The 67894-nt window shown below is 39.5% G+C and overlaps 3 protein-coding genes across 3 annotated transcripts; 1 reads left to right on the top strand and 2 right to left on the bottom strand.

Annotated features, from left to right (window-relative positions):
- Positions 1–11168: 11168 nt before the first annotated feature.
- LOC125095533 (protein phosphatase 1 regulatory subunit 1A-like) lies at positions 11169–15315 on the bottom strand. The gene is given in 4 exon segments (XM_047722017.1): positions 11169–11363; positions 11581–11710; positions 11712–11747; positions 15278–15315. Coding segments are annotated over 4 exon segments (399 nt in total).
- A 9077-nt stretch (positions 15316–24392) lies between these two features.
- LOC125095532 (protein CEBPZOS-like) lies at positions 24393–25624 on the top strand. The gene is made up of 2 exons (XM_047722016.1): positions 24393–24493; positions 25146–25624. The coding sequence occupies exons 1-2, from the start codon at positions 24393–24395 to the stop codon at positions 25369–25371; spliced, it is 327 nt and encodes a 108-aa protein (XP_047577972.1). The 3' UTR covers positions 25372–25624.
- A 9391-nt stretch (positions 25625–35015) lies between these two features.
- Positions 35016–51392, bottom strand: TNFAIP6 (TNF alpha induced protein 6). The gene is made up of 6 exons (XM_047723169.1): positions 51227–51392; positions 47111–47248; positions 45005–45166; positions 40514–40742; positions 38023–38063; positions 35016–35318 (listed from the first exon to the last, which is right to left on the bottom strand). Exons 1-6 carry the CDS (start codon positions 51318–51320, stop codon positions 35149–35151), a joined length of 834 nt encoding a protein of 277 aa, XP_047579125.1. The 5' UTR covers positions 51321–51392; the 3' UTR covers positions 35016–35148.
- Between the last annotated feature and the right edge of the window lie 16502 nt (positions 51393–67894).

Below are 67894 nucleotides of genomic sequence, written 5' to 3'. Positions count from 1 at the left end.
ACATAACAATGGCCTGGGGGTATTCATGATTAAACTATAGATTTCTGGGCCCTGCCCTTAGACATTGTGATTCAGTAGATTTAAGTAGCTCCCAGAGATCTGCATTCTTTTATTTAGGCCCCGGGTATTGAAGGGTGGGACTTGGCCAGGACTTCAGTCAGTGGAGAAAGAACTGTAAGCTCTTGATGAACAACTTTTTTTTTTTTAAGATTGTATTAATTAGAGAAAGAGAGCACAAGCAGGTGGAGGGGCAGAGGGAGAGGGAGAAGCAGACTCCCCACTGAGCAGGGAACTCCCCCTCCCACTTGGGGCTAGATCCTGGGACTCCAGGATCATGAGCTGAGCCAAAGGCAGATGCTTAACCAACTGAGCCACCCAGGTGCCCTTTGATGAAGAATTAATATGCTGCTCCCCTTTTCCGCAGCCTCTGAGCCCTGTCCATATCACACAGGATTGTATCAACTTGAAACCAGGAATCTAAGGCTTTGGCAGAAAGTGGTTTTTCCACTTTGTCCTCACAGGTTTCAGATCCCCCACCTCCCAAGCTTCCACGTAAGGAGTATAACCAGCAGCTTCAGAGGTCAGGGCCGCATTTACCCTTCTTTGCCCTGAGCCAAGTGTCTGCCAGACTAAGAACTCAGCACAATACATGTTTCTTAAGCAAAAAAAAAAAAAAAAAAAAGGAAGAGAAGAAAGGAGACATAAAGATCTTGTGAAACAAACTATGGACGTTAAAGAGTTTTAAAAAAGAGTGAAGAGTTGGATCTGGGTGAAGTGAAGGTAAAGAAAGGTTTTGAGTGCAGCCTGATAGAGAGTTCTATAAATGTCAGAGGGAAAGTGCTCATTTTGTGGGCTTTGCAAAGACAACATGGATATTTAAGAAAGTAAAGAAGTTTTGAGACGATAAATGGACAAGTTTGCAACATTAAGATCTCAGTATAGTAGAGATGTTGTATTGGAAAGTGAGAGAAGATCTTGAAACCATATTTTTTTTATAGTGGCTATGAGATGAGATTAGTAAAAAGGACACTGAGTTTGCCTTAAGACGGTACCTCTGCCCCTCTTTCTGCGCCTTCCGGCGCTATATTCTTCCAACACTTATCACTATCTGATATTTCATTATATATCTATTTTTTTATTGTCTGTCTCTCCCCATGGGAATGTAAATTCTTTAAGAATAGGGACTTTGTTTTATTCATGTTTTTCCTTGTATTTCATTTACAAAGAAGAGGTGGGGGGGGTCATGTTGCTTGTACCTCTTTCAAATGCATAGTCCTGTGATCTTCCTAAAATGTTTCATTGTAGTATTTTATAATTGCCACTCGGGGGACTGAAATCCTTCAGTGATTCCCATCAATCATGGGATGAATTTCAAAATTTTTGATATAACATGTAGGCCTATGATGATTGGGCACCTGCTAATCCTTCGTCTCCAGCCTTATCCCCATTTCAGTCAAATTTTGAAGAGTGGACCAGGATCTCTACTAACTCTTTGGTCTTTGAAGATCTCTGTTCTTGCGTTTAGAGCATTAATTGCCTTTTTCAAGTATGATAAGTAAGAGTAGATTAAAGTAACAGCTTTTCATTAAATCCTTCCTCTCTCTACTCTTTCCACAAGGAAAATTAAATGCTTCTACCTCCTTGCTGACATAGATCTTTATTTGGAAACCTGTTAAAATAAATATCTCATTAATTATTGTTGTTTAGTGTTTTTTTTTTAAGATTTTATTTTAAGTAATCTCTACACCCAGTGTGGACCTCAGACTCACAACCCTGAGATCAAGTATCCAATGCTCTACCAACTGAGCCAGCCAGATGCCCTGTTATCCTTTACTTACAAATGTCTGAGTGACAGGGTTGAGAGTTACTCTGAGGAGAATTAGTTCTCGCCTAATCTCAATCAGTGCCCCTCCCTCTTTTTTGGTATTTTCTCATCTAATGAGATTACAGAGTCAAGACAAATCCTCTTCCTCACCCAGACCTCTCTCCACACCCTTTCAGGAGATTGCTGTCCCCAAGCTTCTCTTTTATAGACATTCTGGAACTACTACCTTAGATCTTCTTTAGCTAGGCAATAAATTCAAGACAAATCCTCTTCCCTACACAGCCCCCTCTCTCCACACCCTTACAAAGAGATTGCTATCCCCAAACTACTCTTTTGTAGAAATTCTGAAGCTATTACCATAGATCTTCTTTTATTAGGCAATAAATTCACAGTACCCACCATTCAATAAGTACATTTTGTTGCTTTTTTTCATAAGTATATTTTGAATTAATTTTTTATGCATTAATTCATCCATCTTCATCTAATCATTCAACCAATACACAATTTCTGTCTTCTTTGCCTCTTCAAATCCTATGTATCTTTTTTTCCTCAGAACATCATGAAAAGCCTTGCACCTTCAATCCAGGATAGCTTCTAACTTCCCCATTTCTGTCTTTAACCACATCATTACTCAGCAAATATCAAGCCTATAATCTTGGGTGTCTCAATGACTCTTTTCTCCTATGTGCCCCCAGTAGTCCTAATGATTCCTTCTATTTAATAAGTGTTAGACCTGTCCACCTAATACCTACCTACGATCCCAATTTATGGCCTGAACATAATCATTTCAAGATTATAAAATCGCTTTTTAAACTGCTTTTTATTGAGTGCTAGATATCGCATATTCATTATCTCATTTATTCCTCACAGTGGTTCTAAGATGAAGAAGTACTTTTCCTGGATTTACAAATTCAGCCCTGAGTCAGGCTCTCTGCTCAGTAGGGATCCTGCCCCCCCCTCTGCCTGTCTCTCTGCCTACTTGTGATCTCTGTCAAATAAAAAAAATCTTAAAAAAAAGAGTAAAATAGAGAATTTTAATTTAGTCATATGTAACTCCTTAGCTAACATATTTAAGCTACATATATTCATGAACATTTAACAAGCTCTATCCTGCATAAAGCACTGGTGTAGTATGGTTTTCGTAACAGATTTATTCTTGAACATGGTAAAAATAATTCAATATAAAGAATCCTATGGAAGGGCACTAATTACATGACTGCAGTAGTAATTCATTTAGCAAAGTATCCATCTGTAATCCAAATTACTCGTGTTAATGCAGTACCCCAGCTCTGGAACCAAATAGATGAGGATTCAGATACGGGCTCTGCCCCTGTGTGACCTGAGATTTTCCAGAAAAATGTTTAACTCGGGACACCTGGGTTATTTATTTATTTATTTATTTGTGAGAAAGAGAGCACAAGCAGGTAGAGGGGCAGAGGGAGAGGGAGAAGCAGACTCCCTGCTGAGCAGGGATTCCACATGGGGCTCCATCCATCCCAGGACCCTGAGATCATGACCTGAGCTGAGGGCAGATCTAACCCACTGAGCCATCCAGGTGCCCTCCATAATCTGCATTTTTTTTTAAGATTTTATTTTATTGGGCGCCTAGGTGACCTAGTGGGTTAAGCCGCTGCCTTCGGCTCAGGTCATGATCTCAGGGTCCTGGGATCGAGTCCCGCATCGGGCTCTCTGCTCAGCAGGGAGCCTGCTTCCCTTCCTCTCTCTCTGCCTGCCTCTCTGCCTACTTGTGATCTCTGTCTGTCAAATAAATAAATAAAATCTTTAAAAAAAAAGATTTTATTTTATTTATTTGACAGGGAGAGAGAGATCACAAGTAGGCAGAGCAGCAGGCAGAGAGAGAGAGGAAAGCAGGCTCCCTGCTGAGCAGAGAACCCGATGCGATGCGGGGCTGGATCCCAGGACCCTAAGACCACGACCTGAGCTGAAGGCAGAGGCTTTAACCCACTAAGCCACCCAGGCGCCCCCATAATCTGCATTATAATAGGCACACTAACTGTGTCTTTTTAGCACCAAATTGGAGATTCCTACTGTGTACAAGCCACAAATTTTCCTTAACTTTTATAGAACAGCTCTTAACTATTAATTTTATTTGTAATTGGAAAATAAATATCTATTTTTAAAAGAACACACCTAAAAAATGAATAAGTAAAAATAAAATAAAATAAAGGAACCCAGCTATGTATAGCTGGAATCCTTTGCCTATATCTCAAAATATATTCATGCAGAGAAAACAAAAGTCTTTCATAAGCTCAAAAACTACAAAAATAATTGAAACTGACAGCCTTGAGGAGCCAAAAGAGAAAGTGACTCATTGTTAGGCTTCAGGCCTTTCTAGAGAAAGAACATAATCACAAATTTAGAAAATTAACCCAGTTTGAATTCATCACCAGAGCTGCTCATGGCAGGATTAAATGCTCTGTTTTTCTTGATCACTGGGTTATGGAAGTTTTTCTTAAACCGTCTATTCTGTTAAATTAATGTAACTGGAAATTTTAAATCCCCTAAATGTAGTATGTATAAAACAGAATTTTGACCTAAATTTGTAAGCTTGATTGTCTGCTTTCATATGATACTTGTGGAAATACAAATCAGTGCAATCGCTAGGAAGGACAATTTGCAGAATTTATCAAAATTTCAAATTCTCAAAGTTTTTATTGCTGAAATCCCATTTTTAGATTATTATCCTACAAGTGCGCTCATTCATGTGCAAAGTAAACTATGATGACTTTTGTTCATTTCAGAGTTGTTTGTAAAAAAAAAAAAAAAAGGCAAAACCAGAAATGACCAAAAGACATGCTAAATAGATTATGGTACATCTAGACTGTAAAATACTATATACTATATAGCTATGTACTAATATATAGTGATGTCCAAAATGTATTTAATGGAGAAAAGTTCCACTGAAAAGAGCCAGACATTCTTTGAGAAATAGCCAATTCTAGGGCTGGAGATGAAAAAATTATAAGAGCCTGTAACATCTTTTGGTATCAGAAAATAAACAAATGCTTAAAAAATCACATGAACATGTGAACACAGCTCCGCAAACAGCTTGAAGTGTTTCCCTGGCTGAGTCTGGAATAATAGATTATAAACAATGAAATGAAAAAGAATCTATGAGCCCCTAGTGATACTAAACAATATAAATAAATAAAAGTAAGGGAGGGAATGACAGAGTTAGGAAATCAGCATTTTGCAATCATGAGAGTAATAACTGATTCAGGCAATAATCATCAGTAAGTGCTAAAACCATTGAGCAAAAGTCTGATTGGGAACATAGCCTCGAAGTATCTCCCCTTAAAATACTTATCACACAGGGGTGCCTGGGTGCTCAGTCGCAGGTAAGCTTCCCACTCTTGGTTTTGGATCAGGCCAAAACTCAGATCATGTCATGATCTCATGGTGGTGAGATCCAGCCCTGCATCAGGCTCTGTGCTGAGTTGAGCATGGAGCCTGCTCCATGCTCTCCTCTCCCCCTGCTCCTCCCCTGCTCATGCACATGTGTGCTTTCTCTCTCAGTAAATAAATAAATAAATAGATAATAGATAAATAAAGAATTAAAATTTTTACAAAAAGGGGCGCCTGGGTGGCTCAGTGGTTTAAAGCCTCTGCCTTTGGCTCAGGTCATGATGCCGGGGTCCTGGGATCGAGCCCCGCGTTGGGCTCTCTGCTCCGCGGGGAGCCTGCTTCCTCCTCTCTCTCTCTGTGCCTGCCTCTCTGCCTACTTGTGATCTCTCTCTCTGTGTCAAATAAATAAAATCTTTAAAGAAGAAAAAAAAAATGTTAAAAACAAAACAAAAAAAATTTTTACAAAAAGATATACAGGGACGCCTGGGTGGCTCAGTGGGCTAAAGCCTCTGCCTTCGGCTCAGGTCATGATCCCAGGGTCCTGGGATCGAGCCCCGCATCGGGCTCTCTGCTTGGCATGGAGCCTACTTCCCTTCCTCTCTCTTTGTCTGCCTCTTTGCCTGTTTGTGATCTCTGTCTGTCAAGTAAATAAATAAAATCTTTTAAAAAATTAAAAAAAAAAAAAGAAGAGAGATACCAAATAAAAGACAAATGGTAACTTACAATGGAGACACCCACAAAAACCATCAAAACTGGTACAAACTGATATGGTATGCCTGCCAAAAATTCATAACTTGAATCTATCCATGAGGAAAGAATCAGAAAAACCATAATGAAGAATATTCTATAAAAACCAAACCAAACCAAACAACAAAAGTCAAACAAAAAACTGCCCTATAGTCTTCAAATGACAAATGACAGTGTCCTAAGAAACAAAGGAAAGCAGAGGAACTATTTAGAAAGATCCAAGAGACATGACAATTATGCAATACATAGGGGCCCACGGGTGGCTCAGTCAGTTAAACAGCTGACTCTTGATTTCTGCTCAGGTCACGATCTCAGGGTCCTGGGATCCAGCCCCACATCAGGCTCTGCTCAGTGGAGAGGCTGCTTGAGGATTCTCTCTCTCCCTCTACCCCTCCCCCTGCTTGCACACTTTCTCTCAAATCTTTAAAAAAAATAAAATGCAATATGTAATTGTGGATCAATACATTTTGGAAACAATACATTTTGCTCTAAAAGAGTATTAAAATTTGAACAAAGACTACATTTTCTGTATTTGATAATTGTACTGTGGTTATGTAAGAAAATCAGAATAAGAAGTTCTAACAAATTTAGGAAAAAGATTGTTGGTTCTGTAACCATAGATCCAAGTTGCAACCAGAATCAGTTTTAAACACATTCAGTGGATAAACACAAATCATCTTGGTGAACCTGCTTTTGCAAGCTGACCAATCATCATCAATTGGGAAAGTCAGCTGAGCAGGGCTGGATTCACTCCAAAAAAGATGATTCAGAGACCAACCAATTAACAGTGGTCACTAGCGTAATCAAGCTTTAAGGGTAGTGCCAACTGATCTATGCCTCTGAAAGCACACCCATCTTGAATCCCATGCTTCCCAAAGACCCAGCAATTGGCTTAGCTCAGACTTTGCCTGACCAATATTCATCCTTTTATTTCAGAAATTGAGTGGTAGTCTCATTATCCGTCGGTAATTCTGGAGTTCCCATAGGTCATTTTGATAATTCTTTGTTGGCAGCATTTCAGGTAATATTTGGGGCCAATAGTTAACTGGGCCCCTTGTGCCCAAACTGTCAGTCAGGTCAGCTTTGAGATGAGTCAGTCTCAATAACCATTTGAGCTCTTTTTTCATTGAATTTTTGTTATTGCATTTATTCTTCTAGTTTTTGTAACCAAGAAGTTCTTTGCATAAGATCATTAGGTTTAGGGTGCCTGGGTGGCTCAGTGGGTTAAGCCTCTGCCTTTAACTCAGGTCATGATCTCAGGGTCCTGGGATCGAGCCCCGCATCGGGTTCTCTGTTCAGCAGGGAGCCTGCTTCCCCCTCTCTCTCTGCCTGCCTCTCTGCCTACTTGTGATCTCTGGCTGTCAAATAAATAAATAAATTCTTAAAAAAAAAAAAAAGATCATTAGGCTTAGGTCTTTGTTCTGAGTAATTAGACCTTTTGGTTTGGAATAACACCATTTGGTAATTACACCAAGGTGTTTAATGAGGTTATGAGACCTTTTGGCTTCTAAATCTACCATTTGAAAATGTTTGCTGTAAAACTGCTTATTCTCCTGCTACATGCTTTGGTTTTTGTTTTGCTTTGTTTTAATATATTTTTAAAGATTTTATGTTTAAGTAATCTCTATACCCAATATCAAAAGTCGCTTGCTCTACTGGCTAAGCCAGTCAGGCACCCCTGTTTTGCTTTTCAGAAGTTTAAAAATATGTATTTTTAAAGTTCATTTAAAAACAATAGTAAAGGGGCGCCTGGGTGGCTCAGTGGGTTAAGCCGCTGCCTTCGGCTCGGGTCATGATCTCAGGGTCCTGGGATCAAGCCCCTCATCGGGCTCTCTGCTCAGCAGGGAGCCTGCTTCCTCCTCTCTCTCTGCCTGCCTCTCTGCCTGCTTGTGATCTCTCTTGGTCAAATAAATAAATAAAATCTTAAAAAAAAAAAAAACAATAGTAAAGCCATTGTATGTTAACATAAAAAGTATATGTAAAAATAAATAACAAGATTTTATGAAAAAAAATAGGAGCATACCATTGTTTTACCTTTTTGTAGAACTAAATAGAAAATAGTTGAGTTCTCGTAAAGGCTTCTGCCTTTAATTTATTGTGTTCTTGGGATGCCTGGGTGGCTCAGTTGGTTAAGCCGCCGCCTTTGGCTCAGGTCATGATCCCGGGGTCCTGGGATGGAGTCCCGCATCAAGCTCCTTGCTCAGTGGGGAGCCTGCTTCTCTCTGCCTCTGCCTGCCACTCTGCCTGCTTGTGTTCTCCCGCGCTCACTCTCTCTCTCTCTCTCTCTGACAAATAAATAAATAAATAAAATCTTTAAAAAAATTTATTGTGTTCTTTTTTGAAGACAGGAAGAAAACGCATCCTGGCACAAGCATGTAGTTGGAAGAGGGAGCACTATTGTAATAGCTTTTACAGACAATTATGGATATTCTTCTCTGCTAAAACACTAGAACTTGACAAGCAATAGTTTCTTAAAGATTAATTGCTTTTTATTGCTAGATATTCCATTGAATGGATATACCACATTTATAAATGGATGTGCCACACTTATAAATTGCTTATCCATTTATAAGTTGATGGAAATTTGAAGTTAAATTAAAATCCTGATCTAGGGGCACCTGGGTGGCTCAGTGGTTAAGTGTCTGCCTTTAAGGTCATGATCCTCCAGTCCCTGGGATCCAGCCCTGCATTGGGCTCCCTGCTCACTGGGGAGCCTGCTTCTTCTCCCTCTGCCTCTGTTCCTCCTGGCACTTGTGCTTTCTCTCTCTCTCTCAAATAAATAAATAAAATCTTAAGAAAATCTTTTTGAACATATACGGTAAATTCTGAATGTCTCAAGGAGAAATAAACTTCATTTTCTTTGGTTTAATAGAACCACTGACATAGTCGAAATATTGAATAATCCAATGTCTTGGCTATATTGAGATCATTATCAAAATATTCTTGGGGTACCTCAGTGACACAGTTGGTTAAGCATTAAAATTGGTTTTGGCTTAGATCATGAGCTTGTGGTTGTGAGACTGAGCCCCACATTGGGGCTGAGTGCACTTGGGATTCTCTCTCTCCCTCTCCCTCTCTCTCTCCCTCTGCCCACCCCCTCAAATAAACACATCTTTTTTAAAGAAGAAGAAGAATATTCTTTGATCTCTGTGATACAAGATTGTGCAGAAAATAGTCAGCCTAGCAGACCTAAAGTGCTATGCTTGGAAAGGCCTGTTTGCAAGGTTGGCTCATGGCCGGCATCAGGGAACTTAGGTTTGGGAAGGGTTCCCATTGTTTACTGATGAGACTGGCTCAATGAAATTTTGTACAAAGAATATGTGTTTTGCTTAGTACTTGCTTTTCCTTTTGGGAGTCTGGAATTTGGGTACATGCCAAGGGGTGTGCCTACACGACTAGCTCCCTGTAGAACCTGGGGCACTGAATCTTTAATGAGCTTCCACATTTGGCACCATTGCACATGTGTTGTCACAACTCATCACGAAGAGGATTAAGCATGTTCTGTGTAGCTTTACTGGGAGAGGACCCCTGGAAGCTTGCATCTGGTTTCTCCCAGACCATGTCCAGAAGCTTTTTCTCTTTACTGATTTTGCTCTGTATCATCTATACCCTTTCAGCCACGAGTACTACTACTGTACACAGAGTCCTGCGAGTCTTCCTAGTGAATCATTGTCCCAGGCAGTGGTCTTGGGGGATCTTTAATCCAAACACCTACAAATGCAGTAAGTAAGATCTACTTTTCGAGAAAAATATACGGCAACTTTTACACACAACCAGAATACAGTGCATCTTGGTGTGAAAACTCACATACTTTATATGATTTAGAAAACTACCCTCCAAATAGCTATGGTTCCAGAATTCCTATGGATGAAAAGACTCCACAGACTGGACTGGGCATTTTAACTTGGAGCAGAGCACATAAGCATACGGATTGATTTTTTTCCCCCCCTGAATTACATAAATCTTTCTTCTTTTTTTGATAACTTTTTTTTTAAGATTTTGTTTATTTATTTGACAGAGAGAGACACAGCCAGAGAGGGAACACAAGCAGGGGAAGTGGGAGAGGGAGAAGGAGGCCTCCAACTGAGCAGGGAGCCCGATGAGGGCCTTAATCCCAGAACCGTGGGATCATAACACGAGCCAAAGACAGATGCTTAACGACTGAGCCTCCCAGGCGCCCCTAAATCTTTCTTTTTGTACAAACATGAACATGTTAAACCATGCTCTAGGGACTTTAACTCATTAAAAAAAAATTACCTACAAGACCTATCCCTTAAGGAAGCAGCAAAATAGAGGGTGGGTAGATGGGGGGAAAAAAGAAAAAAATAAATAAATCTCCTTGCCTTAGAGCAATTACAGGCTTCAACAAATAAGTCAAAATACCCTCAGATCTCCTACTAGCCTTTATGTCTATGTTGCTACACACGATAAATCACTGTGGCTAGCAGACACCGTTCAGTATTTTTTTATATATATAATATACATATTATATATATATTAAATATAAATAAAAATAAGTATTTAACGTATTAAACAATTATGAATTATCATTATTTTCTCTCTCTTATATAAGCAAATACTGGTGTAACAACTCGGTAAACCTACCCCATAAAGGAGAATCCCATTCTTGTGTTTCTGTAATTAAAGAAGCTTTCCATAATCAGAACATAACTTTTTGTTGTTTGGGGCTTTTTTTGTTGTTGTTTTTAACACCAGATTTATCACTTTTTTTTTTAAGATTTTACTCATTCATTTGACAGAGAGAGAGATCACAAGTAGGCAGAGAGGCAGGCAGAGAGAGAGCGGGGGGAAGCAGTCTCCCCGCTGAGCAGAGAGCCCGTCACGGGACTCCATCCCAGGACCCTGGGATCATGACCCGAGCCGAAGGCAGAGGCCTTAACCCACTGAGCCACCCAGGTGTCCCAGATTTATCACTTTTTTAAAACAAGAGATTTTTCCCCAAAGTGAAGAATACAAAACAAATCCAGTGTCCATGCATTTCCACTGCAGTCTTTTTTTTTTTTTTTAAGATTTTATTTATTTATTTGAGAGAGAGAGATAACAAGTAGGCAGAGAGGCAGACAGAGAGAGGGGGGGAAGCAGGCTCCTGCCAAGCAGAGAGCCCGATGTGGGGCTGGGTCCCAGGACCCTGAGATCATGACCTGAGCTGAAGGCAGAGGCTTAACCCACTGAGCCACCCAGGCGCCCCTCCACTGCAGTCTTGACACCTTCACTCTCGGAGCAAGCTGGCTCCCTGGGAATCCGATGGTGGTATATGGGGTAAGAGTTCCTCTGGGCTGGGTTTCTCACTGTGCCTCCTCTGAGTTTTAGGGATGGATTCTGCAAGCTTTTTCATTGTGAGTGCGGTCCTTGTCACCTTCTCCCGTTGCCATGGAGACATGGCCAAAGTGGACTTAAGATGGCGCGCTGGGTGTTCAATTGGTTAAGCGTCAGCCTTCGGCTCAGGTCCTGATCCCGGGGTCTTGGGATGGAGCCCCCTGTCAGGCTCCTTGCTTAGCGGGGAGTCTGCTTCTTTCTCTTCCTCAGCCTGCAACTCCCCTTGCTTGGGCTCTTTCTCTCTCTCTGTGGGTCAGATAAATAAACAAAATCTTAAACAAAACCAAAATGAACATAAAAAGCAGGTTGGGGATCCACTCTTCATCTGTCTCTGAGGATGACTGGTCACTGGTCAGCCTGACGGTGGCAGGGGTGGAGCAACGGTTGTGAATCTGCTCTGCTGCCTGGGGTCAAGGTGCAGCTCCGGCAGTCGGAAGTAAACCGGATTTTCCAGGGGCTGTTGTCTTGTAGTCTGCATGGGTCGGGTGGTGGGAAGGCATTGTCTGAGGCTCAGGTCTGCTCCGGCCCAGCCTGGTGAACAGAGCTTTGGACACTGTACTACCAAAAATCAACTCAGCATTGTTTGTTGACAGATTTTTGTGTTTGTTTGTTTAAATCTCTTTTTTAAAGATTTTATTGATTCATTTGAGAGAGAAACAGAGCACAAGCAGGGGTAGAGACAGAGGGGAAAATGACTCCCTGCTGAGCTGGGAGCCCAACGTGGGACTCATCCCAGGAGCTGGAGATCATGACCTGAGCAGAAGGCAGAGGCTTAACCATCTGAGCCACCCAGTCATCCCATCGACAGATTTTTATATTAAAAATATGAAAAGGGGCACCTGGGTGGCTCAGTCAGTTGAGGGATGGATTCTTGGTTTCTACTGAGGTCTTACTATCCAGGTGGGGATATTTTGAGCCTGCACTGGGCTCCACATCACTGGAGAGTAGGCTTCTCCCTCCCTCTCCTTTTGCCCCTCTCCCTGCTTGTGCCCGTGCACACACACACTTTCTCTGTCTCTGATATAAATCTTAAAAAAAAAAAAATAGGAAAAGGGCGCCTGGGTGGCTCACTGGGTTAACCCTTTGCCTTTGGCTCAGGTCATGATCTCAGGGTCTTGGGATCAAGCCCCGCATTGGGCTCTCTGCTCAGCGGGGAGCCTGCTTCCTCCTCTCTCTCTCTGTCTGCCTGTGATCTCTGACTGTTAAATAAATATATTTAAAAAAAAATAGGAAAAAATATTAGGCTTAATATATTAAATATGATCTTGTGTCTTTTTTTTTCTTAAGATTTTATTTATTTATTTGACAGAAAGAGAGAGAGAGCACAAGCAGGGGGAGCAGCAGAAGGAGAGGAAGAAGCTGGTTCCCCACTGAGCAAGGAGCCCAAGGCGGGACTTGACCCCAGGACACTGGGATCATGACCTGAGCCGAAAACAGAGGCTTAACCATCTGAGCCACCCAGGCGCCCCTGACCTTGTATCCCTTATAAAATGTATTTTCTGGGGCGCCTGGGTGGCTCAGTGGGTTAAGCCGCTGCCTTTGGCTCAGGTCATGATCTCGGGGTCCTGGGATCGAGTCCCGCATTGGGCTCTCTGCTCAGCAGGGAGCCTGCTTCCCTCTCTCTCTCTCTGCCTGCCTGTCTACTTGTGATCTCTCTCTGTCAAATAAATAAAATAAAAAAATAAAATAAAATGTATTTTCTTACCAAAAGCCAAATTATTCAAATAACTGGACCCTGTTCCTTTCTAAGGCATATTAATTGTTAGTAAAAAAGAAAAAAAATAAATAATTAACTAAGATTGGTAAGATTGGTAACTTCTTTAAAAGAATATAGGAAGGGGCGCCTGGGTGGCTCAGTGGGTTAAAGCCTCTGCCTTCTGCTTGGGTCGTGGTCCCGGGGTCCTGGAATCGAGCACCGCATCGGGCTCTCTGCTCGGCGGGGAGCCTGCTTCCCCTTCTCTCTCTCTCTCTGCCTGCCTCTCTGCCTACTTGTGATCTCTGTCTGTCAAATAAATAAATAAAATCTTAAAAAAAAAAAATATAGGAAGAGGGCGCCTGGGTGGCTCAGTGGGTTAAACCACTGCCTTCGGCTCAGGTCATGATCTCAGGGTTCTGGGATCGAGTCCCGCATCAGGCTCTCTGCTCAGCAGGGAGCCTGCTTCCCTCTCTCTGTCTCTCTGCCTACTTGTGAATCTCTCTCTGTCAAATAAATAAATAAAATCTTTTTTTTTAAAGATTTTATTTATTTCTTTGACAGAGAGAAAGACCACAAGTAGGCAGAATAAGAGGCAGAGAGACAGAGTGGGGAAGCAGGCTCCCTGCTGAGCAGAGAGCCCGATGTGGGGCTCGATCCCAGGACCCTGAGATCATGACCTGAGCCGAAGGCAGAAGTTTAACCCACTGAGCCACCCAGGCGCCCAATAAATAAAATCTTTAAAAAAAAGAATATAGGAAGAGATTTTTAAGTTATTCTTTAAAATTAAATAACAGGGGCGCCTGGGTGGCTCAGTTGGTTGAGCGACTGCCTTCGGCTCGGGTCATGATCTTGAGGTCCTGGGATCGAGTCCCGAGTCAGGCTCTCTGCTCAGCAGGGAGCCTGCTTCCCCCTCTCTCTCTCTCTGCCTGCCTCTCTGCCTGCTTGTGAACTCTGTCCATCAAATAAATACATAAAATCTTTAAAAAAATAAAATTAAATTAAATAACAAATACATCAATTTCCTGATATCTTCATGCTAAAATAATTGCTGTCACAAAGCTAAAGACTCACAATAGAAAAGGTATTATAGATGTCAGTATACAATATTGTAATCACTATAGAAATATTTTACATATTTATAGATACACATTAACAGATCGCCATGATAAACAGATTTCTCCAATTAAAGTCCATATATAACATTATATAAAACCATAAACATAGAAATAATTAACAGGAAATCTAAGCAGAAGTTCAAAGATTCCATCATAGATGCATAAAATCTGGACACCCAAATCCTGAAAAAAAAACAAACTGGGAATAATCGCGTTATAAGATTCCTAAGGACAAAATCTGGCAAATTCAGAATGGCTACCTGGTAGCAACCCAATAAAACCCCAGATGAACACTTGAGTAAGTCTTTTATGGAAAAATCCATTCAGAGTATGGGTAAATTGGACACAAAATCAAACCCTTATGGGAAAACTTCTAGGAACAGAGGACTTGGCCAGTTTATACCCACTTGCAATCAAATTAACCTGGAAAAATTGTAAAGGTAGGCATAGTCTAGGACCATGCCCAGAAAGATCCTTTGAGCATCACCATATGCAATTTTTTCAGTTGCTTCCCTCTCTGCTTTATGAATACATACTCATAATAGTACATTTATTTTCTAGATAAGCTAAAATGCTTTCCTGTTGAAAGCATGACACTCATACAGGTTAAAAAACTATTAGATGTTGTGTTTCCTAATGTAGAATATTCCACCTTATTTATCCAATAGTGGGGACACATTTAACTGGAAGTTATTTGTGAATTTTAGTTACACGTTTTTTTGCTCTTCACTCCAAAACCTTATTGTCTGTATCACTGCCAATCTTCTAGAAAAATTCAGAGGACCTCAACATAACTGAAAAATTACATCTGTTAGAGATCCAAAGCTGAGAAGCTCCAGCAATTGATGGTTCCTGAAAGTGAACAGCTGATTCAAGATCGTTAGAATAAGCTGATAACTACACACTGTAGAACATGTCTGTCCAAGATCATTGGAACAATATTCTCTGTTTATCACACTCTTTCTTAAATATTTTTATCATTTTTTTCTTTTTTTAAAGATTTTATTTATTTATTTGACAGAGAGATCACAAGTAGGCAGAGGTGGGGGGGTGGGGGGGGCAGGATCCCCACTGAGCAGAGAGCCTGATGTAGGACTTGATCCCAGGACCCTGAGATCGTGACCTGAGCCGAAGGCAGAGGCTTAACCCACTGAACCACCCAGGTGGCCTTACCATGTTTTTTTTCTTTACTGATTTAATGTTGTTTGCTTTTGATTCAGTCTGGTCATGTTCCCCTAACCAGTAATGATGTGCTTAGATAAAAGCTTTACTGACAACAATCACCATCTCTCCTCAGTAAAGCTGGGGGAAAAAAATTAAGCAAATAAAATTTTTAATGTTGGGGAAGAAAAAAACTAAAAACAAAACAATCATTTCTTGAATTCAGTAAGTTAGTTGCCCTAATAAGCCTTGTTAATACAACCAATTTGAAAAACGACATGAATATATGCAGTAAAAGTATAAAAATTCATATTAATGTATCAGATTGTATGTGCTATGTATTGACATTTACATTAATGTAATATATATTAGTTAAGATATATAAAATAATATGTAAAATTATATTATTGATTTCCTCCAAATTATATTCTTTGTTTATAAAACACAAATGAAGAAAAATTTTTTTTGCTAGACGAGGAAGATGTAACTATTCTTCAGTTGTAGCAGAAACTGTTTCTCAAGACCACATCCAGAGCCAATATATCTCTAGCTCTATTGAGATCTGTCCTGTTTCTTAGCACTCCTGGATCCTTTTTCCTACGTGAAAATCTGTCTGTTTAAGGCTGACCCAGAACCATGGTTAATTGATCTGTAGGGCTATTTGCAAGATCATTCCATGGGTATAACTCCCCAATACCCTCAGTGAACTCCATTTCTTTATTTTTTTAAAAATATTTTATTTATTTATTTGACAGAGAGAGAGATCACAAGTAGGCAGGCAGGCAGAGAGAGAGGGGGAAGCAGGCTCCCTGCTGAGCAGAGAGCCCAATGCAGGGCTCGATCCCAGGACCCTGAAATCATGACCCGAGCCCAGGGCAGAGGCTTACACTGAGCCCCCCAGGCGCCCCTCCATTTCTTTAAAAAAAGAATCTGAAAGGATAAAACTCTTCCTGGGGAAAGATTCCTAAGGGTATTTCCCCCCATCCACAAACAGAACTTGAAGTGGTAATTTAAAAAGAAAAAAATGCATTCTTTCACATTTGCTGAGCCCTACAGACAGTAGAATAGAATAGCCTTAAATTTGTTTGGCCAGCCAGGAGGAGCCTGTGCCATTACTAAGACTTCTCATTATACAGGGAGTAATGCTTTAGGTGAGATAAAACTGTAGATAGCTAAACTGAAAGGAAAGACTAGCGGACTACCTAAGGTAGACTCAGAATTGTTAGGCCTTATTTTATTCATCAGGCTTGTGAAATCTTGGTTCATGGTTATGAAGTGCCTTCCTTTCCCTTTTCCTATTACGAGTAGTTCTAGTTGGACTTGCTTCTCTCACTCTTGTTCAGTGTCTGCTGTCCGAAGTATTAAATGTGCCTATATAGGAAAATACTCTTTGTTTCGGAAGCCGGGATAATAAGTAATGATTAGAACTGGTCTTAAACCTCTTCAGCTTATCAGCAACAACTCACCTCAGCAAACAGTGTTAAACGCCAACTCATCAGCATCAGCTCCTCACTTCTGAAAGTCAGCCGATCAGCTACAAACTCTCTGCAGTCAACATGCTTCAGAGCGCAGATCAACAACGACCTCAGCCGAGTCACTGCACTTGTACTGATGACGTAAATCCACGCATGCCTCTGAAAATCTACCAGTCCGAAAATCCTATAAAAAATCCCTTTCTAGGGATGCCCGGGTGGCTCAGTGGGTTAAACCCTCTGCCTTCGGCTCAGGTCATGATCTCAGGGTCCTGGGATCAAGCCCCTCGTGGTAGGGCTCTCTGCTCAGCAGGGAGTCTGCTTCCTCCTCTCTCTCCCTTCCTTCCTCTCTCTCCCTCTGCCTGCCTCTCTGCCTACTTGTGATCTCTCTCAGTCAAAAAAATAAATAAAATCTTAAAAAAAAAAAAAAAAATCCCTTTCTAGGGGCGCCTGGGTGGCTCAGTTGATTAAGGGTCTGCCTTCAGCTCAGGTCTTGATCCCAAGGTCCTGTTCAGCAAGGATCCTGCTTCTCCTGCTCTGCCTCCTGGTGCTCTTGGTGTATTTCTCCCCTGCTTGTGCTCTCTTGTGCCTGTGTGCTTGCTCTCAAATAAATACATAAAATCTTAAAAAAAAAAAAAAAAAAACGTTTTTAGAGTAAACAAATTCAACATCATTTTTTAAATGTCAGATATTGAGTGTTGGTCTTATTGTTTGACAAACATGACCCTGTTCTTAAAGGATACCCAGGATACTTAGAGTAAAACACATAATGTCCTCAGCAGAACCTCAGACTGTACAGTAATGTTCATTTATATGACAGACAAAGCATGCGTGGCAAAAATATTAACAATATTTTGTTAGTAAGTCTAGGTGAAAGTTTATCCTTATAGTCTGTAACTTTTCTGTACATTTAAACTATTTTTCAAATTTAATTAAAACCGGAAACATCAGCAAATTGGTGGAATAGGAAGTTTCAGGCCCTCGTTTCCCCCACGGAGGCACTTACTTAACCATAACATAGGTGCCGACGTGCCCTTGTGAGAACTAGAGAAACCAGTTAAGAGTTTGCAGCATCCCAGGTGAGTGCAAAGCCAAAAGAGACACATAGAAGCAGGTAGGGAAGTTCTTCTTTTGCCTGTTCCAAACCCACCCTCTCCCCAAGCATAACACCATGCTATCAATAGGCAAAAGACTCCCAACTTCTAGCTTCTCCCTTGGGAGGAAAAGAGAAGAATGGAATGTTTATCCAGCGTTCTGGTTTCTCAGAGGGCTGCCCGAGGGGTCGGTTTCGTCTTGCCTGACTCGGATGCTGATGGTAAAGAAACGGAGGCTCGCTTTGGACGTCAGGTGGGGAAAGGCCGAGAACAATGGTCAGCACCACCATGTTTTTATCACCAGAGGGACTGCAGTGCTGCAGTCAGGCACTAGGGGGAGAAGGAGATTGTGGGTTCCTGAGAAGAAAACAGGGGAAAACCCCTTTAACTGGGGAATTAAACATGCACCAGCCCAGAGAAGACACATCCCCAAGGAAAGGTCTGAGAGGTCTCCAGGATCTCTAGCTGAGCTGATTGGTTTTTCAAACGCGTAAATCTCAACGATTGAGAACTGGGCAAACAAAGAAACAGGGAAACATGGCCAAATCAAAGGAACAACAAGAAAAACAAGAGAATAGTCAAAACAATCTTGAAAAATAAGCATAATTTTGCAAGACTTTTTGATTTGATTTTATTTTTTAAAATATTTTAAAATTTTATTATTTAAAATTTTAAAATTATTTTATTTATTTGACACAGAGAGAGAGAGAGAGAGCTCACACACAAGCAGGGTCAGGGAGAGAGGGAGAGGGAGAAGCAGGCTTCCCATGAAGCAGAGAGCCCAATGCAGAGCTTGATCCCAGGATACTGGGATCACGACCTGAGCCAAAGGCAGACGCTTAACTGACTAAGCCACGCAGGCTCCCCTAATTTCATTTAGAAGTATCTATCTCTATAACCACCATGGAACTCAAACTTACAACCCTAAGATCAAGAGTCACTCACTCTACTGACTGAGCCAGTCAAGCACCCCAAGACTTTCTGATTTTAAAATTTATTGTAAAGCTATAGTAATCAGTGGGATGCCTGGGTGGCTCAGTTGGTTAAGCACCAGCCTTTGGCTCAGGTCATGATTCCAGGGTGCTAGGATCAAGTCCCAAATTGGGCTCCTTGCTCAGTGGGGAGACTGCTTCTCCCTCTGCCTGCCAATCCCCCTGTTTGTGCTCTCTCTGTCAAATAAATAAATTTTTAAAAAGATTTTTTAAAAAGCTACAGTAACCAAGAGAATGTGTTACTGGTATAAAGACAGAGCTGTAGATCAGTGGGGCAGAATACAGTCCAGAAATAGAACCACACATGTATGGTAAACTGAATTTCCACAAAACTGAATCTCCACAAAGATGCCTCCACATGAGATGACCTTCTATGGTCACCTAAATCTCCACAAAGATGCAACTCAGTGGGGGAAAGGATTTTTTTTTCTTTTGTACTCTATATTTATTTATTTAGAAATATAGTTGACGCACAATGTTACTTTAGTTTCAGGTGTACAACATAGTGATTCCACAAGACTATACATTATGCTCTGCTTACCACAAGTGTAGCTACCATCTCTCACCATGTAACTCTAACACCGTTGACTACAGTCCTTATCTTATATCTTTTATCCCTATTACGTAATCATTCTGTAACTGAACGCTTGTATCTTCTAGTCCCCTTCATGCATTTTGCCTATTTTCCCACTGCCTTTCCCTCTGGCAATCAACGGTTTATTCTCTGAAGTTTTAGGTATGATATCATGATAACTTTTAAAAAAATTTTAATTCCAGTATAGTTTACATATAGTGTTGTATTAGTTTCAGGTGTATGATATAGTGATTCAATAATTCTATACGTTGCTCACCATCATAAGGGTACTCTTATTCCCCTTCATCTATTTCACCCATCCCTGCACCCCCTTCCCCATAACCATCATTTTGTTTCTATAGTTCAGAGTCTGTTAGGTTTCTCTATTTTTTTGCTTTGTTTCTTTTGTTTCTTAAATTCCACATACGAGTGAAATTGCATGGTATCTGTCTTTCTCTGACTGATTTCACTTAACATTACACTCTCCATGTTGTTGCAAATGGCAAGATATCATTCTTTTTTATGGCTGAGTAATAGTCACATACGTCTGTAGATGTAAGTATTGATATAGATATATACCACTTCTTTATCCATTCATCTATGGATGGACTCTTGGGCTGCTTCCGTAATTTGATTATTATAAATAATGCTGCAATAAACATAGAGGTGCCTATATCATTTTGAATTCGTGTTTTTGTATTCTTTGGGTAAATATCCAGTGGAATTACTGGATCAGATGGTAATTCTATTTTTAATTTTTTGGGGAAACTTCATACTCTTTTCCACAGTGGCTGCACAAGTTTGTGTTCCTACACAAACATGAAGGCAGAGGCTCAACCCACTGAGCCACCAAGGTGCCTGGTATATGGTTTTTATTCTTTCTCTTGTTGAAGTGATGTATCGTGTTGATTGGTTTGCAAATATAGAACCATCCTTGCATCCCAGGAATAAATCTCATTTGATCATGGTGAATGATTGTTTAAATGTATTGTTGGATTCGGTTTGCTAGTATTTTCTTGAGGATTTTTGTATCTATGTTCATGATAGAAATCAGCGTGTAGTTCTCTCTTTTGTGGTCTTTATCTGGTTTTGGAATCAGAAAATATTAGCCTCATAGAATAAATTTGGAAGCTTTACCTTCCTCTTCTATGTTTTTGGAATAGTTTGAGAAGAATAGATATTAACGCCCCCTCTAAATATTTGGTAGAATTTACCTGTAAATCTATCTGGCTCTGGACTTTTGTTGTTGAGAATTTTTAAATTGCTGATTCAACTTCGTTGCCAATAATGAGTCTGTCCAAATTTTCTATTTCTTTCTGATTCAGTTTTGGGAGGTTATATGTATTTAGGAGTTGATTCATTTCTTCTAGGTTGTCCACTTGGTTGGCATATAATTTGTCATAACATACTTTTACAATCCATTGCACTTCTGTGGTGTTGGTTGTTATTTCTCCTGTCTCATATCTGATTTTGATGCGGGTCTCGATCCCAGGACCCTGGGATCATGACCTGAGCTGAAGGCAGAGGCTTTAACCCACTGAGCCACCCAGACGCCCCCTGTTTTGTTTTTTAAGTACACTTTGTACTGGGCATGGAGACCGATGTGGGGCTTGAACTCATAACCCTGAGATTAAGACCTGAGCTGAAATCAAGAGTTAGACACTTAACCAACTGAACCATCCAGGTGCCCCTACAGTCTTTGTTTTAGAGTCTATTTTGCCTGATATAAATATTGCTACCCCAGCATTGTTTTCAATTCCATTCACATGATAAATGATTTTTCATCCTTTCACTTTTTTGTAATTAATTATTTTTATTAACATATAATATATTATTTGCCCCAGGAGTACAGGTCTGTCATTCGTAAAGCTTACACATTTCACAGCACTCACCATACCCCATACCCTCCCAACCTTTCACTTTTAATCTACATTTGTCTTTAGGTCTAAAATTAGTCTCTTGTAGGCAGCATATAGATGGGTCTTGTTTTTTGTTTGTTTATTTATTTATTTATTTATTTATTTTTTTAAAGATTTTATTTATTTACTTGACAGAGAGAAATCACAAGTAAGCAGAGAGGCAGGCAGAGAGAGAGGAGGAAGCAGGCTCCCCGCTGAGCAGAAAGCCCGATGTGGGGCTCGAACCCAGGACCTGGGATCATGACCTGAGCCGAAGGCAGCGGCTCAACCCACTGAGCCACCCAGGCGCCCCTGTTTGTTTTTTTTTAAAGATTTTATTTATTTATCTGACACAGAGAGACAGCCAAAGAGGGAACACAAGCAAGCAGAGAGGGAGAGGGAGAAGCAGGCCTCCATCTGAGCAGGGAGCCTGATGCAGGGCTCGATCCCCAGGACCCTGGGATCATGACCTGAGTTGAAGGCAGATTGCTTAACAACTGAGCCACCCAGGTGCCCCAATGGGTTTTGTTTTTTCAATCTATTCTGTCAACCTGGGTCTTTTCATTGGATCTTTTAGTCCATTTAACATTCAGAGTAATTATTGATAAGTATGTACCTATATAATTTTGTTGCTTGTTTTATGATTATTTTTGTAGTTCTCTGTATTTTTTTTTCTTCTCTTGCTCTCTCTTGGTTTACTGGCTTCTTCTCATATACTTGGATTTCTTTATATTTTTGCATGTCTATTACTAGTTTTTGATTGCCATTAGTTCTATATATATATAACATTTTATGAATATAGCATATAACAATTTAATCCATATTAAGTTGATGGTTGCTCAAGTCCAAACTGTCTTTACTGCTTTCCTTGCCACGTTTTAGGTATATGGTGTCATACTTTATATCCTTTTAATTTGTGAATCCCTTAACACATTTTTATAGATATACATAATTTAACTCTTTCTGTGTTTCCCACTATTCTCACTCCTACTTTTGATCTTTCTTTGCACTCAAAGAGTCCCCTTTAAAATTTCTCATAGGACTGGTTTATTGGTCATGAATTCTTTTGCTTTTGTTCATCTGGGAAACTCTTTATCTCTCCTTCTGTTGTGAATGGTAGCCTTGCTGGATAGAGTGTTCTTGGCTGCAGGTGTTTTTCTTTCAGCACTTTGAATATGTCGTGCCACACAGTCCTGTCCCGCAAAGTTTCTGCTGAAAAATCAGCTAAAAGCCTTAGGCAGTTTCCTTTCTATGTAATTGTTTTCTTTTCTCTTGGTGCTGTTAAAATTCTCTCCTTATCACTAGTTTTTTGCCATTTAAAAAAAAGATTTATTTATTTATTTATTTTATAGAGAGTGAGAGAGCACACGTAGGCGGAGCCACAGAGGGAGAGGGAGAAGTGGTCTCTCCCTGAGCAGAGAGCCCAATGTGGGACTTCTTCCCAGGATCCTGAGATCATGACCTGACCCAAAGGCAGACACTTACTCAACTGAGCCATCCAGGCACCCCAACTTTTTGCAATTTTAATTACTGTGTGTCTTATTGTGGACGTCCTTGGGTCAATTTTGTTGAGGGAACTTTATGCCTTCTGTATCTGGACTTCTGTTTTCTTCCCCAAGTTTGGGAAGTTTTCAGCTATTATTTCTTCAAATAAATTTTCTGTACACTTTTTTCTCTTTTCTCCTTCTGGGATCCCATAATGTGAATGTTACTATGCTGATATGGTCACTAAGTTTCCTTAGTCTATTTTCATTTATCATTATTATTTTTCCCTTCTGTTCAGCTTGATTGCTTTCTGTTACTCTGTCCTCCAGGTGACCTACATCTTCTGCTCTTGAAAGTACTGGACTTATGAAAAAGAGGTCCTGTAATGCCTGGCAGTGCAGTGTCCCCTGGTCAGACAATATTTCAGGGGTGTCTCCTATGTGCATTGTCAAGACACCCCTGCTAAAGTAGCTGAGCTGCTTTTGCTTTCAGTCCAGTCATCTGCAGTGGCTCTTATTGCCTATTGTGGGCAGGAGTTGGTCCCTGTGTTGTTAGTGGGCTTGTCTGGGTCTGCATTGGGCTAAAGTTGCGTCAGACTCGGCCTTTGCCAGAAATGCAGTAGCACTGACTGCAGATAAATGTGAGCATGGGGTGTGTGGTGTCAGTACCATAGGCTGCAGTGGAAGAGAAACTGCAGTCACCAGGGACGTGGGTAGGCCAGGTTGGAGGGGATGGATCCATAGGAGAATGTGGAGGGTAGGGCTCACTGTTAGCAAGTTAGGTAGGAGTATTGGTACCAGGCTGGTTCCAGCAGGTGTCCATGTGCTTATGCGAGAGTGGAGGAGGCAGGAAAAGTGAATGGCACCTGCCAGCTCTTTTGTTTCTAAAGAAGTCTCCCAACGATCCCTGCCTATCCAGCAGAGAGTCTGAGATTAGTAAATACACCTCCTTCCTATATACCCCATGCATTTTTCGAAGTGCTGCTTTTATGCTGTGCCTCTGCAGGCTGTTTGTTTTGTTCTCTCCTTAAGGGCAAGGACTCAGTCCCTCTCACCACCCTGGCTCTCCCATGAGCCCAGTGATTTTTCAAGTTCCAGCTATTAAGCCCTGCTGATTTGTAAGAACTTGTGAAATTCAGCCCCTTTGGCTTTCAAAGCCAAATGTTTTGGGGATTCACATTCCCCATGTGGGCTTCCTGATGTTAGAGACTGTCGCCCACCCCCACTCTGTGCCCGTGGCTCCCTTTCTCCCACAGACAGTCCCACAGGTTCATTTAGCTCCCCACCCCATCTCTGCCCTTCCTATCCTCTTCCATATGGCTTCTTCTCTATGTAGCTGTAGAGAGTCTATTCTACTACTCTTCAGCTTGTTTTCTGGGTTATTTACACTGGTGTGTTATCTAGTCATATCCATGGAATGAGGTGAGCTTAGGGTCTTCCTACTCTGCCATCTTCCCGAGAAGTCCCCATGATAACTTTTGAAGATTGAAAATGTGCCTGTATTCAGTTTGTTGCTTCTCAGCTTCAAATACTGCCTTTATTGATGGAAAATTCAGATTGGTCCTTTAAAATGTAACTTTTATGCACAGCTGCAGATTGCTAAGCTTTGCCAGTAGAGAGCACTTGGAGAGATGGGAGAAAGGAGCTTTCTATCTAGTTGTGGTGTGGTTGCCCAGCAAGTTCCTGTGTTGCACAATGTTTCTTTAGCATCCAGCTCCTACAGTGCTGCAGGGTAAGCAGCAGCAGCTTTCCCTGGTAACTATCTAGGATGATTTTTCAGTGGAGGGTCTTCCATAAGCCATCTCTCTCTCTCTCCCTTTTTTAAAAACATATAATATATTGTTGGTTTCAAGGGTACGGGTCTGTGATTCATCAGTCTTACACAATACACAGTGCTCGCCATAGCACATACTGTCCACAATGTTGATCACCCAACCACCCCATTCCTCCCACCCCCCTCCACTCTAGCAACCCTCAGTTTGTTTCCTAAGGTTAAGAATCTCTCATGGTTTGTCTCCTTCTCTGCTTTTGTCTTGTTTCATTTTTTCCTCTTTTCCCCCATGATCCTCTGCCTTGTTTCTCAAATTCCACATATCAGTGAGATCATATAATAATTGTCTTTCTCTGATTGACTTTTTTCTCTTAGCTAATTACTCCCTAGTTCCATCCACATCATTGCAAATAACAAAATTTCATTTTTTTTAAGATTTTATTTATTTATTTGTCAGAGAGATAGAGAGAGTACAGACAGGCAGAGTGGCAGGCAGATGCAGAGGGAGAAGCAGTCTTCCTGCAGAGCAAGGAGCCGGATGTGGAACTTGATCCAGGACGCTGGGATCATGACCTGAGCTGAAGGCAGCTGCTTAACCAACTGAGCCACCCAGGCGCCCGGCAAAGAAGATCTTTAAAGGAGTTTTAGTAGCTGAACTCTTGGGCGTTTTTGGAGCATATTTTTTATTTAATAAGATGAACACAAGCCAAGATTTCAGGCAAATGATGAGCAAGAAATTTCCCTTCATCTTGGAAGTTTATTACAAATCCATTGAACAGTCTGGAATGTATGGAGTCAGAGAGCAAGATCAAGAAAAATGGTTGAATAGCAAAAATTAGGGCCAGTCATCACGTTCAGCCTCCCATCTAAGCTGTTTCTGACCTTTGTGGGGGAAAAGAAAGATGAGCACACCACATTGTGGACTCCTGGCCCCACAGAAGAAAACAGAAACTTCTGGTCTGCCATGGCTCACAGTCATTTCCCATCTATTATGCAAATCCCTGCTTTTGTTTGTTGCTTTCCTTTGCATTTATTGTTAAAGATTACTGTTTAACAAATAAAAGACTAGGAGAAGAAAGGAAAAAAAAAAAAGCTTTTGATCTTGATGAAGTCCCAGTAATTCATTCTTGCCCTTATTTCCCTTGCCTTTGGCAATGTATCTAGGAAGAAGCTGCTGCAGCTGAGGTTGAAGAGGTTGCTGCCTGTGTTCTTCTCAAGAATTTTGGTGGATTCCTGTCTCCCATTCAGGTCTTTCATCCATTTTGAGTCTATTTTTTGAGTGTGGTGTAAGGAAATGGTCCAGTTTCATTCTTCTGCATGTGACTGTCCAATATTTCCACCACCATTTGTTGAAGAGACACCATGCCTCTTTCTGAACAGGCTTCCTGGGCAGGGTGCTTTCTAGTAAGTCTCTAGCAGAATGACTTTTCTTATACTCAGGAACCACAGGAGTCATTCTCTCCAGAAAGGTCTGCTTTTCTCTGGGACTTTTCCTCAGGTTCTCTGTCTCAGCCATAGGAATTCTGGCAGCTCCATTTATCTGCTTATATATCCTTGTATATTTACTTTCCAGTAGTCAGTCCCTATTGCTCCACTCCCCTGTAATAGTTAATAATTTTTATATTATAGTTTCCTTTTTTAAATTCCCTTCTGGTTTCTGTCTCCTGATTGGACCTAATTGATACAAATATAAAACATATATTCTCTATCTCTTAATTCTTAGCATATGGTACAAATATATATGATAGCCTCCACCTTAATGATCTCCACTTGGCTTTATGACTTTTTAAGCTAATTATATTTTATATATCATATTTAATTCTATTTTTAAAAGATTTTATTTATTTATTAGAGAGAGAGAGCATGTGCAAGCAGGGGGAACAGCAGGCAGAGGGAGAAGCAGGCTCCCCACTGAGCAAGGAGCGTGATGTGTGACTCAATCCCAGGCCCCAGGATCATGACCTGAGCCAAAGACAGATATCTAAATGACTGAACCATGCAGGCATCCCTATCATATTTCATTCTAAATAAAAGGCTAATGCCAATTCATTCCTTCATTTAATTAAGGACCTTCTATGTGTCAGTTTCCATTGCAAGGGCCTATAGATACAATAGCAGATAAAAAAAAAAATCCAGCAAAAATCACTGTTCTCATAGAGCTTGCATTCTACTGGGGAACCAAAGCTAGGTAAATGATTAAAATATGTAGCATGTTAAATAGTGGTAAGTTCTAAGGATAGAAATAAAGTGGGAAAGGGGATATGGAATTTTAGGGAGGAGTTAGTTGAAATAAAAGGCCCAGGAAGACTTTATTGAAATTGTGACTTTTGAATAAAGATCTGAAGGCATGATTGAGTAGGCCAAGTGGCTATCTGGGAAGAGTGTTCCAGGCAGAGGAAACAACATGGATAAAGTCCCTAAGTAAAGAGTATGCTAGTGTGTCAAAGTGTAGTAAGGACACCAGTGTGACTGGGCCACAAATAATGGTGTTGGAGGGAGTGAGGGAAGAAATAGGAGATAAGCTGAGAGAAGTTAGAATACAGGGTGAGATGATGATGGGTCTTCTAGATCATAGGATTGAATTTGGCTTTTCAACATTGTCATAAATATACTGTTATTTTAAGAGTTCTTGTTTGTGCTTGCAAAATATTGATTACAAAAGTACTTGGTACTTTAGAATAGAAAAACAAAAAGAACCCTTTAAGATTGTTTTGTAAGTGATCCCCGTTCACTGCAACAAGGGTAGAATTTCAGAAAACAATGTGAAAAGTAGTTTTTGCACTATGTTTTACATGTAATTTTAATTTAAATGAACATCTTGATTCAATTAAATCTAATACTGTGTAAATTTTTCTTTGGCATCATGAGAATCACTGTGAGGTTACTGAGCCTTAGGCAGTAATAGTCCTATTTATAATTGTTTGGCTGTCAACTAAGTGTTCAAAAAAATTTTGTTGTTGTTGTTGTATTTTATAAATACTGTTAAGAATGTGGTTCTTCCAGTGGTGGCCCTAGAGCCAGGGAGTTTGCTTTTATACATTTAGGGTTTGCAGAATGTGATCTCTTCTAGTGGTTTTCTTCACTGGGTGTTTGTTCAAGAGTAAATTAAATGGCTGTGAATATACATTTTAGAATTTTTTTTACTATTTTTTAAAAGATTTTATTTATTTATTTGAGAGAGAAAAAACAAGAAACAGGGCACAGGCAGAGGGAGAGGGGCACAGAGAAGTAGAAGTAGACTCCCCGCTGAGCAGGGAGCCTGATGTGGGGCTAGATCTCAGGACCCTGGGATAATGACCTGAGCGGGAGGAAGATCCTTAACCAACTGAGCTACCCAGGTGCCCCTGTTTTAGAAATTTTAAAAGCAACATAAAACATGAAAATAAACTGCCTTCTCACTAAGAGCCAGGAAAAAAAAATTGAGAGAGACAAGTTGTAAAGTACATTTCTAAAAAAATTCCTTTTCAAAAAATGTTTTTTCCAAAACTTGAACTTGAATGTCATATTAAATAAAATGCTGAATATAGGGCACCTGGATGACTCAGTGAGTTAAGCGCCTGCCTTCAGCTTAGGTCATGATCCACGAGTCCTGGGATCAAGCCACAGCATTAGGCTCCCTGCTCAGTGGGGAGTCTGCTTCTCCCTCTCTCTCTGCCTCCTCCCCCATGCTCATGCTCTGTCTCTCTCTCTTTCAATTAAATAAATAAAATCTTTTTAAAAAAATACTGAATATATAGATATATGAACATTAGTACATTTGTTTTATTTTCAGAGAATGATATTGATAAAAAGATCACATTAAATTGAAAGTAAGCATTATTTTTTAAAAAAGGAATCTCCCAAAGCCACACATAAACATCACAAAGAAAAAAAATTGAGAAATATTTATTTAATATTAATAATTATACCTGAGCATGTATTAAATTAAAAACATTCAGATAAAGTAAATTACTAAAACATAAGGAATACTAAATCAGACATGCAAAAGAATGCTAAATTGAATAAAGAAAATCAAGTTTTAAAAAATGGTTTACAAAGTCATTTAGGAATTTACTCAAAAAAAAAAAGTTATCTATACATATTGTAATTCTTCCCATCCAGTTATTTTTGTAGAACTCAGAATATAACCATAATGTATCTTAAACCTCGGAAGGAAGGTTTGTAAATGATTCAGTTGAATCTCCAGAAGTCATTATAACCTGTCTTTGACCCTATGTATCCTCCTTTCACTATTTTATTGAGATACAGGAGAATCTAGGTCAGTGGTAATAAGAGTCTCATGCTCTACCGACTGAGCTAGCTGGGCGCTTAGGTCAGTGGTAATAGATGGCATTTAATATTCTAAATATTTCACACATCTGGGGCACCTAGGTGGTTCAGTTGTTGAGTGTCTGCCTTCAGCTCAGGTCATGATCCTGGCGTCCTAGGATCGAGTCCCACATTGGGCTCCCTGCTCAGTGGGGAGCCTGCTTCTCCCTCTCCCACTCCCCCTGCTTGTGTTCTCTCCTGCTGTCTCTCTCTCTCAAATAAATAAATAAAATCTTAAAAAAAATTTTCACACATCTGAATATTATTTTCAGGAAAATCTTAGAAAATTTACATTAATCATCATCATCAATAGTAATAATACCTTATATATTAGAATGCATTATACTTTTCAAATTTACTTACATTTTCAATTTCCTGTTGAAATTCCATTCATTGAGATTTCCAAAGGAAACAAACAAAAAACAAAAAAATAATAAATTCTGCACTTGATCTTAGCCAAAAGGCCGAGAAGCAATAAAAAATAATAAATTCTAAAAAAAAAAAAAAAACCAACAACAAAGCCTATGGAGATGAGGAAAAGAGAGTAAAGAAAGAAAGAGAAAAGAGAGAAAAAAATTTGATGAACAAGGAAGTAAAAAGGTATTAGGTGTAGGCAGGAAAACATATAAACATAAACATTATACTAACCTTAAATAGGATTCAACTAATTTAATTTCTCTAGAAAAATAGCTATCTTCTGCCTACTGCTTCTTCTTGTTTATGCTTTGTCACCTTGAATTATACTTTAATTCCTCAAAGTCTAAGCATGAAAACTGATTGAGAAAATCACGTGAAAACGTGAAACTGATTAAGAGGTATATTAACTTTCTAAGATGCTTAAGGCAACACAAATTTACTATTTTATAATTCTGTAGTTCCAAAGTCCAACATAGGTATTTTGGGGTGAAAATCAAGCTGTCACCAGGGATGTATTCATTCTGGAAACTCTAGGGAAGAATTTCTATTTGCCTTTAACAGCTTCCAGAGTCCACTCACACACCTTGGTTCATGGCTCCTTTCTTTCATCTTTAAAACAAGTGACATTGCATCTCTCTGACCCAACTTCTCTTGTCACATCTCTTTCTCTGATTCTCTCTCTTTTTTTTTAAAGATTTTATTTATTCGTCAGAGAGAGAGCACACATACAAGCAGGCAGAGGCTGAGAGAGAAGCAGGCTCCCCGCCGAGCAAGGAGCCCAATGTGGGACCTGATCCCAGAATCCTGGGATCATGACCTGAGCCGAAGACAGCGGCTTAACCAACTGAGCCACCCAGGCATCCCTGATTCTCTTTTTCTTGTGTCTCCCTAATCCACTTTTAAAGAATCCTTATGATTACATTGGGCTAACCTGGACACTAGGCTAATCTCCCGTTTGAAGGAGCCATTAACTTAATCCTGTGGGCAAAGTCCCCTTTGCCACATAAAGTATCATATTCATAGGTTCTGGAGATTGGGATGTAAAATCCTGGGAAAGGGGGTGCTAGTCTGCTTACCACAAAAGCTTATATTTAAAGTCCCATTCTCTGACCACTACCTCCTGTCTCTCTGCTGCATCCCCCTCATCCTCTGATTCTACAATCCTTATGGGATCTTCACTTCATTGAGTCTACACTTCTTCACTGTCTCCCATTTCCTCAAACTCCCCTCTTCCCTTCTTATCAAAATAAATTCCATGGGTTATCATCACAGTCCCTCCTTTATGCAATCCCCTACTCCCTTGCCCATCTATCGTCCTACTTACTTGGTGAAAACCCAGCTCTGATGGCTCCAGGTCTCCCCCAATCTGTCTTTGTCTTTGTGTAGCTGAACATGACTGGAGGAAAACATAGCCTCGCTGACCAGCAAGTCAAGTCCATACCACAAATTTGACATGAGCTCTTGAGTCTGCCTGATACCCACATGGGATTTTTCCGGTCCATTCTCTTTCCCACTTTCCTAGAAGACCCTCTCATGCCTTCTCCTGTCTTCTCAAACCTCATACATTTACTTCTTCATCCTCACTCTTTTTTTTTTCTTTTAAAGATTTTATTTATTTATTTGAGAGCGAAAGAGAGAGAGAGAGAAAGCATGAGTGGTGGGGCAGAAGGAGGGGAACAAGCAGACTCCCTGTTGAGCAGGGAGCCTGACACAGGGCTCAATCCCAGGACCCTGGGATCATGATCTGAGCTGAAGGCAGATGCTTAACTGTGTGAACCACCCAAGTGCCCCTCTCCATACTCATTCTTGGCTCATGACTTAACTGTTTACTGAGTGAGAAATTCAAGACAAGCAGAAGAGAGCCCTGCAGATTCCCACATATCTCTCTACAGGTAAGCTTCTGTCCTCACACTGTACCTTCTTCCTAATGGATCTTTGAAGTTAATCCAGGACATCATGATCTTGCATGTAGAAATCAATCTTTATTTCTAATAACTCTTAACTGAAGTCTAGTCATTTTCTTCAACTGTGAATGTAGGTAGTAAACCACAGTAGCAGGGCCTATGCTTTTGTCATGAGACAGTTTTTGTATCTACTTCAGAATATTGTACACATATGTATCACTATTTTAAAATTATGGTAGTTATGGGGCACCTAGGTGGCCAGTCGTTAAGCATCTGCCTTCCACTCAGGTCATGATCCCAGGGTCCTGGGATCAAGCCCTGTGTTGGACTCCCTGCTCAGCAGGAAGCCTGCTTCTCCCTCTTCCTCTGCTCCTGCTTGTGTTCCCTCTCTTGCTGTCTCTCTGTCAAATAAATAAATAAAATCTTTTAAAAATAAAAGAAAAGAAAATTATGGTGCTTATTAAGTACACTACTAGATATTATTTATAGCATTAATGTAGAAACACATGCATTAAAATATCACAGATTTTATTTTATTTTATTTTTTTTAAGATTTTATTTATTTATTTGACAGACAGAGATCACAAGTAGGCAGAGAGGCTGGCAGAGAAACAGGAGGAAGCAGGTTCCCTGCTGAGTATAGAGCCCGATTCTGGGCTCCATCCCAGGACCCTGGGATCATGACCTGAGCTGAAGGCAGAGGCTTTAACCCACTGAGCCACCCAGGCACCCACAGATTTGATTTGAAAAATGATTTTATAATGGTGTTTCAAAATAATTGATTTTCTTTGTACTCCTTTGTATTTTATGAATTTGAAAACAATACTGAGGGGATGCCTGGCTGGCTCAGTTGGTAGAGCATGCGACTCTTGATCTCAGGGTTATGTGCTCAAGCCTCACATTGGGAATGCAGCACACATAAAATTAAAAAAATTAAAAATTAAATTAAATATAAAATAAATAAAACATAACATGAGAAGTAGTCATAGGTTTCAACTGTTAAAGGATACATGGCATAAGAGGGACTATGGGAAGGACCACCCATGCTGCTATCTAAAGCCAGTCCCTCCATTTGTGCACTAGAACCACTGTCCTTTGACCCAAGATGACAGACGTCCTCCTTTTACCCCTCTAGATCTATGCTCTGACTTCCTGCTTTGGACCACAGAGCTGATCTCTGTGAACAGCACTAGCCAGGTTTCCTCATATTCTGATTTCTCTTTGGGTTCAGATAGTAGGAAGCACCAGCAGGACATTAAAGTATAGGAGGAGGGAGAAACTGGGGTATTTACCTGTGATCCCTTCCCAGAGACTTGGGTTGGCAGAACCGTATTTCAGCTTCCATTGGGCAACCCTTTTCTATCAAGGAAGTTCACATTCTGGATTCATATATAACTGCCCTGATTTTTCTCTTCCAGGGTATCCTCCTTCTGTGATGAGCATTTAATGATTCACCATTCTTTGAGGGCTTTCTATAAAGTCAGCTCACATCTCTGTGATAATCTCTTCAGTTTCCCTCTTTTGACTATGTCATCTCCTTCCTGCCAGGACCCTGACTACTGTCCAGAAAATGGCCCCAGCATCTCTCATTTCTCTAAGTTCATTCCCATCAAGAAAGTCTTCTTTCAACCCAGTTTTCCTGATGGCTCCATTTCCTTGATTGCCAGACTCACTGTCTCCCGTGATCTCCTCTACTTCACTCTACAGGAACACTCTGGTGGGCCTTAGCCTCCACCCCACAAAGACTGCTCCTTAAGGTCACCAACAATCTTCCTGTTGCTGAAGCCAGTGGTTTTTCTTAGCACTCATCTTTGTAGATCTGCTGGCAGCATTTAACAGTTGATCACTTTCTCCTCCTTGATAGGTTTTCCATTAGGCTTCTAGGACCCCAAGGGATATTCCTTCTAATTTATCCTTTGCTCCTTCTCAGTCTTCTCTGCTAATCTTCCTCTTCCAGGTCTCAGTTCTTAGCCTTTTTTTTTTAATCTATACTCATTCCATTAGCAATTTTATTTATTTATTTATTTATTTATTTGACAGACAGATCACAAGTAGGCAGAGAGGCGGGCAGAGAGAGACAGAGAGAGGGAAGCAGGCTCCCCACCGAGCAGAGAGCCCGATTCGGGGCTTGATCCCAGCACTCTGAGCCACCAGGTGCCCCTCCATTAGTAATTTAATAAGGAAGTCTCTATTTCTAACACATAGTGTACTAATTTATCATGTTTTATTATTGTTTCTCTCCTTGCCCCAGAACATAAACTCCCCAAGCCTGGGGATTTTTGTTCATTTGGTTCTTGAGTGTTTCCTAAGTGTCCAGAACAGTGCCAGGTACAAACATTTTTTTAAAAATTTAATTGGATAGTAACCATTACCCCTCATATAAAAGGTAGCAACTATGACTTCTTCCTTCTATGAAAGCAAAGCCATAAAACAATAAGGAAAAAAAGTTAATGAATAAACATATCAAGTTGTCATGGGATTATTCATTCTAAATGTAAATACAGGGGACTGAAGCAAGATCAGTAGGTATGACTGTAAATAAAATTTAGCTTTTAATAAAAATCTTAAAATCAAACTTCACATGAAATTGTAACATATATATGACAGACATGAAATTATATATCTGATATATACTGACTTCTTATAAGTCAATAAAAGATTATATAATTAAAAAAATGGGTGAAAGACATGAAAAAATAATTCACAAAAGAAATAAAACTGATCAAAAATATATAAACCGGGGCGCCTGGGTGGCTCAGTGGGTTAAGCCGCTGCCTTCGGCTCAGGTCATGATCCCAGGTCCTGGGTTCGAGCCCCACATCGGGCTTTCTGCTCAGCGGGGAGCCTGCTTCCTCCTCTCTCTCTGCCTGCCTCTCTGCTTACTTGTGATTTCTCTCTGTCAAATAAATAAATAAAATCTTAAAAAAATATATATATATATATATAAACCGACCATCAATCTCACTAGAAATTCAAACCATAATGAGATGTTGCTTTTGCCCATAAAAGAGAAAATTTTATTTTTTAAAAGCTGCACATTTACTTTATTATTATTATTTTTAAAGATTTTATTTATTTATTTGACAGACAGAGATCACACGTAGGCAGAGAAGCAGGCAGAGAGAGAGGGGGAAGCAGGCATCCTGCTGAGCAGAGAGCCGATTGGGGGCTTGATCCCAGGACCCTGAGATCATGACCTGAGCCGAAGGCAGAGGCTTTAACCCACTGAGCCACCCAGGCGCTCTTATTTTATTATTTTTTAAAGTAAACTCCGCCCCCCCCCAACGTGGTGCTTGAACTCATGACGCCAAGATGAAGAGTTGCATGTTTTTCTGACTGTGCCAGCCAGGGGCCCTAAGAAAATTCTATTTTAATTAATATCTGAGCCAGTAATTCTACTTCAAGGACCCTATCCCAAATAATTAAAGAGCTGTACAAATATGTATGTTCAAGGACATTTATTGCAGCAATATTTTTGAAAGCAACTTTAAATTCCCACAGTAGAGACAGGCTTAAATAAAGTATGGAAGAATTATACCGTGGAATATTTTACAGCTGTTCAAAATTATGTTTTTGCAGAAAACTAATTAATGATTATGTTAATTAATGATAATTAATGATCCAGAAAATGCTTAAGCCATAAAATTCAAAGTTAAAAAAACTCAGATATAAAACTGTACATGGAGCCGGATTCCAAAATTTCAAGTACAAATACATATAGATACATATATACATATACCACAAATTGAAAAATAACTAAAAGAAAAATATATAAATGTTAATGTTTGTTATTTTTATGCAGTGGGATTATGAGAGATTTTATTTTCTCATTTAAAGTTTTCTATATTTTCCAATTTTCCCAAAATTATCAGGGATTGCTTTTCACATTTAGAAAATAAATAAATGCTATTAATAATAATATAAAAGTGAGATCAGAGGGGTTCCAAAAGATACAAATGTAAACAGTGAGTGTCCTTTTTTGTTGTTTTATAAATGGCTAAATCTTCCAGCTAAGAAGTTTTTATTCCCGGTAGAAGTAGTACTTGTGTTTTTTCCTTGACTGGATTTGGATAGCGGATCCACTGCAACGTACTTGATTTGGAAACCTCCTGCAGTCACTGAAGCATCACTGAGAAACTTCAAGGTCATGACATTTCCTGGGGAGGAGGGGGAATGCAAAAGAACAAAGATGTTACTCTGCTTTGATTTGGCTGGCAGTCCAGAGACTCATCATTCTTAGAGGAGAATATAAAAATTCATGAACCAGGGACACGTGGGTGGGCCAGTCGGTTAAGCGACCGCCTTTGGCTCAGGTCATGATCCCAGGGTCCTGGGATGGAGCCCTGCATGGAGCTCCCTGCTTGGCAGGGAAACTGCTTCTCCCTCTCTCCCTCCCCTGCTTGTGTTCCCTCTCTGGCTGTATCTCTCTCTGTCAAATAAATAAATAAAATCTTAAAAAAAAAAATCTCCAGTGAAATGTTGAATAGTACAAGAAAAGAAAATCAGAAACAATCATCTTTAGGATGTTAAATATTCGCACATGATAAATTATGGTACATCCATACAGGGACCTAGTAGGCAGTCGTTAAAACGAATTTGAGGGGCGCCTGGGTGGCTCAGTGGGTTGAGCCTCTGCCTTCGGCTCGGGTCATGGTCTCGGGGTCCTGGGATTGGGCCCGCATAGGGCTCTCTGCTCAGCAGGAAGCCTGCTTCCTCCTTTCTCTCTGCCTGCCTCTCTGCCTACTTGTTATCTCTCTCTCTCTCTCTCTGTCAAATAAATAAATGAAATCTTAAAAAAAAACCCAAATGAATTTGAATGATCTACATACTGTATGCTGACTTGGAAATATGTCCATGATATCTGTGTATACCATGTTTATAAAATACAGGAAAACACCTGGAAGGATAATCACTACACAATCATCCAATGCCTTTCTTGGGTGGGCAGAGATGGGGTGGTTATATTCTAACTTTATATACCATTTATTAAAGTGGTATAGTTTCTGGGTAGTTTTGTTTTGTTTTTTTTTTTTAAAGATTTTATTTATTCATTTGACAGAGAGAGATCACAAGTAGGCAGAGAGGCAGGCAGAGAGAGAGGAAGAAGCAGGCTTCTGAGCAGAGAGCCCGATGTGGGGCTCGATCCCAGGACCCTGAGATCATGACCTGAGCCGAAGGCAGCGGCTTAACCCGCTGAGCCACCCAGGCGCCCCTCTGGGTAGTTTTTAGTTCATTCATTTTCTGGTCTTGTTTTTTAATATAAATATCCTAGGGTGAGTAAGCACATATTTAAGACGAAAACTAGACCAAAATGTTAACAGCATTAAACTTGACTGGTAAGATTATACTTCAAATGTATTTTAAATCTTTTTCTATTTCTTGATATCAATTTCCTCCTCTTTTTTGCTAAATCTTTGGCTGTTTGTTTAATTGTGTTCTCTTCTGTGTGTTGATTTCTTTCTCTTTGAATAATAAACGGTGTGGGTTTTTTTTTTTCTTGCAGTAGTGTTAAAAAAACAACACTGTTTTGATTATGCTAGCAGTTAAGTTTTTTCTGTTTTAGACAAAACAAGAAAAAAATGTGAAGTTTCAGGCTTTGATTCTCTGTTTCTTTCTTTCTTTTTTTTAAAAATTGGATTCTTATCCCCCAACTAACTCCTACGGATGGCTCCTATCTACTTTTAACTTTCTGTTAATGTAAAATACGTTCTCAAGAAGAGAATGAGATAAACAGTTTAATGGGCTGCCCTTACCAGGGAGATTGTAACAGAGAATGAATGAATAATTTTTAAGCATTAATCATTCAAAGATTGAATAAGAAGTTTTATTTCTTTTAATATTGATGCATAAATGAGAATTTCATGAGAATTTCGTGCCTTCAGGCTAGGGTGTGGGAGTAATTTAGCTAGTAGTATCTGAGCTTAAGGACTACTTAGAAATTACAATTCTGTGTTATTTTGTTGTTTTTAGTTGCAGAAACACTATGATAACTTTATGACTTGGAGGAAAAAAAGAGCAAGTCAGAATGCCAACTCTAGTGCTAAGGATGGAAATAAAAAGAAAACAACAAAAACACCTAAGAAAGTGAAGGCTCTTAGCCAGAAAATAGCAGTATGGGGCAATGGCAGTGGCATTTCTTCTGGATATAAATATATATGACTACAAGCTCATTGCTTGAGGTACATTGCATGGGACAAAATCACAAAAGTAATTGGTAGGAGTTAAAAAGATTTGGAACACTTTGCCAACCATAGCTAGCCTTTTGAGATTTACTATGCATAATTAGCATATTAAAAGCTCTCGGACATCTTCCAATAAAGAGACCTGTTTAACATAGTTTAAACCAATGTTTCCCCAGTTCCCTTGGCCTTAATGTTCTTTTCTCATGCAACACCTATTAAAAATGTTTCATAGAGCTGGTCTTCACAACACTGTGGGGAATGCTGTCCAAAGATAAAAATGCAGTTAAGTGTGATGTAACATTTTTTCAGTGACCGAAGATATTTTTAACAACTTTAATATTTTTGAAAATACCTCTCAATCCTTTATTGATAAAAAACTTTGGTCTTTTATTTCCACATTTTATGGACGTCATAACCCATAGCAAAATTCAGGGATTTACAGACTCAAGACCATCTCAGACTGCATTCCTTCACCTTATGAGTCTACGCATTTTTGGTGTAAGGGGTTGGTGTTAAGTCCTAAGTATAAACACTACATTTTGCAAACTGGTAAGCTACATCTGACCCAATGGTTCTTTTAACTTTAAAAAGTTAATAGTAAAGACTACTGGGTTCTTCACTTTCAGTGACACTATGGAAAAACAAATCATAGTCCTACGTCTCAATTTAGAGCCATTACCTGTGCTAACGATGTCTTCTGGAAGTTCATCTCCACAGTATCTGAAAGGAAATTTTTAAAAAAGAGAAGTCACACAAAAGAATATTACATGGCTATTAAGTGGCTCTGACCTATAATTAAAGTGCTTTATTTTTCCTAAGTAATGTCTCGTTTTCCTATTATTTAAAACTTTTTATTTTTTTTTTAACTTGAATTTGTAAGGGAGAAGAAGGATTAAAACAAAGTTTGTTGTTTCAAATAACCTGAGAATATAAACGAGATTCTTAAAAAAGGACATATAGCATTTCTACTGTGTGTACTTGCAAAATTATTTGTGTAGTAGACAATTTTAATCTCTCTGGAAAAATTTTAAATTTGATTCTGATTAATCCTATGAAGTTTCTTCATGGTTAAAGAGGAATATGTGTATGGCTGATGGTATTACTAATTTGAATTCTAGAGTAGACTGATTTGAATGTGGAAAATTATGTTGGACCTTACAAGAAGGACTGGTTTTTATCTGAATTGACTTGAGAGGAGCTTCTTTGTACATTACATTAAAGGGAAGAATTTATCATAAAAATCCGATAAGTGCCAAATTAGTCTATGGAAAACCTTTTAAAAAAACAGTATATGATTTTATCTAGGGCTGTAATTGATTTGTGAAACTAGGTTTAGAATGAAAATATCATCTTGACTCTCAAGGTAGGATGTCTGTTCTTTCAACAAATGTTTTGCTCTTAATTTCTCCAACCCTGCTTCATCTATAGCAGTAGTCTGTCAGCTAAAAAAAGCAGAATAAAACAAAACAAAACCAATTTCCCTCCAAAAGTTGTTACTCGTGTATGCAAGAAATGCGTTTCTTTTTCTTGGTGTTTAAGTTACACGTTTCAAAGTCACAACAAACTACTGAGTCTGTCATTTTTAATTATTTTAATAATTTTAATCATTACCATTTTCTTTTATTAAATTATTGTCATGGATAATGGAAAATTGATAACTGATAGTCTGTTGATACTGGATAGTCTCAGATACACGTTATTAAGTGGGGGGCTAAATAAATAAAACACATAATTATGTATGCTTTGATTTGTAATATTTTGTGAGACATTCAAAGTTTAAACCATATTGAAGATTCAGAATGACAACACAGAATGTTGTGTCCCAGGATGTTGAAAACCCAAGGGAAAAATATTGAGGAAAGGAGCACTTGTTTTTTATGTCAAAGAAAGCTATTTCAAAGAAGATTTCCACTGTACGTTTAGGTAAATTTTGTGAGAGAAGGGGCTATACTTTGCTTAATTCTTTCCTTCCTTTTTTTTTTTTTTTTAAGATTTTATTTATTTATTTGACAGACAGAGATCACAAATAGGCAGAGAGGCAGGCAGAGAGAGAGGGGGAAGCAGGCTCCCCGCTGAGCAGAGAGCCTGATGTGGGGCTTGATCTCAGGACCCCAGGATCATGACCTGAGCCAAAGACAGAGGCTTTAACCCACTGAGCCACCCAGGCACTCCTATACTTTGCTTAATTCTTATATTCATAATGCTTAGCACAATACTTTGTACACAGAAGGAAGATAATAATTAAGAATTTATAATTATTTTTAGGAGGTTGATAGAAATTAGAATACTTAAAACCCTCCAACAAATTTCTCAATTCACATGTGTCCTCTTCCTCCCATTGTTAATGAAATACTGAGGTCTTTTTATTTTTTTTTTATTTGTTTGAAAAGTTTTATTTATTTAAGTAATTTCTATACCCCACATGGGGCTTGAACTTACGACCCCAAGATCAAGAGTCACACACTCTTCTGACTGAGCCAACCAGGCACCCTGAAGTCTTTTTTTTAAATTATTTTTTAAAAGATTTTATTTATTTATTTGACACAGAGAGATCACAAGCAGGCAGAGAGAGAGAGAGGAGGAAGCAGGCTCCCTGCTGAGCAGAGAGCCCGATGCGGGCCTTGATCCTAGGATCCTCAGATCATGACCCAAGCCACAGAGAGACTTTAACCCACTCAGCCACCCAGGCGCACCCAGCCCTGAAGTCTTTTTAAATAGGCTATTTAATTCTTACAACTTAATAGTAATCAAAAGGCAGCTGTCACTATTTTAATTATAAGAACATGTAGCAGGTGACTGGCTTCACATACTAAGAAAAATCTTTGGGGTTGCCTGGGTGGCTCAGTGGGTTAAGCCTCTGCCTTTCGCTCAAGTCATGATCTCAGGGTCCTCGGATCGAGTCCCACATTGGGCTCTCTGCTAGGCAGGGAGCCTGCTTCCTCCTCTCTCTCTCTCTCTCTCTCTCTACATGTGATCTCTCTCTGTCAAATAAATAAAATCTTTAAAAAAAAAAAAGAAAAAGAAAAATCTTTGCTAAAAAAGGATATGGTGTTGCCAGGGAGTAAAAATACTAGAGAATCAATAACTGTGGGGAACACTGAAGAAAATTAAAGAAACATCAAACAAGATATTGAAGGTATTTTTAACTCTTTATATGGGGAAACACGTACCTTCCTACAAAACCATGGACATCATCATAACTGTCATATATTTCAACATAGTCAGCGAAGCAAGCTGGGTCATCTTCAAGGTCAAAGTCCAAAAAGCTCAGGTGAATACGCTGACCATACTTGAGTCTAATGTGCCAGTAACAGATCTGGTTATCATCGTACTCATTTGGGAAGCCTGGAGATTTAAAAATTCGCTTTGGATCTGTAAAGACACCACCACACTCTTTTGCTAAAATGGATAAAACAAACAAACAAACAAACAAAAGAAACAAAAAAGGAAAGAAAGCATTAGAAAAAATATTATCCAAGGGGCGCCTGGGTGGCTCAGTGGGTTAAGCCGCTGCCTTCGGCTCAGGTCATGATCCCAGGTCCTGGGTTCGAGCCCCGCATTGGGCTTTCTGCTCAGCGGGGAGCCTGCTTCCTCCTCTCTCTCTGCCTGCCTCTCTGCCTACTTGTGATTTCTCTCTGTCAAATAAATAAATAAAAATCTTTAAAAAAAAAAACCCTTTAGAAAAAATATTATCCGTACTTTAAAATGATATGCACTTCCTAGTGCCTATTTATTACTTTTAATAAATATTAAATATATATACTTACAGCTAAAGAATAAATGAATATTTTCATTATTCATTGGTAAATTCTTTCAAATGAATATACACTGAATTTGTATGAAATGAAAAGAAAAATGACAAGAAAAAATAGCAATTTAATTAATTGTGCTCTTGTACTTTTTTTGTATTTTATCTTTTCAGCTTAGAATGCACAAGCCTCAGGGCACCTGGCTGGCTCGTGGAGCATGCAACTCTTGATATTGGGGTTGTGGGTTCAAGCCCCATGTTGGCTGTAGAGATTACTTAAAAATAAAATATATATTTTTTAAAGAATGTACAAGTCTCAGATGTATATGTTCATGTATTTTGATGAATATGTATACGCCGTTACCAACAGCCCAATCAAGATGGCTGCGATTTTGTCCTGTGGTATCAACACTGTGTCTTCGGGGACCTTTTAGAATAATGAGTCCAGGGGCCTGGGTGGCTCAGTGGGTTAAGGCCTCTGCTTTCGGCTCGGGTCATGATCCCAGGGTCCTGGGATCGAGCCCCAAATTGGGCTCTCTGCTCAGTGGGGAGCCTGCTTCCTCCTCTCTCTTTGCCTGCTTCTCTGCCTACTTGTGATCTCTGTCTGTCAAATAAATAAATAAAATTTAAAAAAAAAAAAGAATAATGAGTCCAATAAATTCTGTTTGGAAAATCATTATAGAATTTCAGAGTCACAAGAGATCTTGAAGGTTACTCTAATCCAGTTAAAAGGAATAATTTATTATCATTTTATACTCCTTTCACTGGCTTTAAACTAACACCTTAATCCTAATATTTGAGGATTTGACAGAGATATTCATGTTTGTTTTTTCAAGTCATTTATTATTTTACAGATTTCTGCCATGCCTTATAACCTGGAATGAGAACAATCAAACAACCTCTGCCAGAACCCATGATTTTACTGGGTGACCTGGAACGAAAGGTATGGAAAACCTCTGGTTAATTTTGATTTCGGATCAAATAAGCATCTACCATCTGGAAACTCAAAAATAATGTGAATGGTGGTGGTGGTGACTGTGGGTAGCATTCCAAGACATTTTTCATTGTATCAATCAGAGGCTTTTCCCAAGAATGTTATCCTTTGGAAAAGATCCTCTTAAAAAAAAAAAAGTGTCAGAATTCTTAATATCATAGAAGGTAAGGCAGCTTATCTCCCCCAGGGCCAAACAGGATCTTAGGGAAAGTGACAAAAGAAAGTCAAGGAATCTAGTCTGATCTCTGTACCACTCAATACTTCATTTTCTTCCCTGGTAAAGTAAATATAACCATGCCTCTCCTATTACCTACTTCACAACATTATTCTAAGGATAGTAACATGGAAGATAACTTCAGGGTGTTATGTAAGATGTAAGCTGTCCTTATTGTCTTATTCAATATTACGTGACAGTTTGTATGTGTACATAACATGTGCAATGCCAGTTTTTGGAGTGATTTGCTCTGTCCTATGCCATTCTATCTTTTTTTTTTTTTAAGATTTTATTTATTTATTTGACAGACAGAGATCACAAGTAGACAGAGAGGCAGGCAGAGAGAGAGAGAGAGAGAGGGAAGCAGGCTCCCTGCTGAGCAGAGAGCCCGATGCGGGACTCGATCCCAGGACCCTGAGATCATGACCTGAGCCGAAGGCAGCGGCTTAACCCACTGAGCCACCCAGGCGCCCATATGCCATTCTATCTTTGTTGTCTATACCATTAGATTAGGAAACAGTTCAAATATTGAACAATTTGATTGTCTATTTAGCTATTCAGCTCTATATTTTATTGAACAATTGATAGTCATTGGTTTATTTTTGTGATACCATTATGATTTCTTCATTACAATTATTTTTCATTGAACTGTTCCTCCGCCAGTACTAGTTCAGGTGGTCCCCAGTCCCCTACAGGTTCACCACATCCTAAAAATCAGCATGTCACTGAATCCAAAAGTAAGCTGAGAACAGAGTAAGAAGAAGTCTCCCAAGATTCTGTACAAATATTCCCAGGGTAAAAAGGATTCTGCCTCGATGAGAGATAAAAGCAATTTATAAAAATTTTTAAGTTAAGGTGGCATCCTTATAAAAAGGCAAGGAAATACTGTAAGAACCTCTCTATTAGCACTTCTTTATCTCCCCTAGAGATAAATTTTCCCTATGGAAATGATTGAATAGATGCTCAGAGATCCTAAACCTTATCAAGCAAAGGAAAAATTAGAGAACATACTTGGAAATAGAAGTGTCTCTTTAGAGTCAAAAGAAAGTTGCTTGTGTAAATATGCTGATGAAAAAGGAAGAGAGAAAGAGGGAGGAAAAGAAGATATACGAACTATTAACGATAACTAAATATAGAATTAAATATAACATAAGGTTTAAGTATGTGAAAATGATTTGAAAATTATAGCCCTATATAAATGCACTACACATATTTATTCATATTTTTGTCTTAAGTGGGAATGCATGATGGCTCTAGGAAAAATTCTTTTCTATGTAGAATATACATTATTTTGAGATAAAGCTTAGTTACAAACATGAGAAACTATTCTCCAATGATTAATATCATTGAATAATAAAATCTATAGTAACATGCTAGAACTTCACTATAACTCACTGTATCTTCACTATAGGGACTTTTTTTTTTAAGATTTTATTTATTTATTTGACAGAGATCACAAGTAGGCAGAGAAGCAGGCAGAGAGAGAGAGGAGGAAGCAGGCTCCCTGCGGAGCAGAGAGCCCGACACGGGACTCGAACCCAGGACCCTGAGATCATGACCTGAGCGGAAGGCAGAGGCTTAGCCCACTAAGCCACCCAGGCGCCCTATAGGGACTTTCTTATAAGGCAGATTGAAACAGAACACCTGAGGATGCTTGTGATCATAAACATTAGGCAGACTTGGGAACATATTATAATTCTTCCTAGTATCATGCTGGGGGAAATCCATCCAAAAAAGAACAATCTATTTTTTCTCTAAAAACATGAACAAAAAATAGCTCTTTATAGTAGTTATGTTGAATTAATTTTCTCTTTAAAGTTTTCCTAGCTACAATCAACCATGGGAAAATATGAATAAAAATATACTATATAAAAATAACTAACTAGAATATCCAGCATGTAATTGTGAAAACAAACCATAGAGTGAGAGTTGCTCAGTTTGGAAGTTTAAGAATTTATGCACAAGAATATCAGGGGAAGAGTTTCTTTTGTCTCTTTCTTCCCCCATTCTATCAAAGGGGAAATTTTTAACAGTTAACATATGGTAGTATCACTTTGTTGTTTTAGCTAATTAACTGTGACAAGTTTATAACCCACTTTTTTTTTTTTTTTTTTTTTTTTTTTTGCCTTTGTGGTCGGGAATAGAAAAAGATGTGGTGGGGTGCCTGGGTGGCTCAGTGGGTTAAGCCGCTGCCTTCGGCTCAGGTCATGATCCCAGGTCCTGGGTTCAAGCCCCACATCGGGCTTTCTGCTCAGCGGGGAGCCTGCTTCCTCCTCTCTCTCTGCCTGCCTCTCTGCCTACTTGTGATTTCTCTCTGTCAAATAGATAAATAAAATCTTAAAAAAAAAAAAAAGAAAGAAAAAGATGTGGCATAGAAAAGATCTGAATCCGAGATCCTGCCTGCCTGATGACTATTGGATGTTTGATTTTGGTAAGTTATTAACCTCTTCCACTTTCAATGTCCTGATTTCTAAAATGAGTATAACAAGAGCTTCTTGCAGAGTCATCATGAATACGGACAGCGTGGAAGAGGAGCAGCAGGCAGGGTCTGGCCCAGCGTAACCGTTCCGTGAATGGTTGTTGTTATTAAGAATTATCATCACCAAGTTGATTTATCTCTGGGAGAAAGAGCCATTTATATTTAGTAACCTCTTAGTAACATGTAACTGTTTTGGCAAAGTATAAAATTATTATTTGTAACAAACCTTGTGGGTTGTAGCAATAGGCATCCCATCTTTCACTCCTATTAAGACGGACTCCGTAATCAATAATCCCAGTTTTTCCAAATCCACAGTTGGGCCCTGGTTTCACAATGGGGTATCCCACTCTGCCCTTGGCCATCCACCCAGCAGCACAGACATGAAATCCTGCAAGAGAAGGAAAGGATTGCGGGTTAACTGGTAAACGCCCTCAGCTGAGTGAAGGTCATCTTAACAAAAGTAGCCCCTTCTCAACTGCCCAAAGCCAGGTAAGTACAAGGAGAGAAACTATTTTCTCTTCTCTTCTTTTCATTTTTTTGAAAAATGCTATTCTTAAAAAATAAAGTTTGAATACATATAAAATGTAACATCCGACTTTTACTAGAAAATGCCGTCCTACTTGAAAAAAAAAAGAGGCAGTTAGACTGGAAATCATAATACCATGAATATGAAAAATCCAAGTTCACAGCTGGCTTCTTTTCACAAATGACCTATTGAGTGCCATGAAATAATTTCTGAAATTACCATTGATCCTGGAAAACAATTTTTTTTCAAATGATAATTTAAGTAGTTTCTATTTCAGGATCAATTAAAATTTGCTAATATTTTAAGAAATTTGAATAGGGATAAACATATTCATAAATTTTGAACAAAGCCTCAGCCCTGTGTTCCTTGCCCAGCTTCAGAGCCTGTCTAAGTATTTGACATTGCCGTCCAAGAGCAGTTTTACTGAAGGTCCAGGACAGCCAGTAATGGCCCTGGTCTTTGTACCCATGGTTCCAGGTACTGCGTCATGCACAGCCCTGTGGGTCTAGACTGAGCAATGTGCCGGGCAGACTTTAGGGATTTTTAGAGAACAGTTTTATTTTTATCCTGAGTAATATTTAATAGTAACATAAGCTTTGCTATTGTCTTTTTTTTTTTTTTTTTTTAATCAACAAAGGGGTTTCTTCAATGGAGAAGAGAGTTCTGAATGGGGATGGCTTTTGGACTCTCCTGTAAAACCACCATGAGAGATGGTCGTGGTGCCTTTTTTTTTTTTTTTTTTTTAAGAAGGCACTAGCACGGGCGCCTGGGTGGCTCAGTGGTTAAAGCCTCTGCCTTCAGCTCAGGTCATGATCTCAGGGTCCTGGGATTGAGACCTGCATCGGGCTGTTTGCTCAGCAGGGAGCCTGCTTCCTCCTCTCTCTGCCTGCCTCTCTGCCTACTTGTGATCTCTGTCTGTCAAATAAATAAAATCTTAAAAAAAAAAAAAAGAAGAAGAAGGCACTAGCACTAGTTAATCACTTTGTTTGCACCAGGTCTCCTGACATGATCTCAGTTTCTTTTTCCTACCATCTTACAAGCTGCTTATCTTCCTTTTGATCCTAAAGTACGAATGCATTCTCCCACTTAACTTAAAGAAATTGAGAAACAGGGGTACCTGGGTGGCACCGTTGGTTAAGTGTCTGACTCTTGGTTTCAGTTGGGGTTGTGATCTCAGGGTTGTGAGATGGTGACCTGCCTGGGTCTCTGTGCTCAGAGTGGAGCCTTCTTGGAATCCTCTCTCTCCCTCTCTCTCCCTCTCCCTCTTCTGCCCCTCCCTCAACTCCACTGCACAGGGGCACTCGAGCATGTGCACATTCTCTCTCTCTCTCAAATAAATAAATAAATCTTTAAAAAAACATATTTTGAAAAAAAAGCCACTAAATTCAGTATTTCTTCTACAAAGAAAATTTCTTTATAAAACTCAACATAATAACATTTAACAGCTGAGGAAACCCATACTCAGAAGTTAAGAAAAGATAGAACAGTATGAAAAATGAATAGAAGTGGCATTAAAATTAATGAGGAATTGAAATGATGTTGAGATAGCAATGTCTTTGTTTTTTTACTTCTATTATAGTAGCTCACAGTGGGTTGTGACCCCAAATAAGTTGCTAGCACTAAGACCTTTCCACTGGCTCTAGGCAGAGAAGATGGAGAAGCCAGAGAGTAGACATATCATAGGGGCTTAGAGAAGCATTGGAAGGACTGAGAGAGAAATCTTATGAAGGGGATATAGAAAAGGTGGAGGGTTTTTTTTTCCCCCCAAAAGTGAAAAAGAAGAAAAATCATCGTCAAATTAGTTACCAATTTTTCTGGCTGCCTCTACTTGCTTGTAGGTGGCGAGTCGGCCGCCTTCATATTCGCACACTGCCTTGGCTTCTGCGTAGGTGAGCTTGTACTTGCCAGCCCGCGCTTCTCTGTGGTACACACCTGCTGCTTGTTCTGTGAATTCACACAATGTTGTAAGTATGCTGTGATCCATTCTTGTGGAACAAGGGAAATTTTGTGGCCTCATCTAGAAGATTGCATCAGCTATTGTTCCTGCCAAAGAGTTTCCCGGGTCAGTGACCTAGGGTGGCTAAGTTTTCATTGTTAGAAAGCTTTGAAAAAAAAATATGAATGAGGGGAATTTTAGGGGAACTTTAGGGCACATAGGAGAAACTTGAGGCTAAATTATGTGTCCTGAACTGATGGCCTGAAAGAAACCTGTAAGGCAACTTTGTATTTCCACACTATCAAAAAGTGACAAAGTTTTGACTTTTTTGGCTTTCTTTTAAATCAAATAAAAACTTGGAAAGGTAAACAATGGGGGGAGGGAATGAAAGTGAAGGCAAAAGAAACCAATGAAAATTGATCCATTATGTAGGCTCACAATGATGGAGAAAAATAATCCAAAATATCCATTTGAGGGAAATGACTAATGCAGTGTGATTGAGAATTTAGTAAACAAATCAAAAACTGAGGAAAGGTTTAAAGAATCCAAAGAAAATAAAGACTGTGTTAAGGGGGGAAAAAAAGATTCAAACAGCAGAGAAAAAATTGGGTACACCGAACTACCAGCATGTTGTTCCCAGCATATTTTAGGGAGTAAGTCATAAGCGAATTGTCTTCCAGTAGATCACTGTTTAAATTGTTTTGAGTTTGGAGTGCATTTTGCCATAGAAACAATGCGACAATTTTTCTAGGACAATAATCATAACATTAGCTCTCATTGTTCTGTGTAGACCTTCAGATTATGGTCAAGTCTTTGTACCCTAACCTGTACAATCAGCTACCATTAAGATCATTTCCAATGAGACCACATATTCCTTGGCATTCAGCAAGACGTGAATCCAGTAGTAGTGCTCCCTCTCCTCCCCAGGCTAAAGCTGACACCCCCACAGTTGAATAGGAGATGCTGCTTGCCACCTGCACTGTTTCTCTGGACTGCAATGGATCCTGTTCTTATACGTTTTATGGTAACATCCCATCACTTAAGCGCTGAAGACCTTAGTCAATCTGATGCTCATAGGTCAGGGAACACAAGGAACATCAACGTTATCTTCCTGTTTGAAAGTCGCCTACTGCCCAAGTGTCCTTCATATTGGTAAAACCTCATTAACTAAAGTTCCGCTGGTTTCCAATTTGGTTATTTTGAGAACATACCATGAGGTCTGCTAAGTGCTGTGGGTCAAGTCCACTTCTCAGGGCAACTCGGACACTAGTGGGCAATGGAAGTACTTTTATTTTGCAGTATAAGTGTACTAAGGCTTTTAGTAGAGAAGGGAGACATGTTGAATTTACTTATGGATCATATTAGAGATTACCAAAAATGTTTAAAATTGTACCTGTTCCCTGACAATACAGACTACAAGATCTTTATTAGTAGGAATTATTTTAATGTGTGCAGATGTTTCTCAAACTAAGATTTCCTTGTCTTTCACTCCCTAATCAAAATATGACATTCATAGGGAAAAAAATTAATTAACAGAGCAGTTTTTGAAAAATAATTTTAAGTTTTCCTCCCAGTAATTTTTCTTAAATTTTTGGTAACTAGAACTCGTCTAGTAATGAGATGGTTGGTAACTTAAATAGTAGAAAAGTCTATGCTATCATTTTAAATTCATTAAATAATGTTAATATTCTACATTTTTCCTGAAAGAGTGACAAACTTCCTATTATTTTGCCTTATGAGTGGTTGAGAACTCTGGTACCTATTTGACAATTTTAAGCATACGTTTATTTGAAAGCATTGATCAATTCAGAATTTTAAATTACGAAGATGGTCCTTTGTACCTAATTTTAAAAGTTTTACCTTTCAGAAGGAATAATAATTTATTCACTTTTAGAGTCCTTAGTCATTCATTGAAACTGAGTATTTAACCACTACTTTTTTTTTCTGTTAGCATGGGACAACAGTAGCATGTTGGCTCCAGTCTCTCCTCCTGGTTCTTCACTGGATGAGTTGTGTAACCTTGTACAAATTACTGCCTACACCTCAGTGTCTTCTTCTATCAGACAGGAATAATGTTGGCTATTCTGGGAATAAATAAATCATTAAAACCCACAAGCATAACTTCTGGATCCTAGTAGGAGCTCATGATAGTGTCACTTGTCCTTCTTTTTTAGATTCAATACAATGGCTGAAAACAATCGCTTATCTGTGCAGTTTTGATTTTCATCATCTATGTAAATTAGTTGATGTGTCTTATCTTTATATTACAAAAATTACTATTTGAGGAATAGTAATTACTATTGGGGTCTGGAACTGGACCTGGAAGATACCAGAGTTAAAAATGAAACTTAGAGGTCCCATACTTTGACCTTCTCATTTTACTACTAGTGGAACTGAGACCAAGTTTGAAGCGCCTTGTTCGTGATAGCTGCTAACAGATTCCTGCCTTCCTATCTGGCTCTCTTCCTTCTCTAAATAGTTTTTAATACCATATTGACCTAACCAACTGTAAACAATTTGTGTTAGGCTGACTGGTCAATAATTTGTCCCAGATTGAAGCAATGTGCAATTACCCCGAGCCTCAGATTTGCAGCATACTATTAACATTTGGGTGTGCTTCTCTCTACCTCTAGGACAGAACTTCTATTGTCTATGTTCACATTTTTGTAATATACAGCATCACTTAAAAAAAAAACAACAACAACAGTGCCAAATGGCTTGATCATTAAAGAGTTTGACAGCGTTTCAAGGTTTATGTATATGGATTTAACTCTTACTAGCTTTATGGCAGTTTTTTCCATTTCTAACAAAAGTGTGTATATTTTCTAAGGTTGCTGATGTGCAAGGAAAATAAACAAAGAGCCTTGTTCACTCCTCAAGAAAGTTCCAGACGCAGTTTTGGCCAAGTGGATTGCCCTGTTCTGCATGAAACTAGTTCACTGGCTCAAGCTGAAAAAAGAGGGGGCAAGGCTGTGCATTGCAAATCGAGCTTTTTAATGAAATCCGCATGGCTGCAGTTATTACCAGAGAGAAACACGCTGAAAGGGAAAATATTCCACAACCATGTGCTGCTTACCAAGCATTAGAAAAAGATCTAGGTTAATTTTGCTTTCTCTGTATTTCTTTATTTTATACAAGAATTTGTCAGTTTTCTTCTTGAGTAATTAAACATTTTTTCACTATCAAACACAGTCATGAACATAAAGCAATATTAATTTGTGTCACGAGAAAACATTGTTTAGAGTACTATACAGGGTATTTTGGGTTTTCCCTATTTGGTCTTTTTTGGTCTATTGTTTATATTCAGGTTAAGCATATGTCATTCTTTACATTTAACAAAAGAAAACAGCAAAAGAAACTTTCCTGTTCTAACAAAAGGGGTAGAGAAGTATTTATATGGATAGCTCTCAAACAAAAGGAGTCAAAGTGGTGAGACTCCACTCAGAAATACAAGGTTTTTTCATTTGTTTTGTATTATAAGCTGGCTTTGCATCAAACTGGTCAAAAGATATTTGGAAAAAGCAAGATATACATTACAGGTCAGAGTACACAGGCAAATGATTATAAAATCATTGTATATTCCAACTTACCTTTTACATTTCTGTTATAATTACCTGCTACAAAATCTGAATGCAAACACATCGAAATAGAAATAAAATACGGTGTTTTTATTTTGCTAAACCTTCCCTACCAAATACCATCGCATCTGCTTTGAAAATATATTTTCTCATATGGAATATAAATATTAACTTCCATTTTCTACTGAATAGTTGGCTTTATAAAAAAACTATTCTTTTTAATTTTAGAAGGCAAGAACAGTTTTTTTTTTAAAGGCACATGCATTCCAATAGCTGTTTTTCCTCAACATTTTCTTTGAAAACATCAGCCTTAAAACAGAACAAAAAACTTTCCTGCTTCAATTCACTTCTCCATCAATTCAAAGAAGTAACGTCCCCAAGAAGCAACTCATGAGTGAAGTTTCTTACCAAGCCATATGGAGTTATGAAAAATTCCATTCTTGTATCCCCATCCGTGAACCTCTTCCCACAGCAGGACAAATAAGTAAGTTAAGATGATCATATCTCAGCTGTAGAGACGTAATAGCCTGTTAGGGCTGCTCAGGGTAAGTTCTCAGAGCAGAGGCTGAAATGTGACTGAAACATCTGGTTTCCACATCTTTTAAATGGTTTTTTTGGACTGTGAGGTCAGCAAGTATTCTCCAATGGCATTTTTCACTGTAGAGTTACACAATTAACTCAGTGTCTGAAGCAAATCCTCTGACTCATTTGCATTGGCAACCCAAACTAAGGATATAGAACCATCATCTACATTTTAAAATTCATCTACTCGGAAAGTTGTTTATTAATTCTGTCTGTCACAGACATTTCTCTATTAGGAAGTTTGTGTAACTTGGTGTACATTCAGCAATGATTAAAACAAAAATAAAAAACTTCAGTAGGGGTTTTAAGAGAAATCCTGAGTGTCTTATTTGCAGGAAATCAATTATGGAGTGTGGGGTTTAGGCTTAAACACTAATCTTGAACTTGATGCTGGTAATGTTACTGTAGTTTTCCCTAAACATTGCCAAGCTTGTATAGAAAATTTAAAACAAAGGCGTGCGTAGCTTGGCGAACTCTAAACTGTATCCGGTGATGTAGGATATCTTTGCCTTCTGTCTGTGTTTGGCCTGGGGTTGGATCTGTTGCAGTCCTTGGTTTATTGTGGTCAGCAGGTAAATACATCAGCTTCCAGAAAAGGAGCTCCATTTCAGAGCTTTAGGACATTCCAGCAGCTTTGGGGCACCACAAATTCTTGAAGTTGGAGGAGAAAGATGGATGGGTAGCTAGTCAGAGTTGATAAGAATATGGCCCTAGGTTTCTCCAAACCACTCTAACTTTGAAGATGATCAAAACTAAAGGTAATCATTATTAGTAGTGAAGTCACCATGCCTTAAAATAGCCCAGGCTTTCCATTCCTTTTTTGTAGGGTCCCTGGGTCTTAGTGATAGCCCCCCTGCTCTGATGCCAGTGGCATTTCCTGTTGATTGACAGCCATCTTGGGCAACGTTTGCCTATCTTTCTTTGCTCTTTAGTTTTTCTACTCTTGCTGCCAAATTGCTTTCTTTTTGCTCTCATATTCATTTCTCTCATGCTTTCTCAGTCCCTCCAGTGATACTGGAATCCTTTGAAAATGCCAGCTTTCTGGACTCGCCCTGTCTGAAGTTAGCCTAGAATCCCCAAGGCATCTTGACACTGGACACTGAAAGCTTGTTCTCATCTCTCCTGGAAAGAGCAATTGTGGGGATGTAGTCTGAGGGTACAAAATTCCCTGGATCCTCATTGAGGTATGCATGAAATTATTAGGGTTCGAAATCTCTGTTTTGGCCCCACAGCAACAGAGAAATAAGGGAATTGTATCCCAGCTCACTGACAGGGTTAGAGAGCATTAGTTTGGTGCAAAAGAGGACATAGTCTAGACCATGTGGGTGTGACTGTGTAGAACACAGACATGGTCAGAGAGAAACAGGGTGAATAGATAGTTGGAAGGAGCAAACCATGATATTGCTCTGGAAAGTAGAATTATATGAGTATTTTAAGTTTGTGGTTTAGGAAGTAAATATAACCGAACTTGAGCAAGGCTGCTGCAAAACCATCATGGCTTCCCCATTCTTTGCCTGGTCACATTTCTCTGGTTGTGCCTTCTGCATTTCTTTGAAGTACCTAATTTCCTCTGACTCTCATTTATCAAAAATTACTCTCAGGAAAGTGTTGTAAATTAATCTTTACTTAGGTCAGATAACTAATAAGAGATAACCATCTTTGTTTATTTGCATTTTGATGAAGCTCCAAGTCTAGGAAGGTAAAAAAAGGTATGAATATTCACTTTGTTTTAACGTGAACATTTAATGATTGCTTTGATGGATTAACCCACTCCAGGTAGAGGACTTTTTTTCCTCTCTCCCAACTCCCAAATGTGCAAATACTTCCCCTTATCTCTATACAGTGTTTGGAAACCCTGTCCTCCCTTTCATCAAGCAAATAGAAAACAGTGCCTAATAGATGTGGTCTCTTGTTTTGAGGTGGGTGTTCGTTTCTATTGTGGAAGAAAAGAGGAGGATGAGTCTTTTATATGGAAAAGATGCAAGGCGTATAGGTGGGAATCAAGAGGAAGATAAGAGGGAGAAGAGTAGCAAAGGGAATGGTCTATGAACTTACCTTGGAAGTTGACTAAGATAAGTAGGTACCCCTTGCCCAACTCTGAGTGCACACATCCAGGATGTGTCTGGGGAGCAGAGAGAAGATACACTCAGGAGACTACCAGTCACAGGCTCTACCTTCTGAGATGAATGCTGTGCCAGACCTGCCTGCCCCCAGTCTCTTGATCTGCCCATCCCAATGTGTGCTGTGGTTCCTTTTGCACCTGTCAGTTACTGGGAGAAAACTCAGCAGCACTTTCTTTTTCTTTTTTTTTTTTTCAGAAGTGTCTCCCCTTTTACGGTGTTCCAGTACCTATACATCTAAGCAACTACTAGATACCTAAAAACATGATGGAGAGGGGCGCCTGGGTGGCTCAGTGGGTTAAACCTCTGCCTTCGGCTCAGGTCATGATCTCAGGGTCCTGCGATCGAGCCCCGCACTGGGCTCTCTGCTCGGCCGGGAGCCTGCTTCCTCCTCTCTCTCTGCCTGCCTCTCTGCCTACTTGTGATCTCTCTCTCTCTGTTAAATAAATAAATAAAATCTTTAAAAAAAAAAAAAACATGATGGAGAGAACTCTTTAAAGTAGAATTTCAGATATCTGTCAGAGGATGAGAGGAGCATATTAAATTTTTTTTTGGATAAGTGTAGTCTCAGCTGATAGGAAGAAGGTATGGAGAAATGTCAGGTGGATGTGGACTGGGGGAGAAAAGGAAAAGAGGGAAGAGAAATTCCAAGAGATCACATACATATCTGATTATACTTTAAAAAGACTGGATTTGAGGGGCGCCTGGGTGGCTCAGTGGGTTGAGCCGCTGCCTTCGGCTCAGGTCATGATCCTGGGTCCTGGGTTCGAGCCCCGCATCGGGCTTTCTGCTCGGCGGGGAGCCTGCTTCCTCCTCTCTCTCTGCCTGCCTCTCTACTTACTTGTGATTTCTCTCTGTCAAATAAATAAATAAAATCTTTAAACAAAAAAACAAAAAAACAAAAAAAAGACTGGATTTGATTAGTAAGACATCGTAGGAAAATGTGATCCTTTGGCCATAGTGTGAAAACGAAAACATTAATTATATCATTTTAGGGGTGCCCGAGTGGCTCAGTTGGTTAAACATCTGTCTTCAGCTCAGGTCATGATCTCAGGGTCCTGGGATTGAGCCCCACATTGGGTTCTCTGCTCAGTGGGGAGCCTGCTTCTCCCTCGCCCTCTTCCTCGGTGCCCTCCCTCTCTCTCTCAGATACATAAATGAAATCTTTTTAAAAATTATATCATTTTATTGATTATGTTTTGTAATCTTGGAAAGAGAAAGAAAAAGCAGAGAGAGAGAAAAGGGTGGAGCTCAGTGAGTTACAAAATATGTTAGTGGAGGACATCTTTAAGAACACTTCCAGTAAGGCTGTGAAATTACCTTACAGGAATGGCTTACCCACCCTAAGATCTCCCTATGGTCTAGCATGGGAATAAGGGCAATAATGGGGACTAAGGTCATTCCCCTTAGCCTCATTTAAAAGAATTGGAGAGAAACTCTGATGCATGGCATAGAACAAGGTTAAAGAAATAAAATATGGGGGTGCCTGGATGTCTCATTTGGCTAAGCAACTGACTCTTGATTTTGGTTCAAGGTTATGAGATCAAGCCCCGTGTTAGGTCCGTGCTGGGTGTGGAGCCTGCTTAAGATTTTCTCTCTTCCTCTCCCTCTGCCCTTCCCTCCCTGACTCACACACATACTCTCTCTCTCTCAAAAGAAAAGAAAAGAAAAGAAAAGAAAAGAAATAAAATATGTGGCATTCCACCCATTCATTCAGTAAATATTTAAGAATCTTTTTTTTTTTCAAGACGTTATTTATTTATTTGACAGACTGAGATCACAAGCAGGCAGAGAAGCAGGCAGAGAGGAGGAAGCAGGCTCCCTGCTGAGCAGAGAGCCTGATGCGGGGCTCGATCCCAGGACCCTGGGATCATGACCTGAGCTGAAGGCAGAGGCTTTAACCCACTGAGCCACCCAGGTGCCCCAATATTTAAGAATCTTTAAGTGAAAGGCTACTGACTTTTACAGAGCCAGTGAGCAGGATAGGGCCTATGTAGAACAAAGAGAAATATATGAAAAAGTGAAAGATTTCATTATTTTGTATCAAAAAGCTTTTAGAAAGTAAATATGACACTGAAAGAGACCTGACATTGGATTTCCCTTAGGTGTATGGTGTGATAGTCATTAGTAATGCCCACTAAGTATTTCTGGCTCTCCACCTTCTGGCAGCGTGTACTGTATGGCTTTCTGGGGTTTGGTGAGGTCATGCAATTGTTTCTGGGCCAAAACAATGCGAACAGAAATTATATATGTTATCTCAGAGCCAAACATTTGATTGCTGCTCCAGAACTCTTTCCCTCCACGTGTGAGATGGTCGCTGCTTCGGTCACCTGGATCACTGATCGGTTCCTGATGTTAAGTAGCATGAACAAAACATAAACCTGTATTATGTTAAGTCATTGAGATTTTGGGGTTGTTCATTACTGTCAGCATAACTTGATCTTTCCTGAATTATAGGATGAAGTGAGCATATATGGGTATTAAAGCTAAGGATGATTTAAGAAGGTTGAAAGTCTAAGGACATTCAGATGCAAAGATTAAGACAAGGAGGAGAAAGAGGAAGAGGAGGAGAGAAGAACAAGAAGAGGGAAGTAGGGGCACCTGGGTGGCTCAGTAGGTTAAAGCATCTGCCTTTAGCTCAGGTCATGATCCCAGGGTCCTGGGATCGAGCCCCACATCGGGCTCTTTGCTCAGAGGGGAGCCTGCTTCCTCCTCTCTCTCTGCCTACTGTGATCTCTGTCTGTCAAATAAATAAATAAAATCTTTTAAAAAAAAGAGGGAAGTAATAGTTAATATATTTAATATCCTTCTGCACCATCCCAGCTCCTTACAAAACACAGTTCCCCAAATCTGCCTGTGATCTGCCTTCCAAGGTTATTTACAGGACTCCCTCTATGCATTTGTTCCCTATACCTCTGATAAGTCTTGGAAATGCTGCCTCCTTCTCCTTACCTCATTGTCTCCTTTGGGTCTTAGTAAGACAGTCACAGAATTCAGTGTTGTAAACTTAGAGATCACCTGGTTTGAATTTTACCCATGTTGTGAATCTTTGCTATGCTGCCCTTCTTGTGTTGACCGAAATCTTTGTTGACCTGAAAGTTGAACTTTGACTCATTTTTGTTATTGAGGTGCAAAGAATAAGTCTTAGCTATATCTGCTTTCAGGAAGAATGACCATCATCTATAAAGCTGGAACAAAGAAAGAAGCACACATATTTGGAAACAAGTTTGAAATTTGCTCACCTAAAAATGTGCTTTTTAGATATATATATATATTTTTAATTTTTTAAAAAATTTTATTTATTTATTTGACAGAGATCACAAGTAGGCAGAGAGATAGGCGGAGAGAGAGGGGGAAGCAGGATCCCCGCTGAGCAGAGAGCCCGATGCGGGGCTCTAGACCAGGACCCTGGGATCATGACCTGAGCTGAAGGCAGAGGCTTAACTCACTGAGCCACCCAGGCGCCCCTAGATATATATTTTTAAATAGGTTCAGAAATATTAAGTTCAGGGATGCCTGGGTGGCTCAGTTGGTTAAGCATCTGAGTTCAATTTAGGTCACCATCTCAGGATCCTGAGATGGAGTCCTGAGTTGGGCTCTGCGCTCAGTGGGGAGTCTACTTGTCCCTCTCGCTCTCCCTTTGCTCCTCCCCGCCATTCATGCTCTCTCTTTCTCTCAAATAAATAAATAACATCTTAAAAAAAATATTAAGTTCATAGTGATCCTATCTTGATACAGGAGGGATATGTTATAAAGGTATATGAATGGAAAGTCCAGAAGGATATACATGCAAATGCCAAGTATCTGAGCATGATTGAGTTATGGGCACTTTCTAATTTCTTCTTTTTGTTTTGTATTTTATACATTTTTGTTCAATATATATGTATTATTTGTGGAGTGAATGAAAAGAATTATGATTCATATACATATCTAAAGGCATTAATTTGATTGATGTGACAATGAGACAACTAAAGAATAAAAAAAAAATCATGACCAGAACAGAATATAAAATTTATAAGTACCTAAGAAAAGTGAGTAATGTGCATCTTACCAGGTAAGTGGGGCATAGGATTAACAGTCCTTCCAAGAAAAATGAGATTAGTGATAATAGGATCAAAGTTAAAGCCAAACCATACTTCGTAGGTTCATGCTGAGGTTACCTGGCGTACGTGGTTGCTTTTGGGTGACTCTCCAGGGCACTTGCTATGTACACAATCAATCTTGACTTTAACCTCCACATAAGAATTAAATTTTTCACAGATGTTCACAGAGGTCGTTATTGATTTATGTTAAGCACTATGCTATATACTAGGTGGAGATATAAAGATTAATAAAACATGATCTCAAAGAGTTCATAATTTTCTGTTTGGAAAGTTATCAAATGGGCTTGAGTCTTCACCTGGAAGTTTTTGAAAGGGGTTGAGTTGAATGTACACCACCCCTGTTGTCTTTCCACATCCTCTGACACAGTGTTGGGAGGATCCCCCAGGAAGATGAGTGGTCTTAGTATCTTTGGTACTGGTCACACTGGCAAGAGTAGCTGCTGCCCGCTGTCACCAAGACTGGTGGCTCTGCTCATTAAGTATTGGGTATAACTAGTCAGGTGAGTGCATCCTTCTTCAAAAAGGGACTCTATATCATCAGGGACAAATTCACTTTTTTTAAAAAAGATTTTATTTTTATTTATTTGACAGAGAAAGACACAGCAAGAGAGGGAATGCAAGCTGGGAGAGTGGGAGAGTGAGAAGTTGGAGCTGAGCAAGGAGCCCGATGTGGGGCTCCATCCCAGGACCCTGGGATCATGACCTGAGCTGAAGGCAGACGCTTAGCCACTGAGCCACCCAGGTGCCCCCGACAAACCCAATTCTGAAGGAGGAAATAATTTCCTCCTTCTCTGCCCTTATGGTCTGCTCAGTTGCTATGGGCAAGGTCTCCGTGTCTCCTTCCACTCATCATCCTTTATTTTAATACAACAGGTGGGGCTAAAGGAGGGAGAGGAATCAAGCAGATGTCCCCAGTGTTCTTTTGCCACAGTTAGTAAGCACCACTGGTGAGAGAGAGAAGTCCATGTCTTCCTCCTTGATTCCTCTCTTTCTCTCACCAATCCAGTCCACTTCCATGTGGCAGAGACTGTTGGATGATTACCAAACCAGGTTCCCTGTCTTCCTGGGCACAATCATAGACTACATTTCTCTGCCCCCTGACAGTTAGAGGGCTTGCAGGATGGGTTAAGTTCTAGTTAACAGAGTGTGGGTTAATTTGATGTATTCTGGTTTCAGACCAAACCCATAGAAATCTCCAGCAAGTAGTCACTCGTTGGCATCTAATGGCTAAATGAGGACTTTGGTGGCCCCAGATGGCAGTATAGTTGGAAGGTAAAAGGGACCTCATTCTCTATGTGACAAGATAGAATTACTCCAGTCAGGAATACCAAACAAAATTCTACTGTGGTAAGCCACAGAGATTGGGATTTACTTGTTATCCTAATATAATATCATCATATTGTATTAGATGTGCCTCCTTCAATTTGTAATGCTTCCACCCTATTCCATGACCTCATAGTCTCTTGCATGGACTATTACAAAAACTCCTTCCACTCTTGCTCCCTTACCCGTCATTCTCTGCATCATAGCCTGAGTGATCATAAAAAGCATACATCAGAACTTGTAATTCCCCTGCTTACAAGCCTGTTTCCTGTGGCACTGAAAATAACATCAGTCTCCTGTTTTTGGTTTCTAACCCCACCCTGCTCTTGTTCTCATCCACATCTGCAATCTCCCCCACCCTGCTGGGACCTGAACATGCCAAGCTCATTCCCACGGTGGGGATTTTGCAGTTACTCTTTCCTTTTTCTGGAATGACCTTTTCCTTCATCTTCTTTCTTGTACTAAATCTCGATTTAATTACTACCCTCTTAATGAGGATTTTGTTGTTCAATCCTGCCAGTTTTTTGGGGTAGGATCCTATTTTTTTAAAGGTCAAGTTTTTTGAGATATAATTCACACATGGCGAGTCACCCTTTATCACATATGGTGAGTCACCCTTTATAATGAATTCATTCTATGAATTCTGACAAATGCGTACAACCGTGTAACTACCATAATCAAGATATAGAGCATTTTCATGACCCAAAAAAGTGCCCTCCATACTATCCTATTTTAAGTCTCTGCATTAAATTTATTGCAATCTAATATTCTTTCTTGTTTGTGTATTAATTTATAATTTCACTCAATTTGTTTTGTTATTTGTCGTTTTCTACTAGAATATAGGCCCACACAAGCAGGGACCTTACCTCCCAGTTTACCTCCAGATCCACAGTGCCAGGAGTCGCACCTGGTATGTCATGAACGAATATGATGAAAGAAATATGAATAAGGAAGGAAAGACCTCTTTGAGTCATTATATTTTCACACATCCCATGAGATGTGGTAATACCATCCCTTTAAAAGTACTCATGAGGACAAACCATAAGAGACTCTTTTTTTTCCTTGTATATACTACTTTTTTTTTTATTTTTTTATTCCATAAGAGACTCTTAATCTCACAAAACAAATTGAGGGTTGCCGGGGGGGAGGGGGTTAGGGCAAGGGGGGTGGCGTTATGGACACTGGGAAAGGTATGTGCTATGGTGAGTGCTGTGAATTGTGTAAACCTGGTGATTCACAGACCTGTACCCCTGGGGCTAATAATTCATTATATGTTAATAAAAAAATTAAAAATTAAAAAAAAGTACACATGAGGACCACAAGAGATGTGGACTACAGTAGCCCCTAGCATCATGCTGGCAGTTAGTGCTCAGTACGTAGATTTCCTGCTGCATTTGAAGTCAGTTCATCAGTCTTCCTTGGCCTACTTGACACTTTCAAAAGGACTGGTCTTCTTCTTTTTCCTTTTGCTATTTTCTTCTGTGGTGCCATCCTTCACTGGTCCAAGGCTTCTCTCTCACTTGTGTCAACTCTTCAGGTCAGAGGGGTCACTGACTTCCCTTAGCAGCTTCCATACTAACAGGGGAAGAGAAGCTTCCAGGTTTCTTTTTGTTCTGGTCCCTGACTGGTGTTTCTTTCACAAGACCTGTTCTATATACAGAGCAAAATAAGGGATTGTCCTTTGTCCCCTGTCTATCCAGTGACTCAACAAACCAAGTGGCTCCTCTTGCTATGAGGTTCTGGGGTTCTTGAAAGGATTTATTTCACTCTCTAAGACCCCTTCAGTGCTTCACCTTGGCCCAGACCTCAAGGGAGTCAGCCCCCTACGTGTCCTGGCATCCTTTTCTGAAGGACCACTGGCCACAATGATGTTCATTTAGCTTTAGGTTGTAGTTGTCAGATTTCTTATGACATTCAAGTGAAAACACTTTGACGCTATTCTCTAGATCACTTCTCAAAGGGACTTTTATCTGCATACGCTGGAGACCTTTGTTTTAATTCTTCTTAGCCAATTAATGTTGGGGACATAGTCCAGAGCACAGACTTTTTGCTATAAATAAAGCAGAGAGATCTTAGAAAATGTACAGCATCTTACCATGATGCTCACTCTAGCATTGTGTATAAGAAGACAAATTGGAAGCAATCGTGATGTCAATAGAGAAAGGAATGATTAGTTTGGCCATATCATGGAATACTGGAAAGCACTGTGAAGGATGAGAAGGAAGAATTCCAAGATTCATGAAGGACATTTTTTTAAAAAATCAGTGCTATTTGAGTATTTACACGACAATGTAGTTTTTGAGTAATTAAAACTAAACCAATCTAGAAATAAAAAAAAAAAAACAAATTTATTGAATCTGTTATCTAATGTGAAATCTAGCAGAAAGCCCAGGGAGCCTCTTTCTAACACCCTTATATAGAGGGTACATTCTCAGTGTAGAAACATAGGCCCAGGGACATCAAACTCTTTTGACTTGTCAAGGTCATATTTATCAGAATCTGGACTAAGACCCAAGTCTGTTGATTCTTGCTCACACATCATTAATATAGTCAATGTATTATCTTCTGGAGAGGGGAATTTTTTTTTTTCTGGAAGCCTATATACCTATCTAATACCCTGTCACCGCACAGCTAATGCTCTGAGATATTGATGGCCATAGGATCTAGGGTAGGCTGGCGCATATATCATGCTTGAAAAGGAAGATAATATTGCATATAATAAGATGAGGCATGGTAGCTAGTCACAATAAATGCACTACCAATCTGATTCTTTAAAGAAAGAATTATCTTTAGACGGTATTTGGATGAGAGAATGTTGGTAGGGTCAAAATGTTCCAAGCAAAGAGAAGCATACACATGGAAGTTCAGAAACTGAAACAACTGATTCCTTTAGAGAACAGCAAGTTCTTTACTATAGCTGGGGAAGGAAGTCTAGTAGGATGGGGAAGTGGTCAAGAAGAGGTTTGGAATGTTATTCTGGAAGCTAGAGGATAATTCTTAAGGACCAAGAAACCATCTACATCATTTCTTAATTACCTCAATCTCCAAGACTTTTCAGGATTCCCCTTGTTTGTAAACTTGTCACTCCTTAGATAAGTTAAGTGCATTTATTTGAGAGATTTAAGAACTACAGTCTGTTTTAAAGAAAGAGACTTTTTAATTCAATGACGAAATGTGTATGTGTGTGTGTGTGTGTGTGTGTGTGTGTATTATCATATATTAGGTATATCTGCCATCAGGTGTTATTGGGAGAATAAACAAATTAAAATAAATACACACAAGCACACAAACATATACATAGTTTTGAAATAATTGTTTATCCATGCTTCAATAGCATGTGGGTATCCAATGCATATCATTAGATTTAAAAGTCTCCCCCATAGAAACAGATTATAGCCCTTAAATTTCTTCTATGTAGAAATTCCACAGCTGCAAAAAGAAAAAATACAGGAAGAATATATTCATAGAAGGACTAAAACCAGGAAAAATGCCATCATCAAAGAGAAATTTTGAAAAATTCCAAGGAGAAACAGATGTGGTTAGCTGAGTAGAGAAAAATGCATAAGCAGGAAAGTATTTCAATTAAAGGTGGGATTAGTTCCAGGATTGCTCTGAATGCATAGCAATGGCTGTAACAAATAGAAAGGATCCCTCCAGCAATCATTGGTGTGATTGGGGAAGCATCCAGAATTCTCAACCAAGTCAGCCCTGTCCTGGCAAAAGGAAGACAGCAGAACTGTTCCCACCTAGATAGAGCAGTGAGAGTGGGCACTTGGCCAAAGGAAGGGCAATTCCCTGGGTGGTTTTTACTCTCAGAAGGGGAACCGGTATTTACAGAAGATAAGCTACTGTGATATCTCAATATGCGTCAGTTTCTACCCCTTCCCAGTAATAGCTGGTGCAGACTTGTTGAACAGAAGCAGAATTCTCAGACAAAAATGAGATCTCAGAGACACAGATGAGCTGAAAACCAAAGATCACCAACCATTAAGGTAAAAATCACAACCATGAAATAGAAGCACCAAACTCAACTAACAAAACCAACATCTGAGAAAACCAAATTTATAGAGATAAAGTGGATTATAATCTTCACACAAGAACAGAATCTTTTTTTTAAAGATTTTATTTATTTATTTGATAGAGAGAGAGATCACAATTAGGCAGAGAGGCAGGCAGAGAGAAAGGGGGAAGACTCCCCGCCAAACAGAAAGACTGATGTGGGGCTTGATCCCAGGACCCTGAGATCATGACCTGAGCTGAAGGCAGAGCCTTAACCCACTGAGCCACCCAGGTGCCCACAAGAACAGAATCTTACAGAAGAGAACCAGTGAATGATGATGGCAATGATCACTGAAATAAAACTTGGTCGATGAGCTGAATAGCAGAATGGACACAAGTGAAGATTACTCAGACTCATTCAACGGCTGGAAGGTTGAAAAGAGAAATTATCTCAGTGCCCAATGTAAAAGGACAGAAATATGAAAAGTATGAGAAATGTTGAAGCATGATTTATAGCCCTAATGTTTTCATACTTCCTTAGGTAGATCCTAAAACAATGAGGTTGAATATATTCTCATGTGTTTATTAATCATGTGTATTTCTAGTTCTGGAACTTCTTTGTTTCTGCTAGGCTGAACCACTAGAGCTGGTCAAGTTTTAACCATTGACAAGAAGAGACTAAGACTTGGCTGAGGTTACCTTCGCACAAGGTCAAGGACACAACATTTCAGGCATGCTTCTTTCCAGTGCTCCTCATGGTTATGGAAGCATGTCGAAGGTTTATTAATCTGGGCTACCTCCAAGAATGTGGCATTCCTCAGGTCAGGATATCCCAGTTTGTAGGCCTTTTATCCCTTTTTTTATTTTGGGAGGAAGAAATAAAGATCAGAAATGTCAGCACTCATGAATTCATCTTATGATCATAAAAGGGATTTGAAATATCACAATGATATAGGTTTCATTTTTGCTGTGCCATTGGACCCACTAAGAGTTTCAGTGCTAGAGACCTGCACATCACTTTTCATGTAACCTTTGTCATTTTTCATTTGGTGTTAATATTCGCCATTTCTTTTTTTTTAAAGATTTTATTTATTTATCTGAGAGAGAGAGAGTGAGAAAGCATGAGAGGGAAGAAGATCAGAGGGTGAAGCAGACTCCCCATGGAGCTGGGAGCCCGATGCGGAACTCGATCCCGGGACTCAAGGATCATGACCTGAGCCGAAGGCACTTGCTCAACCAACTGAGCCACCCAGGCGCCCCAATATTTGCCATTTCTAAACATACTACATATGTCTATATTTCCCTTCCCTCCACCAGAGAAAACCTATTTATTACTCAAAATTTTGATTCCTCTCTTATCATGAAACTTCCCTTTATCCTGCCCAGGTAGAATTAATTTCTCTCAGACTCTTTCTTTCTTTCTTTCTTTCTTTCTTTCTTTCTTTCTTTCTTTCTTTCTTTCTTTCTTTTTCTTTCTTTCTTTCCTTCTTTCTTTCTTTTTTTTTATAAGACTTTTTTTATTTGTCAGAGAGAGAGAGAGAGCACAGCATGGGGAGTAGAGGCAGAGGGAAAAGCAGGTTCCCTGCTGAGCAAGGAGCCCAATGTGGAACTTGATCCCAGGACCCTGGGACCATGACCTGAGCCAAAGGCAGACGCTTAACTGACTGAGCCACCCAGGCATCCCTCTTTTTTTTTTTTTTAAAGTTCATTTATTTTTTTAGTAATCCTTACCCCCAACATGGGGCTCGAACTCACAACCCCAAGACCAAGGGTCACATGCTCTTCTGACTGAGCCAGCCAGGGATCCCTCTCAGACTTTCTTTTACAAGAGTTCATTCTTATGATAACGTTTTCTGAATCAAAAATAATCCAGGGCATATCATTGACACATTAAGGTTTGATGAGCGAATGAGCACACATATTCTTTGAAAACAACCCTGTTTTGGAAAAGTTCTGCCACAAACATAACAGTTATTCCACTGAATTCATAGGTGTGGCTTGAAAAATAGCACCTTCAAGCTGAGAAAAATACCAATCATAATAATAATGATAATTTGTAAGAGAGAGATAGTATGGTACTGGGAAGAAAATAGATTTGAAGTCAGGTAAGTTAGCTTTGTGACCCTGAGCATGTTGCTTTATCTCACTGAACTTCAATTCACTTGTCTGTGAAATGTGGGTAAATATGCTCTTTGTGGGATGCCTGGGTGGCTCAGAGGGTTAAGCCTCTGCCTTCAGCTCAGGTCATGATCTCAGGGTCCTGGAATCAAGTCCTGCATCGGGCTCTCTGCTCAGCAGGGAGCCTGCTTCCCCCGATACTCTCTCTCTGCATGCCTCTCTGCCTACTTGTGATCTCTCTTTGTCCATGAATAAATAAAAATCTTTTAAAAAAATATGCTTTTTGTAGGAATCTTCTGAGATTTAAGTACGCTAACATATGAGAATGGCTTCAGTGCCAGGTATGCAACCGGCACCCAGTGATGCCAATTCCCTTAGTGCTTTATAGCACATTTCCCAAAGAAGTTCTCAAGTGTTACATTGGACTATCATCATCCAGGTAGCATTCTTAATTTGGAAAATTAGTTATAGTCCAGCATAACTAGTCTCTGAATATTTTACTTACAAAGTAGAATAAAACATGAACCCATATTTTATTTTATTATTATTTTTTAAAGGTATTATTTATTTAGGGTGCCTGGGTGGCTCAGTCAGTTAAGCATCTGCTTTGGCTCAGGTCATGATCCCAGGGTCCTGAGATTGAGTCCTGCATTGGGCTCCGCACTCAGTGGGGAGTCTACTTCTCCTTCTCCCTCTGCCCTTCCCCCCGTTAATGCTCTCTCTCTCTCTCTCTCGCTTGCTTGCTCTGTCTCTTTCTCTTATTTTATATATTTTAGAGAAAGTGTGTGTAGGGGGTGGGCGGTGGGTGGGGGGATGGCACAGAGAGAAGGAGGGGTAGTAGACTCATTGAGCTCAGAGCACCACTGGCTTTGATTTCACACCCACAGAGACCATGACCTAAGCTGAAATCAAGGCAGATGCCCAATGGACTGAGCCACCCCTGGATCTGTATTTTGAAAGAGGTCTTCCATTTAAATTGTCATTATCCTTATCTCTCTCCCCCACACCAAAAGAGTGGGGGTGGAGATGGCAGCAGGATTGCAAACAAATTGGGAACTGAATAACTTCAAATTCTTTTTCCCTCCCTTTCTCCCACTGTCCCACCGTCACTGCTTCCTTCCTTTTCTTCTTCCTCAGCCTCCCCTTCTTCTCTTCTCCTTCTCTCTCTATCTCTGTCTCTCCCTGGCTGTCTCTCTCATACACACACACACACACACACACACACTCACAGACACACACACAGACTGCTTGAGAAAATAGAGAAAGAAACCATTCCAAGAGACAGTAATGCATTTAGGGACTCTCCATGTGGACTGTTCTCTCTTTCTTTCCCTTCCCAGATTTTTGTCATTCCCAGCAAGACAGAGAAATGTGCATGGCAAGATGTGAGGAGTGGGAGTGTCTCATAGGGCACTCTCCTCTAACCACTAGCAGGCCCCCTTCTCCATCAGAGATTCCCCAAATGAGAAGAGATGGGGGGATGGAAGAAGAGGCTTTTGAAGGAGAGGGAAAATCACAGTAACCAGGGACAGGAGGAAAGGAGGCTCAGAATGCCAGTAGACATCTGCTGTTCCTCTTCCTTACTTAATACCACTTACTGCCAACTGCTACCTGCTGCATTCACATCTTGCTGGGATTTTTTGTTTGTTTGTTTTGTTTTTTATTCCAAATTCTCATTTCTGTCACTCTTCTGGTGTGCTTGTGGATGTCTTTTTCATGGAATGAGTTCCACTTTCTTTTCTTAAATATTTGTTTCTATGTCAGCCTTGTTGTTTTTTCTTCTTTTTCTTCAGCCAGACTGGGATTTTTTGGTGACTGAGGGGAGGGAGGGCTGTAGGTGGGCAATAGCTTAACTTCTCTCTACATTATGGTTTTCAAAGCAATATTCATCTACCTACCTAACAAGCAGATGATTTTCTCTTCTTATTGTCCATTGGTTTTCGAATGATGAGACTTTGTCTTCCAGACACTATTTCCCACTTCTCCAGCTACATCGGAAGTTTCCTTATTAATGAAAGTGCTTTGCCTTAACATGTCTCTGTTTTTGTGTAACGATTCAGAAGAAGTGTGACTATTACTGGAATTGTTCATGCTGCCATGTGAAGTGTTATTACTTCAATATCTTATCCAAGTGCTGTCTCTTTTGTGAAGTGATCTTTGCTTCTCTTGAACAATTAATTGCTTGAATTATTTCTGCTTTTATGTTGCCATAGCACACATGGGACACATCTCTACTATACAGAGCATGATATCCTTATACTTATCTGTGTCTTCCATGTCGACTCTGATAGGTATGAATGTTTTAAGAACCTTTAATCCATACTGCCAGCTTGTCCTCGGAAAAGGTTTGCGCTAACATACACACCATCTTCCTTATGAGTTCCATTTCCCCTCTATTCCAACAAATACAGGATAGCATAATTTTTTAAATCTTTGTTAATTGAGTAGACCAAAATTGGCATCTCATTATTATTTAAACTTACATCACATTGATTACTTTTGAGATGAAACATTGAACAATATATTTTGTATATTAGTGGCTATTTGTGTTTTGAACTAAATTATATTTTACAGTTGATCCGATTCTTTTATTTTTTTATGATGTGCCTCACCCACCCCAACCTCTTACCCCATTCTATTCAGCACTTCTGGGGATTATGGTGCTTACTTTGTAGAACATTGAGCTATGGCAATTGGATTAAATTACCTCGTGGGAAGATACTATCAATGCCATGTTTTCCTGGAAAATGGTAGCGCTGAATCAGTTCTTCATAGTTATTTCTGCCCAATCATAGCACTTCTGAATTACACATCACTACAAGTAAGTCCAA

This window comes from Lutra lutra, chromosome 3 (genome assembly GCF_902655055.1).
Source record: "Lutra lutra chromosome 3, mLutLut1.2, whole genome shotgun sequence".
Lineage (NCBI taxonomy): Eukaryota > Metazoa > Chordata > Mammalia > Carnivora > Mustelidae > Lutra > Lutra lutra.
This window is presented reverse-complemented; position numbering and strand designations above follow the sequence as displayed.

What these genes read in the sequence shown, in the direction of transcription:
- LOC125095532 (XM_047722016.1), top strand. Translation starts at nt 24,393, where the DNA reads ATGGGAGAAAGGAGCTTTCTATCTAGTTGTGGTGTGGTTGCCCAGCAA. An exon ending in AGCTCCTACAGTGCTGCAGG is followed by an intron (nt 24,494 to 25,145) that starts GTAAGCAGCAGC and finishes TGAGCCACCCAG; the next exon opens with GCGCCCGGCAAAGAAGATCT.
- TNFAIP6 (XM_047723169.1), bottom strand. Translation starts at nt 51,320, where the DNA reads ATGATCATCTTAACTTACTTATTTGTCCTGCTGTGGGAAGAGGTTCAC. An exon ending in TCATAACTCCATATGGCTTG is followed by an intron (nt 47,249 to 51,226) that starts GTAAGAAACTTC and finishes GTGAATTCACAG; the next exon opens with AACAAGCAGCAGGTGTGTAC. An exon ending in AGAAGACATCGTTAGCACAG is followed by an intron (nt 35,319 to 38,022) that starts GTAATGGCTCTA and finishes CCTCCTCCCCAG; the next exon opens with GAAATGTCATGACCTTGAAG.